At 36.7% G+C, this 72089-nt stretch overlaps 2 protein-coding genes and 1 pseudogene across 2 annotated transcripts; 1 reads left to right on the top strand and 2 right to left on the bottom strand.

Moving 5' to 3' along the window:
• Positions 1-20216: 20216 nt before the first annotated feature.
• LOC113287615 (probable bifunctional methylthioribulose-1-phosphate dehydratase/enolase-phosphatase E1 1) lies at positions 20217-25078 on the top strand. Its single transcript, XM_026536403.1, has 12 exons — positions 20217-20624; positions 20718-20854; positions 21202-21297; positions 21420-21539; positions 21635-21724; positions 22393-22563; positions 22813-22968; positions 23217-23366; positions 23458-23559; positions 23669-23778; positions 23862-23980; positions 24904-25078. The coding sequence occupies exons 1-12, from the start codon at positions 20420-20422 to the stop codon at positions 24993-24995; spliced, it is 1548 nt and encodes a 515-aa protein (XP_026392188.1). The 5' UTR covers positions 20217-20419; the 3' UTR covers positions 24996-25078.
• Positions 25079-27199: 2121 nt separating this feature from the next.
• LOC113287614 (VQ motif-containing protein 4-like) lies at positions 27200-30206 on the bottom strand. The gene is made up of 2 exons (XM_026536402.1): positions 29207-30206; positions 27200-27605 (listed from the first exon to the last, which is right to left on the bottom strand). Exons 1-2 carry the CDS (start codon positions 29892-29894, stop codon positions 27418-27420), a joined length of 876 nt encoding a protein of 291 aa, XP_026392187.1. The 5' UTR covers positions 29895-30206; the 3' UTR covers positions 27200-27417.
• A 16506-nt stretch (positions 30207-46712) lies between these two features.
• On the bottom strand, positions 46713-46812 carry LOC113291999 (annotated as a pseudogene).
• Between the last annotated feature and the right edge of the window lie 25277 nt (positions 46813-72089).

Genomic DNA, 72089 nt, shown 5'->3' with positions numbered 1-72089 from the left:
GTCGAACCCCTTTATGATGATTTGAAGATGTGTCAGGCCTCCTTTGTTATTATAGATGTATGAACCCTCAAAATTACGTTATGTTTTGGATCTACAAGTTTTGCTGATAAAGTGACAGCGGATACTCCTTACCATAAATTGGTAGAAGTGGTGGAACAGAGATAGACCTTTTCTTGTGTGATCTCTGCAGGTGTCTTTCTAGGACTCCATTGGTGTTGAGATTTGTTGTCGTCTATCTCCATACTGGAACAACGGCTATGCGAATACTCCCTTTATCTTCTGGGTGTGGATCCTAGTGATGATAATATTAATGATAACTTTGAGGAATTTTTGGTTTGCTCCATATAACACTCGTGGTGTTACATAGAAGGCGGTTTCTCCATCCGGACCTTCGAGAGACGCCATTGTGCTCTTTTAGGTAGTAGCCGCGTCTTCTTGTGTCTTCACGCGGCTTTCTGGTCCTTTCATCTGGGAGATTTACTGGTGCTCAGCTATCCAAGACATTTCCAGTAGCATTGCTTAAAAAAGCATTTTTGTGAAACTTCTTAGCGAATGGAACACCGGAATTGAAATTGGTTGTTGAACCTAAATTGAGTTTAATGATTTAATTGGATCTAAGATCCACCCTTTTTAAATTGAGAAAACTGGAATGAATATCGAGAAACTGATTTCGTAACCGAGAGATCAATCTCCCACTGTGGTCGCCAGTTGTTTGAGGGTAAAAACTGATTCTGCTGTTTTTGGTAAATTTGGGTGTGTTGATGAGAAACGAATTTAAACCCTAAACAAATGTACTGCACGGGAGTACTTTTAGATTCGAGAGATCAATCTGTAAGACTCTGGCCTAAACCAAGAAATGGCTATTCCAGATTCAATTCGGTCACAAGGTGAAGGAGAAGGGTTGATCTTAGGGAGGGAAGCGAAGAAGGTGTTTGAGATCAGAATGTTGAATTATGAAGGTGTGGTTGTTTTATGACTTGTATCATAAAATGGTTTCTGGCTACTTGCGTTGATAACACTTGTGTTGTTATTGTCGAAATAGGTTCAAAACCTATTGATACAAGTCATTTGAGCGCAACCCTGATCTCGTAGGAAGTGGAGAAGATTAAGTAATGGAGTAGTGGGGTTATGTAAGAGGTGGTAATCATCACGCGATCACATCTTCACCCACTACTCTCATCGTTGTTAATTGTTCGTCCTTTCTGACATATTCTCGTAATGGGCGTGTTGCACGTCGCACGCTGTAAACCGCCAAACCAATACCCCAGTAAGTATCCCCCAGTTTGTGACATGTTTGATGTCTCGAGTAAGTGGGTCGAGTCGTGAGACTCGTCGCTGTAAGCAGCACACGGTGATTTTAGGTTAAATAATAAATTATTTGTGAAACATTTATAAAGCATCGCTTATAATCGATGTGTATGAAGCATCGCTATTTTTGAGCTCGGTCGAATCAGTCACGGATTGAGCGTCTAAAAGTAGCACGTCCGGCCATCTTTGGGTGATCGTTCGAGTGCCCTATGGGCGAACTACCACTTGGTCGATCACTCCCTATGAAGGAGTGATGGCCTATAATCACAATGCTACTTTGTTAGTTTTCTGAAAATAAATCTACACCGTCCAACTAGGCTGGTGAAGTTGAATGGTCATGATCGATTTGCGGCAGTTGTCGATTGTTGTTGACGCAATTTTTAGGGTTTAGAGGCCGAGCGGCCAATCCCCTTTTGGGCGAGCGATTCGAGGCTTTGCGTACTAGTTTGAGCAAGTCGATGGACCTCGTGCAAATATGGGTTGTCGCTGAGCACGTTGACATCTCCTTGGCCATCTAGAATTAGATCTAAGCCTCTCGATTAGGCTGGCGAAGATGGATGGTTGTGATGAATTTGCGACAGAGTGTGTTGCCGCAAATGCCGATTAGGGTTTTGAGGCGGCCACATTCACCTTAGTTCGATCGAGCAATTTGATACGCCATTGACTTCCCACGGGTAAGTCGATCGAGTGGGAATAAAATTGGGCCGGCAATGAACTTATGTGCACCTCCTTGATCGCCCGAAACACGATCTAAGTCGTCCAACTAGCCTAGTTAGACGGACACGATCTATTTGCGACAATTGTATACTGCCGCGACCCCAATTAGGGTTTTGAAAATAGAGTGCTTGCCCTAGTTTGGGCAAACGATTTGTTTCTCTACAGACTTGTCGCGGGCAGGTCGATCTGGCAAGGAGGAAGTTGGGCCGCTAATGTGCATGCTGGCGCCTCTTTGATCATTCCAGGGAAGATCTCAAACGTCCAACAAGGCTGGCAAAGTTGGACGGTCATGATGTATTTACAACTTTTTTTGAAGGTCTTAGATCGTTTGAGATTTCTTTCAAATAGCGTGAACACCCATTTTAGGGTTGACGTTCGGAGCGTTTGGAAGTTAATTAAATAGGACTCGATCAACTAGGGAATTAGTGGGCCCGCCGGTGGTCACTACGGTGATTGCCTAGTCCTGTTAGGAGCAGGCTATGCTTGTTGGATCGTGCGGCCAAATTGTGTGGCCGTGATCGTTTATGAAACTGATATTAACAGTCTAGATTTTCCTTAAGGAATTTAAGTGTGTTCGATCGAGATAACTTAAAAGTCCGTCGATACAATATCCTCTTTGTTAGAGAGTGATGCAGCCCATGTGGGTACTTCCATGCAGATCTCAATACTAACACTTCGGGAGACTCATGCTACTCTGCTGAGAGTGAACATTTAATCGTCATGTCATGTCAATATTGAGAGTTCGACTGGGAACATAGCATGGGAAAATACTAGGAAAGTCATGCATTAGTGAATAATGCTGGTGGAAGATAAAATTCACATAATATTTTGGGATTGATGTTGCACGCACCATTCTGAATAAATTTCATATATACAAATATATTTAATTGCTCAATACATATGTGAGCGAAGAGGATTAAACACTCATTGCTTTTAAATGGTTTTTGTTCCTTTGCAGGATGACAACGCATTAAATACAGGGTTTACGATTTTAGCCCTTTAACTAAAAACCACCATCAACAACCTCTAAGTCGAAGTTGCTTGCACATACGAAGTAAAGCCATATATTCTTACACTTTTTTGCGTATATCTGCAAATCGGAGATACAATTCAACCCCATCGCGGTTGTTAGTGTTACCTATTTCACTACAAAAATTGTCAAAAATCTTACTCCAATACGATTGGCTGGGTAAAACCACCATTCCTTTGTTCTTCTCCCTTCTTTGGATAACATAGTACAAAATTTTTGCAAAGAGATATGTCTTCTTCCAAAGTAAAGTTGGGTTTATCTTTTAAGTATATTGCACTGAGTTTGTATGGGTTTTGGTAGAGATTATTGAGGTAGAAGGTGTGATTTTGATTTGGAATGGGTGGTTATATGGAGGTGGAATTATTTCAAGCTTAAATAAGTGGTGAACAACCAGAACCTTCTACAGATCAGTCTTCAAACGGATATATTTTTCAAAATTCAAAAAACTAGCCGATAAGATATGATACAAAAGGAAATTATAGGTATTTACGGCTAGGAAATCGAAGGTCGACCCAGCCGTAATGTTGTATAAACCTGTAGGGTTTGTGGTGTGTCAGATGTACGGCTAGTTTTTCTGGACGTAAATAAGAGTTATTACTTTCTGTCAGAATTACGTCCTGGATATTTATCCTTAACAAGGAGACATTTTCTTTTTGGATTATCAAAGTAATATATGGCTAGGTATTTGCCAAACGTAACATGTTCACGGATGGATTTCCTAACCGTTCTAGCATTACAGTCAGGAACTAGAAAGTTCGACCCAGCCGTAAACAAAAGTTGTAAATTTATGTCAGAATTACGGGTGGGAGACTTAAACGTAGGCATGATACACAACCTGGATATGTAGTCGTAACCAGGACTCATTTTTTTTTGTGACCAAAGTAATATACGACTAGGTATTTCCTAACCGTAACCTTTTTTCGGATTCCTTTCCTAACCGTTTTCGTTTTAACGGCCTGGAGTTTCTAACCGAAAAACTGTGTAAGTTTATTTGACACCAATTATATGCACTTTCAGCTAGGTTTTGTGAAGCATCGACCTAGTCGCAAGTGCACAAAAAAATTAATAATGTTTTTTTATAAATATTAGATTAGACAAATGGAAAGACTAACATTCATTAATACATGCAAAGTTATAAATATTCATCCATTCAAATCCATAACCAAACAACGAAAATAGTAGATAGACAAAGTCTTAGATAATAAAAAATACATGAATTAAAATCCTAAAATGCGAGTAAATAGTCATTCATTTGATTCCTCCTACGAAGACGAGCGCATAAACGAATCCAAATCGTCCTCTTTCTCCTGTTCCACAACTTGTTCTACAAATATAGCCTTTTTACTTCTTCCATTGCCACCTTGAATTGGAGTCTTTTTACCTCCATCACGTCCACCTAGAGCACTTGTTCCAGAACGGCCACTTTTTTCACCTCGACCACGGACACCTTTTTCACCTCCACCTCGACCACCTTTTCCTTATTTTGATTGAACTTGCTCACCGGAGGGAGTATCCGAGTCGTCGTTAGAATAAGGAGAGCTAGACCTCTTACCTCTCCTTGATCGGTCCTCTTTATAAGCATATAGACCTGCTTTCTCAGGGATTATTATGGATTTAACTCGATTCCGGAGTAATATTTGTTCAGGGACCGTTAACTTCTCACCCGAATTAATCTTACGGGTAATGTCCTTGGCCACCCAATTAACTCGTTCAACCTATTTTTTCATATCAAATACACTTACTGTAATTATTCATAGATAATTTAAAAAAAAAACAACATATACAAACATAATTAGTAGTATACGTACGTACCACCATCTTCTCCCAATCATCTTCTTCATTCATTGATGTCTTTGATTTTGAACTCTCTTTCTCTGCCTTCTTGAAATGTCTCTTTGCCTCCAGATCCAAATTTTCCACATAAGGATGTGCCCACTCTTGATACCATCCTATGTAATTCGCATCTGCTTCGGAAGTCCCATGAGAATCTTCAAGCGCTCTTCTACTCATTTGGTTTACTTGTTCGGAATGAGCATTCCAATGCTCGATCAACGGAGCTCGTTCATAGTTCAATATGACATCTTTGTCTTAAATTGGGAGTTGGCTACGCTCAGTGTAAAACGAAAGTCTTCAGGTACAATTTTTTGGACAATACCAATTTGGAGTAGCGTTCTACGAGGATCCAAAATGACGAACCCAGTTGAATGAAACAAAGGTCCCACATAGGTCGCCACATTAGAAAATACTCTATCACCAACTTCATCTTCTTCATCCTCATAAAGTTTCAAATATGGATCAAAAACCATATCATCAGTTGTCAAAGCATCCAAATTTTTCCTCATATCAACCATTTCCGTCTCTTTATCCTTGTGTTGGGTCTCTCCAAAGGTATATATTTCTCCTGTAGGTTTCTCTAGAGGCCATTTTGTATCCCGAGAAGGCCTCAAGCATTTAAAATGGTCGTAAGCCCATGACTACAGAAAAAAAAAAAGAAATATAAATAAGATATTATACACAAACCAATATATAAAAGTAGAATAAATAAATGTTTGTTATATTAAAACAAAAAGATACCTAGATAAGATAAAAACATCCCGTAATTTGTGTTTCATTCCACCTAGAAGCTTTGCAAAGACTGTCCATCACACTAGTAAGGAGGGCAGTGCCCCACGAGTACCTAAATTCCTCATTTGTTTCCGTATCGTGACTAAGAGTCTTCAAACACTGCAAATAACAAGCATTTACCTTATTTCCTGAAAAATCGGGAAAGAATACGATCCCAAGGGGGTGCAACAAGTAAGCTATAGATGTATGTCTAGATCTTTCGGCGTCCATCACTACCTCTCCCTCATACGAACCAGGTTAATCTTCCTTGACATATTCACTGTTTCACGACGTTCACCCGGTAGACTAAATTCCCTTTTAGCTCTAGGTTGGGCTCCATATCCTATCTCAAACTCTTCTTCTGCTTCATCTTTGCCCCACCCAAGACAGTTTTCGCCCAAGACACAAAGCTGATCAAAAGGAATAGAATTGTTGAAACCCTCAAACACAGCATTTCCTTCCAAAGCAAGACCGGTAATTTTATTTGCATCATCCGGAGTGATAGTCATCTCGTCGAACGGGAGTAGAGAAGTCATGATTTTGGGCCAGAATATTTCTCTAAAACCAAAAACTGTCACAACATCATATGTCTTCTGCAAAGCCTCGATTCCAGACCATAAACCTAAAGCTTTTACCAAAGCTACCACATCTGTATGCTCTTTTTCCAACGACCAAAACTTTCCTAGTTGGTGCTTTAGTTTAAGGACCGCTTTATCCGATAACTACAAAAAAAAAATGGTTGTTATAATTAATAATCCATAATAAAATGAAAATAACATATGTATAATTTGATTTATTACCTTTGTGCCACAAACCCTACCAGCCCATGAAGACGGGTAACCAATCAAGACAAAATGATCTCTTGGCACACCCCAAGGTCTCCCATTCTTCTTGGGAGGTAAAGGCACCATAGCCTCAATGATTTGTCTTGTCGTTTCTTTTTGTGGATACTTCTTATTATCCTTATTTTCCTCCACCAATACGGCTTTACCTTTATCAGTACCACTTGTTTCAGACAAGTTTGCTTCTTCAATCTCTAAATTTGGTGCAATTCCAACAGCTTCAGTGGCAACTCCACTTTCATTTCCTCCACCTTCTTTTTCACCATCAGTGGATGTTAGATCATAGCTCGATTGAACCCACCAAGCGTTGGTATGTCAAGTTTGGTTACCATATTTTAGTGAACCAAAACTCATTTAAAGAGTCGCTTGATTATTTACTAGATTCAACTTCGTATAGGTTAGCTTGAAAGTATTAGGATATGAGACATTACAATTATTACGTGAAGAATTGAAGAATGTGAAGAAGTAAGGAGCTACAACGACGACATCATCCTTTCACTTGAGGTTAGTAATATTTGACTTGAACTGTTTCATTCCCTAACATATCTTTCAAGTCGTGCATATTGAAAATATAACTGCGAAGCTGTGAATGATTATACTCTAGTTAGACGTAGTATTAAGGAATACAATACGAAGTATAACGCTTATCATTTGAAGTTCGTATATAAGAAATCGACATAATCGTATGAATGATATTGTGATTATGTATTGGTACGGGTGAAGATTTCGTCCTATGAAACAATGTTATACATTGGTTTAAAGGAAGTACACTTCATAAACTTGTTTTACGAATCGAAAGGGAAATCGCTAGGTTTATTGGTATTGTTATTCATTGCAAATGTTTGGATTACCAATATATGTGTTTAGTATAACCGCTCATGACTTTCTTATGTTATTGGTAAAGATACTCACAAGGCCTGACTTTTGTATTGGTATGATTTTTATTAGTGAAACCGATCTTAAGTAATCACCTGAGATGGTATGATCGATTTGTTGTAATTGGTATGACCAACTCTAGACATTGGGGGACCGATCCTAGTAAGATGTGCAACAGATCACAAAAGGGGAATCGATCCTTGTAAGAGGTGCAACAAGTTTTTAGTAATAAGGGAACTGATCCTATGAACATGTGCAACAAATACAAGTTAGATACCATATATATGTGGGAACCGATCCTAGTAGCTAGTCAACCAAGTTTTGGTAACTAGCGTGACCAATTCTAGTACCCACATGGAGGTAGAACCGAAACTTCTTTTGGTAGATACGTGAAACCCATGATTTGTGATTTGATAGAATAATAATAGTTCTTGGAAGTCAGATGAACCAATTCTAAACTTGTTTGGAAGTGTGGAAAATCGGTTCCAAGATTGTAAATATGAAAAAGGATTTACAAAGTAAAGATTTCGATATACTTTGAACATGTGCAGTAGTTCTTATCCTTTATTGTTCAAAGATATTCCTTAATAACTAAAGGAGAATCCCGGATCGAAATAAATTGAGAATCTTTTAATTAAGGTTTGTAGTTTTATATGCTTTTAATTTCCAACAATTAAAATGCATATCTTTAGAAAATAAAAATTAGTAATGTGCATTTACTAGTTGGAAATTTTCTACTGAGATTTCGGTCATTAATTGGACAGAGCATTTCCAGGAATTATGAAAACCGCTTTGGTGGTTATTGCATATCTTTGATACTATTAGGTTTTGGAAATTCTTTGGTGTCCAAACTTCCTTGGTCTATAGATATTGAAGTTTGCATTTCAAGCAAACTAATCCTCAGATCCAGCAAAACTACCTAGTTGTGTTGTTACTGGTGGAGCTGCCTATTCGGAGAGGAAAGTACCCTAATTAGGCGAAATCTCTTACGGCCGCTCGGTTTGAAGACTTCATCGGGATTGAGAAGCTCTATTAGTACCATTGGTGGGAAACTAGATAATTGCAGTTTATTATTAGTTTTCGATTAATTTAATTGACTAACGGTTGTTGAACTTTGATTGCACCTAGTTTGTTTATGCTTGAGAATCTTCTCTTCTGATATAAGATTCACTCAAACTAGATCGAAGTTTCGACGGGGATATTTAGACTGTTTGTAGTTCTAAAGATGTCTTGTGATAATCCATTGCTAACAGACTCACAAGAGATTCAAGTTGATTGTGTGCATGTGTGTATTGAAGATCAAAGAGGATTTGAAGACAAAGAAGTTATTTGGGTTCATAATCTTTGGTGTGCACAAAACTTGTTTCGGCTGGAAAATGATCCAACTATAATCGGTTTATCTTTGTGATAGATTTGATTGATTAGTTGAGTAGATCGGCATCAATACAATTCTTTGTGATTAAAAGCATTGATTGCAAAATCTTGACAATTACTTTCGTAATTGTTATTGGATAGATCTAAGGACCTGACAAATGAGTTTATTGGAATAAACGAAAGAGCCTTTTGTCAAACTCATATTACGTTGATTGAAAATAGTTGTTACCAAACATATTTGTTGTTCCTTTACTATTTGGAATACGAACCAAAGAAATTGTTCCAAGTGCGTGACTTATTGCAAGTTGGAGGCGTAGGGATACAGACGGAACTAGGTGAACTATAGGTTTAGTTGCTTAGTCTCAACTACACGAAGTTGGTTTAGATTTTGTATATCGGCTTAATCCTGAGAGTATTCAATTCTGGACAAGGTCTCAGGGTTTTCCTGCATTTGCGGTTTCCTCGTTAACAAAATCTTGTTGTGTCTTTTACTTTTCTATTTCGGAAATTATAATTGTTCTATTATACTTAGAAGTAAAATACACAAACGTTAATTCATATTTACTTGATATCAATCCAATTGTTTTTGGTTAAGTCCGAACCTTTTATCAAGTAAACATACTTCGTTGTTGTATTGTCTCGATCTTGTATCCATAGTCAATCATACAAGTTATCTTGTATCGTATTGTCTCGATCTCGTATCCATAGACGATCACACGAAGTGTGAACCGATTAGTTGTATTTGTCTCGACCCAGTCCATAGCTAGACAATCACTTTCGGAGAAAGGACTTATAGCTGAAAAAGTTTTAGATTAAGGTATATTTGGGTACCCTCGTCTTTTCAGTGGCAACTCCACTTTCATTTCCTCCACCTTCTTTTCCACTGTCAGTGGCAACTCCATTTTCATTTCATCCACCTTCATTTCCTCCACCTTCCGTTTCTCCACCTCCACTTCCTCCACAAGTGGTATTCCTTGCGCTTTCACCCAATGATTTAGCGTGACGAAGTTGCAGAGTCGGGACATCAGAAGGTGTTACTTCTTCTTCTTCTTCTCATCTGCTCTGTTCAAAGTTGATTAAAAATAAAATTATAAACAACGATGTTCAAAATTGATCACAAACTAAAGCTGATTACAACAAACTACGGTTGGGAATTGAACACATTTCCAGCCGTTGAGACACAAATGGCCAGGAAAGACCCAGCCGAAGTTGGATTACGGACGAAAATGTGACAATCGACTTAACCGTGACACAGAAAACGTCTACCAAAAAATAAATAACGTCTTGGTTTTTCCCATTACGGATAGGAAAAACCTATCCGGAAATAGTACCGCTGAGTTTACTTTAAACACAGTGTTACTACGGCTAGTTTATTCCTAGCCGTAAACAATAGACTGCGGTTAGGTTTTTCTAAGTTCCTATCCGTGACAATCAATAACGGCCATGAAAAGTTGACATACCAAGCCGTTTCATATTTACGGATGGGACGATGACCAATAGATCTATTGACACATAAAACGTCTAGGAAGTAAAACTTACGTCTTGGTTTTTCCTATTACGGATAGGAATAACCCAGCCGTAAGTTGTACCGCTAAGTTAAATTTGAAACACATTGTAATATACGGCTATGAATAACCTATCCGTAAACTATAGGTTGTGGTTGGGTATTATAATTTCTCGTCTGTGTCCCTCACGTTACGGCTAGGAGTTCTTAGTGTTCCCAACCGTGTACAGTGGTTACGGCTGGGAAATATAAAACTCCCAGCCGTAAACAGTTTCTGAAACTGTTTTTCAGCCATAAATTTTTCGAAACTAACTGAGTGAGCATCCAAACACTTAAATAAATAGTGGGTTTTTCGTTTCATATCTTATTGCAGTCATATCGGGAGTTTCGGCGGCTGGTTCATCTCCTTTGTTCATTTCTTGTTGATTTTCATTTTTAGTTTCATCTTCACTTTCAGAACTTGACTTATCAGATTCAGGAACAGGTGGATTCGACGATTTCCCTGTTGGTTTCTTTTTGTTCCCCATGGTTTTATACAATCAATTTAATCCACGATGAATTTTTTTTTGAATCGACGATTAATCGTCTCAAACGAAGAAGAGAAGAAGAAGAAGAAAATAAAGAGAGGAGAAGCAGAGAAGAGAAGAAGAGAAAGAGAAGGTAAGTTTTTTTTTCGTTCTTTTTTTTCTTTTAATTATTTTCTTTTTTAATTGGATTAGATTAATCAGTTTTTAATTAGTTAATGGAAGGATAAAAAGATAATAAGTTAACTTTATTAACGGTATTTTTGAACTCTTACATAGTTTAGATCTCCCCTATCCATACTTTGGTTACAAGGGGTATTTTAAGCCCCAAAAACCAAGCCCCTCTAAAGCTCCAATAATAGGATTCTTTACTAAATCGACTCTTTTGTTAGTTTAGTTTGGTTTAGAAATAGTTCTCCAGACACATAGTAACCACTTTTTGTTATAATACAAATAGTTCTCTATACCCATAGTAACCACTTTTTGTTATAAAATCCCCCAGGTTAGTGTACTATACTTCAAAACAAGTAATAATAATTTTGACGTATATGTGGTCCGACTCTAACTACGAAGTTATTCGTGTAGTTGTATATACTAAAATATTAAACTTAAGCTTCAAAAAAATGATTTCTTTAAGAAAAAAAGATATTAACTTCCACTAAATTTAGCTTATGTGTATGAATTAATATTAAATGGTATTACTATATACAAATTAATTAGAAAATGTTGAAGATTATATTAGATTCTGCTTGGCGACGAGAACCATCAACACAATGTCGCCACCCATAACATAACGTTAGAGACGAAATTTATTAACAGAGTGTCGTAACATGGCAATTAGCATGCACCATCAAACATTCTTCTTATTAAATTTTTCTGTTTTCATTATAGCATAAGTTGTCTATCAATCTAAATCTTAGTAGTAATGATTGGGATTACCAACACCAACTGTGTGCATTTTATTTAAGTAATTTTCTTATTATTTCGATAAATTAAGAGCATCTCCAAAGGAATATGGGTTTTAAAAAATATTGACGCCACCTAGGATTTTAGAAACTCTGAACAACAAAAAACCTTTCCAATGGTAGTTGGATAATCAAAATTTAATATGACGTGAAAGTTTGAGTTTGGAGGAGAGTATGGGTTTTTGGAGACTCTCATCCATACCCACGTCATCAATTTGTTATTATTTTAATTAATTATTTAGATTTTGTAAATTATTTTTCTATAAATAAGCGACAAGTATATCAAAATAGATACGGATGCAACTACCACTGGAGATGCTTATCAAAACAAAATTTAGATTTAGATTTTATGTTATTAAATACCTTTTTTTAGATCTCTCCACAACTGGGACTCCTTAATGTGGGCGCCAACATTATAGCTTTTAGAAACAAAATTACTTGCACTTTCTATCCTATAAAAATAGGAATTTTAATGTGAAAATTTAAAAGTGAAAGATCAATTTGTTATGGGATCGTATTCAAATAACTTTTTTCTTTTATACACATAACTTCTAGGGCAGTAAAACCATAAACCTCCTCGTCCATTTGTAGCCGGGATAAAATATTTATTTTATTTTGAGAATGATCATTAGGAAGAATTAAACCCTCGACCTCGACTCCCAATTCATAAGGTGAGTGTCAAACCACTTGGCCATTTTCTGGATGGCTAATATAATTATGGGCATAATGCAATAAAAACGTGAGGATCCTTGATGCAATATTTGAAAAAGTCTTTTGAGACTGTTAATGGACACTACTCAAAACCGATGGTCTCATCTTTAACCACTTCATTTACATCGAAGCCTTTTACTGATTCAAGATGATTTTTTCATATCTACGGTAATATTGGTTATGACCGCTTTCAAAAAAAAAACACACACATGGGAAAGTAGTTTTTAGGTGGAACTGGACAATCATACCTGACACCTTAGTTGTTGTTTTTTCGGATGAATTATTGACGACCTGTGCACTCTATACATGGGTTACTATTAGACGAAAATGTAAGGAAAATTCTTCAAAATACCCTCATTTAAATATTAATTTATCAAGTATCCCTATTTTTGTGTAAGCTTATAAAAGTATTCCCATAGTTAGCTGTCCAGTCAGGGCCCACAGTATTGCACATATTCTCGTTGACAAATTCAATATACCACGAGATATTGATATACCAGTATACCATCAACATGAGTTTACATAAATGCCCATCTCCAAACAAGAGTTTCAATATCTTTTAAGGTTGCTGAAAATGGTATTGAGGTGACTCATTTGCAGTTTGAAGATGATACCCAGATGTTGAATTGAGAAGGTTGATGCTTATTCTGTCTACTTTTGAGATGCTGGCAGGAATGAAGTTGAATCTGTACAAAAGCTCAATTATAAGTGTAGGTGTAGATGAATCTATTAGTGATTTGGCGATGGAGCTTGGCTGCAAGGTGGAGTCTATGCCTATAAAATATTTGGGGTTGTCGTTGGGGGTTACAACAAGGAATACTTTAATTTGGGAGTTTGTTATTCAGAGAATAATGGAAAGTAGATTAGCTTTGTGGAAGGTAAAATTTTGAACAAGACTGGTAGGTTAATCCTTATTAAAATTTTCTTCACTAGCTTGCCTATTTATTTTTTCCTCTATTCCATTTACCTGCAGTTGTAGAGATGAAAATGACTAGGATCATGAGAAACTTTATTTGAGATTCAACAGAAGACGAGAAAAATATGTGTTGGGTGTCTTGAAAGACAATTTGTACTCCAAAATGCATGGGTGGTCTAGGTGTGAAGAATCTGAAGCCAACCAACAAGGTTTTGCTATTTATATGGATTTGGAGATTTACCAAAGAGAAAGACGCACTTTGGAGGAAGGTTGTTCAAGAAAAATTATAAGGAAACATGGATCCATTTTTCCAGTTGATGATGCATTACCTCGGGGTAGAGGTTTACGGAAGAACATTTTGAAATCTAGCTCTTTGATACAGGATGGTTGTGAGTTGCAGGTTAAGAATCGTATGTCGGTCAGATCCTGATTAGATAATTGGTGTACAAATGGTATATTAAAGGATAAATTCCCATTTGTTCTTAGGGTGTGCAGGGACAAAAATGTATCTATATCTGAAATGATAAATCATGGAAGCTTAAAGTGTAATACTAGAAGGACTATGAATAGGTAGAACAATTAGAATGAGATATTCTATGTAATGAACTATGACTTGTACCAGACTTTGTGGATGGGGAGGATATCATTTCTTTTCAAGGTGAATTCAGTGTAAATAAGAGCTATGCACTCCAGATAGAGGATATGAATCATTGTGTTTTTCAGAAGCATGTTAGGAAAAAAAAATAGATTCCACATAAGGTGAGATTTTTACCGTGGACTACTTTTCATAAATCTCTTTCTTACTCTTTCTCTTCTCAGACACAAGGAGTCAATACCTCGTCCGAATCTTGTCACCTTTGTCTGCAAAAGGTGAAAACTGCTGATCATTTGTTTCAACATTATAAGGTCTCTTATGATGTCTGGATGAATTTTATGGGATATTTTGGAGTTAATTGGGTCATGCCTTCTACTTTCCTTAGCTTGTTGATATTTGGTCGCAACATAAACTAAGAGGAAAATGTGAGGATGTGTGAGAGAAGATTCATTATGCAATTGTTTGGCACATCTGGACGGAAAGAAATGATAGAGCCTTTGAGGCCCGACATAAAAAGATATCAGAATTTTTTTTACTTACTAAACAAATTATTGCTTTTTGGCTTCAGGATAGGGAAACATTCAAAGATGTTGATGTAAACTCAATATTGTTTAACTGGGATACGATAATGCACTTGTAAAGTAAGTGTTGGTACCCTCCTTGGGTTGTAAATTCTTTTCTTTTTTAATATAACCTTCTATTTTAGAAAAAAATAGCCTTTAAATTCGTTAAGTCCAGTTCAGGATCGTTACATCGGTTTTAGGCTCGTTACATCATTTTATAAAAATGATTCATTATTTCCAAGTATCTGGAGGGATTTTGCTTGACGGTGAATTAACCTTTTTGCAATATTTTTCAGGTTCGTCGAGTCAAATTCAAAATCGTTGCACCATTCAGGATATGGGCAAACTCAGTTCAACTCAACTAATTCAGGAATTTTTAAGAATTTCTACGGGTAGGATAACTACCGCCTCACATTTAACCAGTATTTTCTCCGTAAAAAACATTAGTAGTAAATAGTTAGGACAGAGATACTTTAGGCTAAGTCATATGGTCTTCTAATCTAGCAGCTAGATTAGCAGTCCACGTCAGCTAGGGCAACCTCTTAAGTTCGTTGGGGATGCTAATCTAACAGCTAGATTAACAGTCCACGTCAGCTGGGACCACTGCCCAGCACTGTTTGGTTCAACGCTTTAAATTTCAGCCGTCAGATCAAATTTTGTGATTTTTGTGATCCGCGTGATATTTGTGATTTTTATGAGCGCTGAACGGTTAAGCGCTAAGGTCACTTGTTGAACGTTGAACCATCCAGCACTTCAATCTCGCTGCTAGTTGAACTGCGGGCACATACTAGAAGAGAGAACTAGTGTTAACTTTTAGGCCACACTTTTTTTTTTGAATTGCAACACTTAACTAACAATCTAGCAGCCCACATGACTTAGCCTTGAACGAAATGTGAACTTTATAAATTTCTTGTTAGTACGTGACTAAGATAACACACCAAGTCTTCCCAAAGACTCTCAACAACTCTAGTCCATAGGCTACAAACTAGGACTTTAAACAGATTTGAATTCTTCTTATGTTTGTTAGGATATATTCTAAATCTGTAACAAATCTATTATCTTTCCTAATATAAATAAGAAGCATATCTCCACAGGTTATGTGTGGAAGATATTCACCAAATTCCTTTTCTAAGTTGGTATCACGAGTCGATCCAACACACACTTCCGCAAAGAAACATAAAAAAAAGAAGAAAACAACTATGGCAACCACAACAAACAGCATGAGAAATATCCAGATTCATCACCTAGTCACCCTAAAACTCACAGAAACAAATCACTCTCTCTGGAAAACCCAATTCAAACCAATATTAAAAGGATATGGTTTAACTGGTTTTATAGATGGAAGCAAAGCAATCCCACCTAAAACTCTCCCTGATTCAGATGAAATTAATCCCCTCTATACAGACTATGAAGCACAGGGCTCTCTCATTGTTGGTTGGCTCAATTCAACACTCACACCGGAAGTTCTATGTCATGTACGTGGTCTGGATACTGCCAAATCCGTATGGGATAAACTAGAAAGCTACTTTGCTCCAAAAACACGAGCTCACATGATGAGTCTCAAGAAACAACTCCATTCTATGAACAAAGGTAACAAGTCCCTCAAAACATATTTAACCGATGCTAAAAATCTATTTGAACAGCTTGCAGCAACTGGATATGATGTATCCAATGATGAAAAAATGCAGTCAATAAGTAATGGTTTGAATCAATCCTATGATCCCATTGTCACGGCTCTGAGTACAAAAGATGACATGGACATGGAAACTTTCTACTCCCATCTTCTCACTTTTGATATGAGAATCGAACAACAGTTGTCCTCCATCCAACAACCGGCTGTCAATGTAGATGTCTCCAGACTCACACCACAGTTCAAATCCAGTTCCAAGATGCACCAGCAAAACCGTGGTTCACAGAATCACTTCAGTAATCAAAATCCACAATACCAATTCAACAATCAGCAGAAACGTTTCAACATGCAACAACGTGGACAGCAGTCAACCAATACATCTGAGGAACCCTGTCAGATATGCAAAAAAGATGGTCATCAGGCTTCTAGATGCTGGTTTCGGTATGAGAAATCTTCTACTCCTAAATCAAAAAATCCGGCTGCTTATATTGATCTTCCAGGATCGGATACAACCAACAACTGGGTGACTGACTCTGGCGCAACACATCATATGACATCGGATTTCAGAAATCTGTCTATACCTCCTGAGTATGACGGGACTGAACAAGTACAAGTTGGGAATGGTAATAGTGTTCCTATTTCTCATGTTGGCAATGCATCATTTACTATTAATTCCAGGGTGTTTTCGTTAAATCACATATTCCATGTTCCAAATATCAACAGAAACCTACTGTCTGTTTTGTAAAGACAATAATGTGTTCTTTGAGTTTCACTCTTCTCAATTTTTTGTGAAGGACAATATGACGGGGGAGTTGTTGCTGCGCGGCCTGAATAGGAATGGTCTTTACATCTTTGACGACTTGAACAAGCTGGATCATATTATAAAACCCCAAGTTCATGTTGCTTCAACTCTGCCAGTTTGGCATCAACGTCTAGGTCACCCAATGATAAGAACTGTCTCAAGCATTTGTCGTAGATTATCTTTACCTATTTCGAATAAGTCTTTTGATTACTGCCATTCGTGTCATGTAAGCAAGAGTAAGAGATTACCTTTCTCTCACAGTAGTACTTCTTATGATATTCCTTTGAGTTTAGTTGTGTCTGACATTTGGACTTCACCAAAATTGTCTAGAACTGGTTTTCGGTATTACATGTTAATTATGGATGTTTATTCCCATTATACTTGGATTTTTCCAATGGTTCAACGTTCTGAAGCCTTAAATATATTTATTCTCTTTCGAAAGCAAGTTGAAAATCTGACAAATCACAGGATCAAAATTTTTCAGTCTGACAATGCTTTAGAGTACAAAAAGTTCACATCTTATTTGAATGATTCTGGCATTCAGCACAGATTCACTTGTCCGCATACATCTGCACAAAACGGAATTGCTGAAAGGCGAATTAGACATGTCACTGAGTCTGGTTTGGCACTTCTTTTCCAAGCGTCGATTCCCTATTCTTATTGGTCAGACGCTTTTCTAACGGCTTGCTTCCTGATAAATCGTCTACCAAAATCTAAAAGTGTCTCTGCTACTCCATTAGAGTTATTGTTCAATAAAAAACCTGACTACTCTTTTCTTAGGGTCTTTGGCTGTTTAGCATATCCATGTTTACGTCCTTACAACTCCAATAAACTAGAGCCTCGGTCTTTGCCGTGTGTGTTTATAGGATATAACAATGCACACAAAGGATACCTTTGTCTACATCGTGAAAGTGGACGCATATATGTTTCTCGTCATGTTCGTTTTGTTGAAGAAACATTCCCTTTCATGGCCAAGCAGCAGCAAGGAACCCAGTCATCGCAAGGTATGATTCCATCTGACACAAGTGTTTTTCTTCATTCACCTTTTCAAAATACGTCTTTTGGCTGTGCTTCCCATAATTTACCTGAGCCTGTTGTTGTTACTCCTGCTGAGAATACTACGAGTGCTACTCCACCGGTTGCTGAAAACTCACGTCATAGTTCTCCTGTTACCACTGCTGCATCTCCTGGTGGAACTGCTGCCACGTCACACCAAGCCTCAGTTCCTGTTGGCTCTCCAGCGTCTCCCTCTGCAACTTTGTCTGCTGAAGCGTCTGCAGCGTCATCAGATCCTGTTGGATCTCCTAATGAAGCGTCTACAACGTCATCAGCTCCATTGCTCTCTTCGTCTCAACCTCCAGCAGACATCGATGCCAGTGCAGCAATACCTACTCACTCCATGCATACACGATCAAAGTCCGGAATAGTGAAGCCTGCCCAAAAATTCAGTCTCTTGGCCACCAAACATCCCCTGTTGGACTCCGACTTTATGGAACCTTCTTGTTACACGGAGGCTTGTAAATTACCACAATGGAGAGCAGCGATGGGTAACCAAATCAATGCTCTTATCCGAAATGGTACGTACTCACTTGTAAAACAACTGCCTGGTATGAATATCGTGGGTTCCAAATGGGTTTTTCGTGTAAAACAAAACTCGGATGGCAGCATTGATCGCTACAAAGCTCGGCTTGTTGTGAAGGGTTTTAATCAACGAGAAGGTGTTGATTACAGTGAGACCTTCAGCCCGGTTATCAAACCCTGCACTATCAGACTAGTTCTCTCTATTGCGGTAATGCATAATTGGTCTTTAAAGCAACTAGATGTTGAGAATGCATTTCTGCATGGCCGATTAGATGAAGATGTCTATATGAAGCAGCCCCCTGGCTTTGTGGATCCGAATCGTCCTACTCATGTGTGTAAATTACATAAGTCTTTGTACGGTCTTAAACAAGCTCCGAGGGCCTGGTTCTCGAGGTTGAGTATTTATTTATTAGCTCTTGGGTTCAAGGGTTCTGTGGCGGATACATCTCTTTTTGTTTTAAAAACATCATCTTCGATTACATATCTACTTGTTTATGTAGATGACATTATCGTCACAGGCTCGGATCCACAATCCATTAATAATCTCATTCGGGATCTGGGATCGGAATTTGCTATTAAAGATATGGGGGATTTGCATTACTTTCTTGGCATAGAGGTGTTGCGCAACAATGGTGGACTAGCACTCACACAACGGAAATATGTATCGGATCTGCTGAAGCGAACGAAGCTGGATGGAGTTAAACCAGTTTCTACCCCGTTGTCGTCAAGTGAAAAAATGCGGCAACAAGGTACTGAGAAAATGTCTGATCCTACTTTATATCGCAGCGTTGTTGGTGCTTTGCAATATCTTCATCTTACTAGGCCAGATATCTCTGTTGCTGTTAATAAAGTTTGTCAATATATGCATAATCCTTATGTCGAACACTGGGAGAGTGTCAAACGCATCCTTCGCTATCTGAAGAGCACAATTGATTATGGTTTACATCTTAGCCCATCCACAGACTTTTCTCTTCAGGCATATTCAGATGCTGACTGGGCTGGTAGTTTAGATGACCGAAGATCTACTAGCGGCTACTGTGTATTTTTTGGCGGTAATCTAATTTCTTGGAGTGCTAAAAAACAGAAAACGGTTTCGAGATCCAGCACAGAAGCGGAATATCGAGGTGTTGCCATTGCGACGTCAGAATTGGTTTGGATACAGTCGTTATTAGTGGAACTGGGATTTTCGGTTTCGGCGCCAATTCTATGGTGTGATAATTTGGGGGCTACTTATTTGACTGCGAATCCGGTCTTTCATGCACGTACTAAACATATTGAAATCGATTACCATTTTGTTAGAGAACGGGTTGCAAGCAAGAAGCTATGTGTACGTTTCATTAGTTCTCGAGATCAACTGGCGGATATTTTTACGAAAGGTCTTTCATCACCAAGATTTCAAATTCTTCGATCCAAGTTGCACATCCGTCAACTCCAGTACAACTTGAGGGGCGGTGTTAGTACGTGACTAAGATAACACACCAAATCTTCCCAAAGACTCTCAACAACTCTAGTCCATAGGCTACAAACTAGGACTTTAAACAGATTTGAATTCTTCTTATGTTTGTTAGGATATATTCTAAATCTGTAACAAATCTATTATCTTTCCTAATATAAATAAGAAGCATATCTCCACAGGTCATGTGTGGAAGATATTCACCAAATTCCTTTTCTAAGTTTTCTCAAATATGCAGTAAAATAGGATCACACTTCACAGCGTTATACGAACGGGAATACAGTCCTTGTACACTGTACAGTTTCTTTAAGAAATAAATACACCCCTCTTCTTCACTGTCTAAAGATTCTGAACTCAAAAGTCTCAACCAACTATCCTCCACAAAACAGAAGAGCGAGAAAAAGAAACAAAGATTCTGGCAGCAATGAATGGTGTTGTATCAATGGCAACAACATCACAAGCATACTTACAGGGCAAACAAGTAACTGAATCTAGGGCGTTAGTTGCTGAACTGTGTCGTCACTTTTATTCACTTGGTTGGGTTTCTGGTACTGGTGGTAGTATTACTCTTAAAGTTCATGATGAGTCAATCCCTAAACCTCAACAAATCATTGTCATGTCTCCTTCTGGTAATAATTATCTCTTTCGATTTCTCTTACTCCCCGATTATTTTATTTAATCTGAAAGAGTTGTTTAATTTTGATTGTGTTTTTGGGATTTAGGTGTTCAAAAAGAAAGAATGGTACCTGAAGATATGTATGTACTTTCATCAACTGGTTCTGTTCTATCTACACCTACTCTTAAACCGTACCCCCAAAAACCTCCCAAGTGTACTGATTGTGCTCCTCTTTTTATGAAGGTTTGTTTCTTCGCCCTTGTTTTTCTAAATCCTTTTGGAATTTGGATTCCGTTTGATTAATTTTACTTTTGGTGGACTATAAATGATGATTGTTAATGGGATTGACCTAAAATTATTTTGTGATTGCCGATTTTTATTGAATTTCCTAGAGGTAAATTATGGCTCTATTGAAATCTAGCAGTGCCCAAATGGTTATTGTTTTGCAGTTTGAACTCTGGAACTAGAATAATGGATAAATGATCACTATGGGGCGTCCAATTTTTAAGAAGAGTGTTTAGTTTTTTATGTGAGCTAGTTAATTTGATTAATACCTTGTAACACGACTCATTTTGTTGGTGGTTTTCCAGGCATATCAGATGCGAAATGCTGGTGCTGTAATTCACAGTCACGGGATGGAGTCTTGCATTGTGACGATGATTAACCCAAATGCTAAAGAGTTTCGGGTAAAGTTTTTACTTTATTAGTAAATTGGATAATTATATTTCAATCAGATAGAAAGAACGAAAAGATCTCATATTATTCACTTTTGCCTTTGGGCATGTTGTTAATCCTTGTTATTTTGCAGATTACTCACATGGAGATGATAAAGGGAATTCAAGGCCATGGATATCATGATGATCTTGTTGTCCCAATTGTGGAGAATACTGCCCATGAGGGAGAGCTCACAGATTCTCTTGCTGAAGCGGTATAGTTTATTTATTTTCGCCTTTTGTATTTGTTGTCCTTTAGGGTTGGTCTATTATCTGCCAGAGACATTATCCATACTGGTATTGCTTGCAGATTAAAGCCTATCCCAAAACCACAGCAGTGCTTGTCCGTAATCACGGGATCTACATATGGGGTGACTCCTGGATTAATGCAAAGACTCAGGTTTGTGTGCTGAATTTTCTGAGTGATCTTATCCAAATGAATGACCTTCAGTTTGTAATTTGAGTTACTGAAGTTAAGAACAGACTGTGAGGATTTGATATTTTTGGTCTAACATTTTACTAAAAATTGCCAATCCTATTATTTTAGCTTAGTTTAACTGGATTCTGTTTAGTCACACACACATTTGGTGAACCAATTAGTTTCCCTTGATTTTGCTTGATTTTCTCTGGTCAAATGTCAAAGTTAACCAGCTGCAATTCTATGTCTATTTCCTGTTAACAAATGTATCCACCCATAAGTCAGGCCTTTTTTAACTCCCCCTCACCTTGCTCTGCACTTCTTTTGAAGCTTCACTTCACTTAAACTGCTCATGTGAAATCTAAGGGGACATCATCTGATTTCTTCCTCTCCTAGTGTGTAATTGAACTCATAGAAGAGTTTGATTTTTATGTATAAGTCAAATATATGTTCGCCAGTTAAGTGCAGTAATGTATGTACATATATATATATTATAGTCATATTGGTCCAATCAGTATATGCAATTGTGTTTATGTTCTCCTCTAGTAAGTTTTTTACTTTTGAGATGGTGAATCTCTTATTTCTGTTAAGAATTTAACGAGTAATATATCTATTATCTTTAATCTAACTGGTCTGCAAAACTTTATCAGGCGGAATGCTATCACTATCTCTTCGAGGCTGCTATCAAACTCTATCAATTGGGCTTAGATTGGTCGACCCCAACCCATGGTCCAATTCAAAGCGTCAAAAAACTTCACTATGGTGATAGTAATGTTAAGACGAGGGCTACGATAGGTGGTAATGGAGCTGATCCACCCCACGTATGTGTCTATTTTTTTAATGCCTTCTGTTGCTTACAAGAAACATTTGTTTCTGCTTCTCACAAAATAATAATAGGAATTTCTGCATTTACAAGATCAAACCAGTCTTATGTTAATCTTAGGTTTTCTGTACCAAGGAATCTTTTTTACTTCAGAATGCTAGATCCTAGTTTGGCAGTTTCGTTCTTCATGATGTTACACCTATGGTTCCATTAATTTTTTTTTTTTTTTTTTTCTTTGCATATGCAGCGCTGTGTTGTTCTTGACATTGAAGGGACAACAACTCCTATAACATTTGTAACTGAAGTTCTTTTCCCATATGCTCGTGATAATGTTAGGAAGCATTTAACTGCCACATATGATACTCAACAAACCAAAGATGATATTAAGTTGTTGCGTGCTCAAGTAAGTCTTAATTGCTTCATATGTTTCCATTCACTTTTAATCTGTGTAAGCAATTTATTTAAGATGCTTGTGATGAGGAGATAATCCTACTGCATAATTGTGATATGAAGCACATCTAATTTAATGTGAGATAATGGAAGTTTTTTCCTTCTCTCCCTTTCTTCCTGTGAAAAACATCTTTAAGTGATTTTCAGTTTAGGCTTACTTGTTCGAATCCCCGTTGTAAAGTAGTCTAACATTTTGCACAGGTTGAGAGTGATTTGAAAGAAGGTGTTGTTGGTGCCCTGCCCATTGCCCCTGATGAAGCTGGCAAGGAAGAAGTGATTGATTCTTTGGTAGCCAACGTCGAAGCTATGATTAAAGCTGACAGAAAAATTACCTCTCTTAAAGAATTGCAGGTAACCAGAGTTCTATGATAAAAAAAGGTACGCCTGCAGAAGTGGATTCCTGTAATCTAGCTTTTATACTCGTTACTGTGCACTTATGCAGGGTCATATATGGAGAACTGGGTTTGAAAATAATGAATTAAAGGCAATAGTTTTTGAGGATGTACCACAAGCTCTTGAAAGGTGGACGGATTCAGGCATCAAAGTTAGTACCGTGCTTTTGGGTTTTCCCCTTTCTTTGTTATGATTGCATTGAACTATCTAACTCGTAGTAAAGCTGTTGTTAATAATCATTATCATTTCTCAAAATGTAGGTATACATATATTCCAGTGGTAGCAGGGAAGCTCAACGGCTTCTCTTTGGCAATTCAATCTATGGAGACTTGAGAAAGTATTTATGTGGATTTTTTGATACCACAGTAGGGTAAGATATCACGCTTTATTTCATCTTTGTTGTATCTCTATATGAAATGAACCGTTCTAAAGCTGTGATACTTGATTGGACAGAAACAAAAGAGAAACTCGTAGTTACATGGAGATTGCCCAGTCGTTGGGTGTGGATAATCCATCAGAGATCTTATTTGTAACAGATGTATTTCAAGAAGCCGTGGCTGCAAAGGAAGCAGGTAAATATCTGTGCACATATTTTGTCCCTCAAATCTTTCATGAAAGTTAATAGCAGCAAACCTAGTATCTATATAACGTGCTCATCTTTGGAATCATACACTTATGTTTATGTGCATGAACCTTGCGACTTAGATAGGATTTAGATATCCATGATGGTATCAGATGGTTTCGATCTACATTTAAAGGTCAATCTTTAAAATAATCAGCAGTAGGTCATCTTCATGTGGCCAGAGGTGGAACCTAGAAGTATAAGAAAGTGTGTAGTATTTAAGTGCATAGCATAGCAGGACATAATGGGAAGTTTTAATTGCCGTGTCATGAAAACGGCTTAATTGAAACAAACCAGCAAATGCGGTATTTCACTTTAGCGTCTCATCGGTCTTGGTATGTAGTTCAGCTCACAGCAACCATAGTAATTGAACCTTATAGCATTAGCCGCACTTAACAAAGGCATTCTGTACTGGTGCCGCAGCTACATAAGCAAAGCTTTGTTAAATGGAGTAGATAAGAGTATAGGACTTGATCACTTTTCATTACAAAATTTTATGTCACTTTTCAGTAGATTAAAGATGATATGATTTTATCAAGCTATGCGGATTCTAAATCATGACACAACATTGGAAAACTAAAGTACCGCTCGTTTTGGAGTTTGTTGCTAACAGTTGGTTTAACTAGCCATGTTCTACATATCATCAGTTATATATTACTCCCTCCCTTTTAGGAAAAGTGATACTTTCACTTTTTCAATTTGACCTATTTTATATTATCACATTCTCCACCATCAAAATTTACAATACTGGATTTGACTTTCAGATCTTTTTGTTGCATGATGTATTGTTTTAACCTTGTTGGTAACTTGTATGTTACAACCAGTTAAAATGATACCTTTCTAACAATACTCTTTATCTTACCAACGTTTCAGGTTTTGAGGTCATCATTTCTGTCCGGCCGGGAAATGCACCTCTTCCAGAAACCCATGAGTTCAAAACAGTGACATCCTTTTCGGAAATCTGAGGTCCAAATTAATTTTCTGTAATCTTATCAATGTGGCACAATGTTGTGATTAATAAATGAATCAATAAATGTCTTGACGTAAATGGGGTTTGTTAGAGTTTTCAAAGTCCAAGTCATACAAACTTCACAAGTTCACACATCCTTTACCCTCTTGAAAGAAACCTTTATCAATAAGAGCAACCACAGTCACGACCAAATTTGGGTACTAAACCCAAATGTGGTCCTAGAGAGTGCCGCAGTGGTGAGGAGTAAACCCAAATTTGGTCGCCAAATTTAGGGTTTGAGACCAAATGTGGTCGTCTGTCCAGACTAAAGAAGATATAGTGGGACGGAAGTATTAGGAGCGTATGAAACCAGGCGTAAGTTTAATCACCGTATGCAATCAGGCGAGCATATAAACACCGTATGAGTCAGGCGCATGTATAAACTCCGCCCCTTCAAACGCATCTAATACATCCGCCCAATATCAGGCGTAGTTTTATTGTGCATCTGGATGAAACGTAACTTTAAGTTACGTATGATATGGGCGTTGATTATACGTGCGTCTGGATGAAACGCAACTTTAAGTTACGTATGAGATGGGCAGAAGAATAGTGTGCGCCTGATACCAGTTTTAATTTTCGTTGATTATATGCACCCAGTTAACTTCCTCTTTCACCATGGCTGTGGTTGCTCTAAGCAGTTACGCCCCCCATCCATATCAACATCATAAACTACCCGCTTTGAGGAGGAAGCAAGAAACGAATGTGCAGTGCTCAAATCATTTACTTCTCACGGACATTTTTGATTTTTTTCTTTGGCTACCCAGACGCACCTTCTATGTCCACCCGAGTCATACGCACTTTCTATCTCCGTATGTATCAGACGCACATAACATCTCCGTCCCAGTAGACGCACTTTCCATCGCCGTCCCATGTTAGGCGTGAACTATACCTGCGCCTCAATCAGGCGCACGTAATACCTCCGTTTCGTTCAGACGCATATTATAAAGACGCTCGGTCAAGAAACGTGAGTATAAGTTCCGTCTCGCACCAAGCGTTCGTATAAGTTACGCTTCACCAAATTTTGGTCGTCCCCCATTGCGCTTGAACACCCAGAATACCAAATTTTTTTGGCTTTTAGTCTGGCTTTTGGTATTTGGTGCGTCTCATGACTGTGGTTGCTCTAAGGTAGGTTATCGTCTTACCATTGTGCATTCCTTTTGACTTTGCTCAAAGTGGGTTTCTTTTCTCTGGCAGCATATTTCTTTAAATATGGACTTCATTACTGCTGTATTTTCAGCATCTTTAAATACCAATTCAGACTACATTTGTTCAGTTTTACCAGACAACCACCTTATTTAGTGTGGATCTAGGGTTTTAGCCCCTCTATTAAATAGGCCTGGTCTAAGCAACATTTTGCATTCCCAGTTGCAGGTCAAAGTTTCCATTAATGAATCTACCCACCTGTTATTGCTCCAAAGTGGCTAATATCCACACAAAATTAAGGCAGTGAAGAAGAAGAGGTAGAAACCTTTTCTTTTTTCAAGTCTCTTTACTCGGTTCATCCTCATCATAACAAGCCCCACTCTCTAACTTATTTTCTCGTGTGTCTCTCCACCATTATTAGATTTTTTGTCTGTTTTCAAGTCAAAAAAAGAAGATTTTCCTCTTTCACATTCAAAAAAAGAAAACCAATCTTGCTTTTTCCTAGTCTTCATATGATCAATTCAAAGTTGAATTTCTTAGCTCTTCACTTGTTATAATAGTGAGAAGAATTAAAAGATAGGGTCAGGGGCTTCCTTTTACTCTTTTTATAGGTTCTCTCTTTCTCCCCACTACAACATTTATTTGTAAAGGAAAATCTAAAGCTGCGCACACTATTGAGTTAGGTCTAACATCACTCCCTTGCTCCACATCTGACTCATGATAGGTGTTTCCCAACCATCTGATCTCTTATGCATTCCTCGATCAAATACACAAAAGGATAAAAACGGCAACAGTCGTGATAACATGATGGGTGTTTCTGATCTTCTCCCATGCTTTGATCAAACGGAAAAAGAAACGATCAAACATAGCTCGAGGGATCTAATTTGGACTGGTAGGACCGTTTTCTATCCTGTTTTCTCAATATACCCCACTACTCCACTGATTGGCGACCCCATAGGAAAGGAAGAAATGTGGGTCCAAAAGAATTGATTGGACCTACTTAACTTTTTTTTTTTGGTAAGAAAAAATATTGCATTGAAGAGCTTCCAGTATTACAAGAGTTTTGCTAAGAAATCAGGGATGATTTCCCACCACTCATTACAAATGTTGAAACGCCTGCAATGCTTAGCAGCTTTGTCTGCTATAGAGTTGGGATTTCTTCTAAGGTGACTAGTTCTAATAAAAGAAAAATAGTTTAATAACAGATTACAGTCATCCATGATTGTGCAACTAAATCAACAGAGACTACCGTTTTTATTCTTCAAGTAATCAATCACTTTTTTTGCATCACTGTAAATACTGATAGAAGACAGGTTCTTGCTATGTGCCCATTTGATAGTTTCCAGCACCGCTAGACATTCTGCTTCCTCTGGATTCCTTGCTAAACCTTTGATTGTTTTGCATCCCTTAAAGGTACCTGCAGCTGTAGTCATATAGATACCAATTCCAGTGGTATTAGTATTTTTGTCGAAAGACGCATCACAGTATACTAAAATGCAATCCTCAAGGAGATTCCCATAAGATACAGTATTAGAATCAGAAACAGAATGATTATGCAAGTCGCTACTGGTGTTATTAACTCTTTGATCAAGCTCAGAGTTTAACAGATCAATGGTGTCATTAAAAAGTCTTATGGCCAGTCTGGCAGTGGAAGATAGCTGTGTAATTTTCTGTTGAAAGACACGGCAGCATCTATCTCTCCGGATGCTCCAAGCAGTAGTAAGGATTTCTATCCGAGTCTTGTCAGATCTACCTTTCTCCAGCCATTGCCTTATCCAACCCTTAATCGAAGGATTAGTACTTGCATCATGTAAAGTAATATGTCCATTTGGAGTTGCACCAGACGGATTTTGCAAAAGTACAATGTAACGCAAAAGTACAGTGTAACAGTAGATGTTCAGTGGTTTCAATATCACCATTATTACACATCATGCAAAGAGTATCACTATTTGACCTGTACTTAACTTAAGATAGCCTATCCGAATGACCTGAACAAATCAAGTGACCATTCTGTGTACTTGTTGTGCAGACAGGGAGCGTCAGTCAGGCTTACTACAACTTCAACAACAAATCTATCTATAAAATAGTTCTGAGAGGGTATGTATATAATTGTGCTGAAATCAGATGGCTATGACCATTCATTCAATCATCCTGAGAAACTTTTTCGGACCCATGCTGTAAACCCCACATGTAATGGCAAGTTTTGAAATTTGAAATCTGTAGACAATACAGTACAAAACTTAAGAGTATGCCGTTGTCTTGAGATCTCTCCTAAAATGGGCATCTTTCACAATAACTTTCGGTCTTGTATAGTTTAGTTTGGTCCATTCAAGTTATGGTCTTCCTTACAAACCTCAGTAGTATAAGCCAATCACATTCACAAATCAAACACATACAGTGAATGGACTTGAACTAAAAGAAATCAATTCAATGTAAGGTTTCTATCTAATACTCTTTGCGAGAGTTGGTAGAAGAAGGACATTGCCATTGCTATAATCTCAAAACGCAAAAAAAAATGTGAAATTTTCTCACACTCTATACACACACATTCTACAGTTTTTGATACAAATCAAGGTCTAATCTTGTTATTTTGTTTTTTATAAGTTGAATTCTGAAAACTCAAACTGTAATAGCAATCTTTCAGTTACAATTAATAGCATAAGCAAGATTTCATTTTACTTCCTTCGCAAATGAGAAAGCTCAGATACTTTCATAGTACAAACAGAGAGGAAGAAAGGAAAAAGAAAAAAAGTGGTAAATTTTCTTATAAAATCCATGAAAAATGAAGAGAAAAAAGAAAAAACAATCCAAGCCCATTTCTAAGAGATCTTTAATCTCATATTCATAGATCTCTATCTATGATAATAAAACAAGCAAAATGAAGAGATCAAATTGTACAATTGAGATAAGATCTCCATCTCTTTTTTTTTTCCCTCTCTTCAAACTAATTCAAGTAGTACTCATTCATTATATGGAAAATAAAGAGAGCTTACGCATTTCAAAACTTAAAAATTTAAGAAGAACCTGAAACTCTCGGTGATGTAACAGGAAATAAAGGAAGTAGCCTTGGTTCTGTAGCTCCAGGTGTCGAAGCTCTTGGGGATGGATGCAAATAAAAACCTTTTTCTGCAATTGCTCTTTCTTCAGCCACGCCAACAGAATTAGTAGTACCCATAGAAGTTAATGAAGGAGGAGACCTGTTAAATGGGTCTTGAATTAAAGGAGTGACAGGACTAAGAACAAGTGAAGGAAAATCAAGTATACTTGGTGATAAGATCTCTTGATTCCTTGGTGAGAACCCAGAGTTAGTCTGTTGCATAAATCCAGGCATTAATGGACTAATCTTGAGATTTTTCATACTATTTCTTCTCTCATATAGTTTAAAACCTTGCTTCTTAGGCCCTGTTTTGATAGGTGGTATTGCGTTTTTTGTTGATGGATCAAAATTTGATTTTGATGCTTGTTTTGCTGTTTCTGTTGATCCTGTTAACATCTGAACTACTTGTTTAAAAGATGATGTATCTGCTTGTATGAAAGTTGTTGGGTATGCATTAGTTTCAGATCTGGATATTGTTTTTGGTGTTAAAGGTGGTTGAACTCCATTACTGTTACTACCGCTGCTACTGCTACTGTTACTCCCATTGCTTTTTGGTGATGGGTTTTCTCTCATCTCTTGTGGTCTTGGTGATGATGATGATGACAAGTTCTCCATTACTTGTTCTGGTTCTATCTACTCCTCCTCCAGAGAACAAAAGAAAAATGAAAATAAATTAAACAATGAGCTTAATTTACAGACCCCCTGTATATAGAGATAGAGAGGAGTGAAGAACAAGGTTGATTAGATTAGATGAGAAGAGAAGAAAGAAAAGAAAAGAGATGAGATAGTTTGTTTTTCTTTTCTTCTCTTCTCTTCTTTTCTTTGCTTTGCTTATTAGTTTTGGTTTTTCCTCTCTTACTTACTTTCTCTCCCTCCCTAGTATTTTCCTTTACTATTGTTGTTTGTTTATTTGTTTTCTAGTGGTTGGTTTTGATTGGGTTACATTACTATGTACCCAAAATTAAAAGATTTTTAAGACAAAGGGAAAATATCTTATTGGCTCAACTTGGAATTTCTTTCTTTTGCTGATGATTATGATGAGCAGAAACAAGTGAACAAGTCGTCAAAAGTTTTCAATATTTTTGCATTGACTTCAGAGCTTTGATGTTGACTCTTGTGGGAAGAAAGAGGATGATGAAGAAGAAGATATAGTAATTCAGAACCACCACAACCAAAACAGACATGATAATCACTTGACACCAAGATTCAGTGTCCATATTCAATACTCAAATGGGTTACTTGTAAGTTTCTAGATCATATCGGATATTTTAGATTGGATGTTTTCCTAATTGCATCTAATCTAACCTTCTTCCTTTAAAGATTTCAAAAGCGCTTTATTGTGGGAGCTTTTAAGCGACAACATCTTATTCTTATGTGTCCTTTACATATTGTTTTTTGATGCATTATTCTCTTGTGTCCGCAGACTATACACGTACATCATCGGCTACATTTGGCATCTGGGATCTTAGTTCTTATGCAGGTCTGGCTGAGTAGTTACATAGTTTCTAAAGAATTTTACCTCTAATATTAAGAACAGGGTTGCTAGTATTTGTATTTCGTAGCATCTCACGCACGAGTCATCTTGAATTCTTGATCAATCTCGCATCATGATCTCTAAAGTCGTAGATCATAATTTTTGTGAGCGTTAGTTTGTTTTATGCAATTCAGTCTGGCGTTGTCCATGGAATAAAAGTGGCACTTGTACCACCAATATCCATCTTCTTTTTCCTGATGATTTTTTGATATTTTTTTCCGCCTCTAAATCAGTAGGTGAGAACATCCAGAAAAAATTCATTGTCTTTAGCGCTGCTTCAGGTCGGTTGATTGACTTCGAGAAGTATGGTATCTTTTTTAGCACAAACTCGCACCAAAATACTGTAAGTAGTTAGTCACATACTAGGAGTTAGTAGAATAGCATTGAATGATCAGTACTTAGGTTCCCCGCTTTTCACACATACTTCAAAAGTCATTTCTTTTCAAAGTGTTTTTGATACAGTGGACAATAAACTTCAAAATCGGAATTCCGAGAATATGTCTTGTGTTGCTAAGTCAATTCTTATTCATACTTCTACTACCGCTATGTACCAGGTGAACTGTTTTCAGATTCCGGTGGAGGTGACATATAGTATCAACAAGATACAAAGAGATTTTTTTTGGAAAAAAAGATATCTCAATTTCTAAAGGAGTCTACCTTAGAGGATGGAGTAAAGTTTACACTTCAAAGGATATATGAGGGATGAGATTCCTTAATCTGCAGAAGTTTAACAGTGCCATGTTAGCAAGATCACTTGGAGGCTTGTGAAGGAACGAGATGCTCTTTGGGCTAAAGTTATGGAGTCCAAGTACTATCCTCACCACAGCATTCTCAACAGCGAAAAGATGTGTCCGACAACTGCTTCATGAGATTGGAAGAACATTAATAGAGAAATTCCCAAAATCAGAAACAACTGCAGTTGGAAGGTGGGAAGCGGAAAGAAAATCAGAATATGGGAGGATGTGTGGTGCACTGAGATAGTGGGTAATCTGCAACCACTTAGCCAACAAAGTCAATGTTTCACCTTTGTTGCTGAGCTAATGGAGTATACTGATGGAAAGTGGAAATGGAATTCTACCGTGTTTTTGAGCACTTGTTCCAAAAGGAAGTGACGAAAATAGTTAGTATAGTAAGAATCAATGAGTGGGAGGAGGATACGCTGGTCTAGAAGCTATATGCCAATGACAAGTTTACAACTAAGTCCCTTTACAGTCAGATTTTCACAAGTGGTAATCAGGTGCAGCAGCATGATAGAGAGTTATGGAGAAAGGTGTCGAATCTCAACACCATCCCAAGATTTAAAACATTCTTGTGGAAGTGTTTAACTCTATCATGCCTCTCAATGAAAGGATTGCAAGGATCTTATAAACAAGTTATGTCTAATGTGTAGACAACAAGAAGAAACCCTTAACCATATTTTCATGACATGTGATTTCACTTTAAGTATTTTTATGAGTATTGGGTTTCGTTAGAGCATAGCTCGATTGAACCCACCAAGCGTTGGTGTGTCAAGTTTGGTTGTCATATTTTAGTATCAAAACTCATCTAGAGTCGCTTGATTATATACCAGAGTCAACTTCGTTTAGGTACGACTAGAAATTCTAGGAATGATGAGACATACAAGTATTACTCCGAAGACCCGAAGAATGAGAAGAAGTAACGACTACAACAAAGACATCATCCTTCCACTTGAGGTTAGTAATATGATTTGACAGGTTTCTATTCCTAACGTATCTTTCAAGTTGTATTATATTGAAAACATAACATGCGAAGCTGTATATATATATAATCCTCTAGTGATTAGATTTGGTCACATCATTATGATCAAAGTGTCAAGGAATTATATTGAGTTACGAAGTATAACGCTTATCTTTTGAACTTACGACATCAACATAATCGATGTATTTAGTTACTTGATTATGTTTAAGATATAAGTGCGATTTCATCCTAGAAAACTATGTATTATTACATTGGTTTAAGGAAGTAGATGTATCAACTTGATTCATAATCGAAAGGGAAATCGTGGTTGGTCTGGTTTCTTATTGAATATCTTTTGGATGACTAATACAAGATGACAAGGTAGAACCTATCTTGACTTATGTTGAGAATTGAGGTATAACCGGTCATAGCCTATAATGTGTAGCATGTTGTAATCGGTCACAAGCTACTTTGTGAAGCAAGGTGTAACTGGTCACAAGCTACATTGGGAAGTTAGTTTTAATGAATCACAAGCTACTTTGGGAAGCAAGGTGTAACCGATCACAAGCTAATTTGGAAAGTAAGGTGTAACTGATCACAAGCTACTCTGGGAAGCATAGTGTAACTGATCACAACCTAATTTGGGAAGCATGGTATAATCGGTCACAACTTAAATTGTGAGTCATGGTATAACCAATCCCAAGGAGAAAAACCGGGTTTCCAATATTCACATATCTCTTTATGTTTTGTGTGATTTTGGAATTGGGGTTTGCTGAGAGAAACCTCTAGATGTTAATATTATTTGAACATGTGCATAAATCTTATTATTAATTGTTCAAAGATATTACTTGATACTCTAGGTGATCCCAAACCGAAATATTGAAAGCATTTAATTATGATTTTCAAATATATATGTTTTGATTACTAGAAATTAAAGCATATCCTTTGGAAAAGGTTATTAGTGAACGTGTAAAGCTAATAATAGAAGTTTTCTAAGAGAGATCTCGGAAATATGGTTTGGCATTTAATTGGAAATAGGAAAACCGAAATTAGGTACTTTAATGAATATCTTGAGAATATTTTCGGTTTTGGAATTTCCTTGTTGTCCAAACAACCTTGGTCTATAAATTTTTGAGTTTCATTTCTTGCAAACTATCCCAAGAGCCAGGAAAACTTCATTCATGTTGTTTCTGGTGGAGCCATCTATCCGGAGAGAAAAGTACCCTAATTAGGCGAAATTTCTTACGACCGCTCATTTAAAGACTTTTGTGGGATCAAGAATCTCTACGAGTATTGTCGGTGGGAAACTAGATAATTGCATTGTTATTTAATTTTCGATTATTGATTTGATTGACTAACGGTTGTTGAAACTTTGATTGCACCTAGTTTGATTATTCTTGAGAACCTTCTCTTCTGATATAAGGGTCAATCAAACGAAATTTGTTAAAGACATCTTGTGATAATCCATTGTTAACAAATTTGATTCCGTGTGTGATTGATCACAAGAGGATTCAAGTTTGTCTTGTGCAGGTTATTGAGAAGGAAATTGAAGATTTGAAGACGAAGAAGATTTTCTTATTAGTTTTCGTATCTTGTGAATTTTATGCACAAACCTTGATCGTCTGGGATCCAACTAGAATCGTGTTTATCTTTGATAGACTTGATTGTCTAGTTGTGTAAGATCGACATCACTTTATAGTTACTCTTTGAGTTATATATTGATTGATTGCGAATCCGGATGTTGGTTATTTCGGTAGTCAAGTTTTGGATTGATCTAATCATACAAATGAGTTTATTAGTTTAAACGTAAGAGCCTTTGTCAACAACTCAACATATCTTTTACCAAAGACTGTTTGAGTTGTTACCAAACAGATTCATTCCTTTTCTATTTGGAATACGATCCAAAGGTGTAGCTATTCACGTGCATGACTCTAAAAGTCGAAGGCGCGGGGATATTGAGGAAACTAAGTAGCTAGGGGTAGTCTAGTTGGTCTTAACTATATGAAGCTGGCATTAGATTTTGTATAACGGCTTAATTATGAGAGTATTCAAAACTTGACTAGGTCCCGTTTTTTTTTTTTTTTTTTTTTTTTTTTGCATTTGCGATTTCCTTGTTAACAAAATCTTGTTGTGTCATTTACTTTATTATTCCGCAATTATAATTTGTTTATTATAATTTAAAAGTAAATATACTTGTACGCTAAACCAAATTACTCAACATTGATCCTAATAGTCAATCGGTTTTTACCGTAACTATTGTCAAGTAAATATCTTGTTGTTGTATTGTCTCGACCTCGTCCATAGACAATCATACAAGGTATATGACGTAAGTTGTATTGTCTCGACTTTGTCCATAGACTCATTTAAGATGTCGGACTTATAGGTTGATATTTAAAAGATTGTGGTGTATTTGGGTACCCTCGTCATTTCAGGTTTAATACTGAATTTGTTTTGAATAACCAGGTACACTTTCTTGGAAGGGTTAGCAATTGGTTTACAAGGACTAATATTATAGAAAAATGAATCTTTAACTGGACAAAAAAAATAACAACCATTATGTGGGGTATCTGGAAAACTAGATATGATCTAGTGTTTAGAAAATTCAGACCTAATGTAGCTCACACTAAGTTTAATATTAATTCCTTTGTAAAAGATAATGTTAGAAGTAGGAGGCTATTATACAAGGAGGAAGAGATAGCTATCTCAAACTCTAAATGTATGACAAACCCACCTATTCTAACCATGAAAATAATTGTAGTTATTGTATGGGATATGAGTACTGGTAATTTAGGAACTTTACTAACTTTATATGATCATACAGGTGCTTACTCAGGAGAAAAGTGCATCCATGCCGCAGAAAAATGGGAATCTACCTAAATCAACTCAGTTGAAAATGTTCTGTCCAAAGAAACAAAAACTTGAAGAATTATAAAGTGGGGAGTACGCCTACATCAATTCACAATGGAATATAGAAACAGGAAGGCCAGAAAAGCACAAGATTATTCCTAGCTGACTTCCCAACTGCTCACCCAGACTTCGATCTAGTTTTTAGTGAAAATCAACCAGAACTGCAGCCAGAACCTGAGGAAATGCCATATTATGTAGACTCCTCAATAGACATACCTTGAGTGTGGAAAATTTTCATCAATGGTGCATCAAACAAAAAAAGGGTCGGGGTGGAGCTGGAGTAGTCATAGTGACATCTGAGAATAGCCCAATCGAATTCTCATATGCATTGGCTTTCAACCCAACTAATAATCAAGCCGAATATGAAGCGTTGTTACAAGGACTACTAGCTGCAAATAGTTTATAGGTAAAAGACTTCATACTATTTGGTGACTCTCATCTGACAACAAAGCAGGTAAAAGGTCAATTTGAAACAAGAGGCGTATCGATGGAAAAATACAAAGGAAAGTCAACACCCTCATATCAAGCTTTGAAAAAGTAAGTATCAGAAAGATACCAATGAACAAGATGAGACATTCAAACGCGTTAGTCTTCCTGGGATCATTAATACCGGGAGAAATCCAAAGAACAATAAAGATTGGAATCTTGGAAAGGTCGGCTACACACGAGCTATATTCAAATGGTGCAATAACTTAGAACTCAACTGCGACCTTAACAGAACTAGCAGGTACCTGGATGCAAGGTATCTTAAACTACCTCGAGTTAAAACTATAATCGAATGACCCACAAGAGGCAAGGAATATCAAAACCAAAGCAACCAGATACCAACTCCCAGATGGTGACATGTATAGAAAGTCATACCTTGGAATAAAATCACAATGCGATTCTAGTTTCCCACCAACGGTACTATCTAGACGCTTCTTGATCCCACATAATTCCTTAAGATAGCGGACGTAAGATATTTCGCCTTACTTTCCTCTCCAAGATAGTATTATAAGTAATATTATTAGTCGGCTACAACAGTGGCTACGAAACAAAGTGCCTGCCTCAGGATAAGTTTGTAAGAAGAACCAACTTCATTATTTATAGACCAAGGTAGTTTGGAGTCTTTATACACCAAAGAATTTCCATAACCAAAAATATTCTCAAGATATGCAATAAACCACCTAAATACGGTTTTGTCTAATTCCATCCAATATCCAGTAGTATAACCGAGATCTCTCTTGGAAAACTCAATATTAGATAGCATTTAAATAATATATCTTTTCGTAGATATGTTTTGTTTGCTGGTAAAACAAAAACATATTCATGCGAAAATCTTAAGAGATTCTGAACCATTTTGGTTTGGGATCTCACCTTGAGTATCAAGGAGTATCTTTGAACAATTAATAAATAATATTTCATCTCATCTTAAAATTACTCACTATGTCGACATTGAACTTTCCTATTTTGCAAATCCAATTTCCAAAATCACACAAATCCGTGACTGTGAAAATCGGTTTTTCCTATTGGGACCGGTTCTACCTTGATTCCCAATACAGGTAGGGATCTGTTATACCTTGACTCCCAACATAAATTAGGATCAACTCTACCTTGATTTTCCAATATAAGTTAGGATCAGTCCAACCTTAAGATCTTCAATGAAAACCGGAACATAAATCTCATTGATTTTCTTCAACTATGATACAAGTTCGTACGTTAACTTCCTTAGAATCATGTAATTAAACATAGTTTTCTAGGCATGAAATAAAACCTATGTTCAATTGACAATCTAGTAACAAGTTACAAAGATTATGTCGATGTCACAATTACGAAGTTCTAAAGATAAGCGATATATCGTAATTCAATATACCAATATAAATCATTCATAACTATTGATATATTTTTCCTTGACACTTTGATCATAATATGATGATCAAGTCTCGAATACTAGAGTTTCATGTATATAATTTCGCATGTTATGTCACAAACAACTTGAAAGCAACGATATAGAAATGGAAACAAGTCAAGTCATGTCGTACTAACCTCAAGTGGAAGCATGATTTCATCTTTGATGTCGATACATCTTTGGAATGTTCAGGTCTTCAGAGTACTTGTATGTCTCAAGTCTCAACATTTCTAGACTTCCAAGTCTAACCTAACAAAGTTGACTCTAGTAATCTAATCAAGCGACTTATGAGTTTTGATACTAAAATATGACAACCAACCTTGACATACCAATGCTTGACGGGGTCAACCAAACATTGCTCTAACACAAGAAGTGATCGAACCTATATCATATGTTAAGGCTAATCCCATTGACACTATGGGTTGTAAAACATCAAACCATTAGGAAAAAGAGTCAGGGTTGTAATAAACCTATATTTTCCAATAAACGTCGTACGAAGATTTTTCACAATTGTCATGATTATCAAAAGGATAACTTTGTAAAGACGAAGACAAGATCCAATGCTCCCAGTTAGAAAAAGACTAACTTGCAAAAGAATAGTCAATCCAATTCTCCTTCGAGAAATCATGAAGAGAATAATGGGAAGAAGGTTCCGATTGTTCCCAACCTCAATCAAATGTGGGTACCAAAGAACACCAAAGGTGCATTGAGTCAAGAGGAATTGTCTCTCTGAAAATTCCTTGACAATGGAAAAGACAGAATTCATGATTCTAGAAGCTAAAAATCCCCTGGGAAAGATGGATATATATCTTAAGGTATCTAAAAGTGATCCCTTTTATGAAAATCCAAAGGCGAGACACAAGAATATATGGAATAAGAAAAAAAAAATCCATAGATGCGAAAAAATTTGTTTCTGATTGAGCAAGACATTGTTCACCACATCAAAACTTGATTGTGTTGGAAGTGCGCATCCTCACTAAGAAATTCCCTTGTATGAACATGGTGATGGAAGCATAAGAATTAGGGCGCACATACAATGTTGGATAAGATGTTGAATATTGGTGAAGCCGTCGAATTAATGATTGAATTCTTCTAAAAGGTTTGTCTATAAACTTGATCAAGCTTGATAATTTTATTACTATATACTGGATGCCATGATCCGTTAATACCAAAAACATCTGTGTTTTTGTTACTAGTGCTCTTATTTTTCGCTAAATAATTTGATGGAAATCCGTCTATCATCATGATTAATTGTTTAAACTGTTAGAGCATTGCTCGGTCGAACTCGCATGCGTTGCTATCTCAAGAATATTTGTCAATGTTAGTGGTCAAAACTATAAGTCTTGATTTCTAGTCTATTATAGCTAAGTCTCGGACTAGGATAGAAGGTGTAGTTGAGCTCAAGGACTTCAGGGCGATTCATCATACAAGTATAAGAACTACTCAAGGAACCGGTGGAACTTTTCGACAAAAAGGTTTGTGAAGACTTGAACTTATCTGTCACTCAAAAGTCTATCTACTCTATCTCCTACTCTTTGAGACAAGAAGTCGTATGTTATATATATAGACTTGGATTATACACATTTGGTATTTCGAGCCGAGTATACCTCGCCTATCTATATCTCGAAATATGTATTGGTAAGCTTTTCGCTTTAACCAAGTTTATCTTTACCATGTGACGAAAGTCATAATATGTTTCAATCATCTTGAAAATTGCTTTGACGAGAAATGGTGTAACAACTATATAATGTCCTCTAAGAATGTATCAATGATTGAAATGAGAGTTTATATTGCATAACCAATGATGGACATAAGCATTGTTGTGGAAACACATTTATGTATAAGTCCTATTCCTTGAACCAAAGTTTGCGAACTTTGTTGATCAAGAGAACCGGAAGAATGACATGAGCCAAGTCCGCGAATTTCCGAAGTTCTCAAACCCGAGAATTTCTGATGGAGTTGACAAAATACTTGCGTGAAGCTAAGTCCGCGAACCCAGTCCGCGAACCGGCGAAGTTCTCAAACCCGAGAATTTCTACTGGAGTTTGTAAACTCTGCCCGGTAACTTAAGTCCGCGAACCTAGTCTGCGAACTTGAGAAGGTTATATATCTGAAGATGATTTATGAACTTAAACTTAAAAACACTAAGGAATGCAGTTTGCAAACCGTGGCTATAAAATTTCATGAACCAATTCAAGTGAATCAAATCATCTTTGCTTCAATTGTGTCTTGTGTAGTACATGAGATTTCCTTGCAATTGAACAACTCTCTAACTAGTTCATTTGATGTCATTTGAATTATTTATGGTGAAGAAGAACATAGTTGATATGAAATGCTCATATGTCTAACCATTTGGTTAATTGTTGTTAAACCAACAAGTGGTTACGTTTGGATACGGTTAACAAACCTAGAAGCGTGCATTGTCAAGTGTGTATAAAAAGCTAAGTTTTAGATCTAATGGTTGAGAAATATTAGCTTGAATCTAAATCAGGTTTTCATCTAACGGTGGATATTGATTGCTTTGTTACCAAGGTAACCTAATTGCAAACCCTGATTTGAAAGACTATATAAAGGAGAAATCTAGTATTGTGCAAAACTAATCCCCACACCTCACGTGTGATACTAGTTTGCATACTAGAGTCAGTTCTACTTAACCTTTGGTTTTCTTCTTCTAAAACCAGGTTAACGACTTAAAGACTTCATTGGGATTGTGAAGCCAGACCGATACTACTTTTATCGTATCTGTATGATCTGATCTTGCATCTTCTACCGTACTAGTACAATTAGATTTATTTGCTTGAGATTGATATCTCTGATAGGAAAGATATACAAAGTAATCACAAACATCTTCATCTCGTTATTTGTGATTCCGCAACATCTTGTTTCGCTACCACATAATTAAGATTGTATGTGAGGTGATTGATAACTCTAGGCTGTTCTTCGGGAATATAAGACCTGATTATCAATTGGTTCCTATTCACCTTGATTATTATCAAAAGACATAACAAAACCTTTAGGGTTTATCTGTGGGAGACAGATTGATCCTTTGATAGACTTGTCTGTGGGAGACAGATTTGTTTATTGTCAAAGCCTGCGATTTTGGGTCGTAGCAACTCTTAGTTGTGGGTGAGATCATCTAAGGGAATCAAGTGCGCAGTATCCTGCTGGGATCAGAGGCGTAGGGAGTACAACTGTATCTTGGATCAGTGAGAGACTTATTGGGGTTCAACTACAGTCCAGTCCGAAGTTATCTTGGAGTAGGCTAGTGTCTGTAGCGGCTTAATACAGTGTGTGTTCAATCTGGACTAGGTCTCGGGGTTTTTCTGCATTTGCGGTTTCCTTGTTAACATAATTTCTGGTGTCTGTGTTATTTATATTTCCGTATTATATTTGTTTATATAATTGAAATAATACAGGTTGTGCGTTTGAATCAATCAATTGGAAATTCGACCTTTGGTTGTTGATTGATATTGATTGATCCTTGTATATTGGTCTTTGGTACCATCCAAGTTATTCCTTGTAATTGATTAGAACTCGCAGTTCTTGCTTGAGTAAATCAAATCAAGAAGAGAGATATAAACTCGTTGATATGCTTTTAATTGATTGAGTCTTGTTGATTATCTTAAAAGTATATTCGAGTTTGTCCATACAGGTTGCTAAGCGAAATATTGGGTGGTGTTCTTAGACCTCCGCTTTCTCAATTGGTATCAGAGCAGGCAAACACGTTTAAGACCTTACAAGTCTGTGTTTGTAGCGATCTGACTCTATGGACGATAAGTACAACGCTGATAATGCAACACCAGTTCAGAGCTACTCATGTGAGTCTCAAAGGGTTGAAACTTCTGAGAAAAACTCAAGAACTTGTCCATTGACTGAATCTACTTTCGACTGGAAAAAATCTCTTGAGGAACAGTTGGATGATCTTTCAGATGATAGTGATTCAGAAGAAGGACAAAGTATTGATGAGGAAGTCTCTCAATATATCAATCTTTTTGATCGTGCCTTGAAAGAAAATAAGTCAACAACCTGCTTGACTAAATACATGGGTCCTCTTTGTCAAGAAAACAGAAAGTTGAGAAAACTCTTTAAAGGATACGATGGTGGATATAAACTCTTACAATCTATCGTTAAAGATCGTGAAGAATATGTACGCACAAAAAAATCCGAATGTGATAATATTTTTCGAAATCTCTTCTTGTTGAAGAAAGACTTGCAGAAACTGAAGCAAGATATGACTCTCAACAAAAACGTTTTTGCCACAAAGAGCGCGGTCCTCTCGCCAAAGAAAAATCCTTGGAGACTGAGCTTGCATCTGATATTAATAAAGTAAAATCACTGGAAGAGAGTCTGATTAAATTCAATTCTAGCTTTACAAAATTATCTTTTATGCTTGGAGCATGTAAAGAACACTGTGATACACGTGGTCTAGGCTATAAAGGAATAGACGCTCCAAAAACTAGTAGGATCAACTTTGTTAAAGCTAGTGATAATTCTCCATGTGAAAAACCTTTAACAGCTTGCAATGGTCCCCAAAACAAGGATTCTGCTCCTTCTAAATCTGCTGACAAAAGAACAATTAAAAATAATTCCTTTAACTGTAATTACTGCGGGAATAAAGGAAATTCTGAGCAAAGATGTCGTTATCGGTTGAGGAATGAAAAGATTCGTAACATTCTTACTTGGATGTCTAAAGAAGTCATTAAACTGGTTTCACACATTGTTGGAAAAGGCACTTTAAACACTCAAGGAATGTACTGTGATAAGTCCTTTCTTAGCTGTCTGTTCAAAACAAAAAATGCCTATAATAAAAGAAGGAAGAATGGCGAAAGGGTGACTGACCCTGCAAAGAGAAAAAGGCATAGGAGAAAGAAAGAAAAGTTGAGTTCCTCATCTCTCCCTGAAGAAAGCTGCAAATCCGAGACTTCCGCTCCAGATTTCTTACACATCAACAATCGAGTCTCAGATCTAAAAATCAGTGTAAACAGGCTCAAATTGAGCATCAAGAAAACATGGAAAACAGTTGACTCAAGTACTCCTAACCCTTTTCTTAATAAAACTTCTTCAGCTATGACGAGTAATGTATGTCTATCTAAATACCCTTGATAAAGGAAAAGAATAAGTGAATATTGATGAGCAAGATGCTCATCTTAATACACCATGACTGCTTGAAGCTGCATCACTCTTTTATGTAAAAGGTGGATGCTCTTTGTTCTCAAGATGACTCATCTTGGGAAAGTTGTCGGGTTTGTATTAAATTTGTTGTTAAGTTTTTTTTTGGTCCTCATGTTCCTTCATCCCTTCTCTGAGTGTCTGTCTCTCGGCAATTCTTTGAATAATTGTGTTTCTCCTTTCCCCGGGTCTCACATGTGTGATTGACCAAGTACACATACCAGACCCACACGAACATCATAGCTCCTAGGGTTTCTTGGAACACCTTATAAATACAATGTTCCATAAGGTCAAAAGATTCTACTAGACTCCTTTTGTACACAATCGATGAAAGCAACAAGGTTGATGAAGTTGAGAAGGACAATATTGTTGAGTTGAATCCGTTTCTATAACATGCTTTCATGTTGTTGATCATGAAAACAAACTACCAGTTCAGGTGTCATTACAACTGGTAGGAAATCTTCTTCGAGAATTTGAAGTAGTACGTGAACAACTCGGTATTGCAACAAGGAATCTTGATTTTATGAAAAACAAACTGAAGAAGGAAACTGATGAGCTCGTCCATGTTCAATCTTTAGTTGCTGACAGAGTTTAGAGTGTTTTAATCATGTTTCTTGTTTTATCTGCCTAGTATGTCTTCTTTTTGGTTTAGTTGGAAGAATAACTAGTGCTTTGAATAGCAATGATTGTGACTACACACAACTATTATTCATCTTCTTGTTTTTTTTAGGTTTATTGGTATTAAATTCTAAAAATATTTGGAGGATGATGTTTTTGCAGTATTAATCTTTGTGATTTGTTATATTGCAATCTGTTATGGGATTGGTGTTTACGTCCGTGAACTATATTTGTCCCATACTTTGTCAAAAGTAAAGTCGTTCTTGGTCGGTATTCACGTACTGGTAAAAGAATGAATGGACTTTTGACAAATACAAAAGTTAAGCCTATAGTGTCAATTATTTGATGGAAGATAGGTTAAAATCTTTTGTTTTCAAGGATTATGTTTATTATTGTCGTTATACAAATAATGATCGAGGATAAAATGAATCCTTGTGTATTTCGCAGTATTGATCATTGATAGACACATTTTTGTGTCCGATTTGTCTCGATTCTATATATTGTAAGGGCTCATTTTTGTACTTATTATGGTGTTTTATTTATTTGTAGGTATTTTTGGCTAATAAACATTTTTGGAAAAAATTGGCTCGAAAAGTTGTCCGAAAGCACCCGGAGGACATTTGCTATTCGGACTCTCACTTTGGATAAGGGGTAACCTAATTACTAAGGGGCATCCCATTTCCAGACAGTTGCTAATCGCACCCCTACTCTGGATAAGGGGCAACCATCTTCAACATTCAAAAACCAGGATTTTGGCGGGAAAAAAGTGCAGTTAAAGAACAGTTTTGGCAATCGTGATTTGGAGGAGTTTGAGGTCGATTAAACCTCTGATTTTCATAGGATAGACTCCTTATGGGTCTAGGAATCTGATATGGGTGTTTAAATGGATTAGACTGGGCTCAGTCGACGGATTTTTCTCACAACAGAAAATATGGAAAGTCACGTGTGTGACCTGTTTTAGGGAATTTTAGAGAGATTAAAACGCTGTAAACCTTCCAAAGATTTGTATCTATCTAAGGAAGAGTTTAGAATAAAAAGGAAAGCTCAGAAAGGCGTAGAAATCCTAAAACAAGAAATTGCCGCAACTTGGCCGTGAAGAGAAGGAAAGAGATTTTGGAAGATTTGGGAGAGATTTAATAGGTATTTTTGATATAAATAGATGTCTTGGGTCATATAGAAGAGGTGTCAAGAGTTTGGGAACCTAAGGAGAGCCAGAGAAGAAGAAATCAGAGCTTTACCAAACTCTGTTTCTGCTGCTGCTGAAGAAGAAGAACGCGAAGAACATTGACGCTCGGTAAACAGTCGCAGAACAATGTCGTTGTTTAACAGCTGAAGAACATTAAGCTGTTCAGGGCAGTCTTATTTTAGGGTCTTAAAATCAGCGACAAAGCAACAGTTTTTCTGTAACAGTTCCATTGTAACACCAATACACTGTTGCAAACAGTCTGTGTTATTAATTTTCACTCTTTTAATCATCTTTTGAGCAACAAACACACATTTTGAGATCATGATTAATATGAGGAGCTAAACTCCATTGCTGAGGCGATAGAGGAAGATATTTTTCCAACAAAAAGTGGTATATTCTATTTTATCTTTTTATTTGCAATAATTATATGATTATTTGCCTTGAACTATTATTGAATATGATTTTTATTTGAGTGATTGTGATCTATTTTGATGGAGTATGCTTAGTTTTAAGACTTTTGATGCTTCATACTTGGTATTTACAATTATTACTTTTGAAAATCTACTTGTTGCAATATTTTAGAATCAAATTAAACAAGAAAATTGCATAAATATAAGTATTGGTTTAATCACTTTGAACTTGGAAAATAGTGGAATCTTAGCCTCAGTGTTTCTTTTAGTATTGATATCATCTTTGATTGAGTTTGCTATAATTTTTAGTGAGTTTTGTATTTTAATATTAAAATTTAAGTCTAATTAATATCCTTCACAAGTCTGAGAATCGAACCACTTTTACCACTATCTACAAATCACATCAATTTTTGGCGAGGCCGACGCGGACTTGTTTTTAAGGTTTTCGATTTATTTTATTTTATTTTATTTTATTTTTATTATTTTTGTCCTTTTTTATGTTTTTGGGTATTTATCTTGTGTCTACAGGTTCTGGATCATAAAGAAAATTGAGCCAAGGAGTTTGGTGATTTCATAAAGACTTGGAGCTAAAGATTAAAGCAAAAAGAACAGAAAAGAAGACAATTTTATTTTAGACAATTTTAGTTTAGGGTTTGTTTATTTTATTTTTAAAAAAAAAACTGTATTAGGGTTTCTTATTTTTGTAATTTTTCTTTATTTGTTTGGACTTTGGGACATTATTTTTTTATTACCCTACGGAAGGATACTTTAAATATAAACTGTTTTCAGAGAAGGAGGACAATTACGATATTGTCTCTGCACCTTGGGTTCGTACACTAGACTTCTGAGTCAGTGGCCCGAGTCGACTACAATCGATTCATCCCCCGTCTGGAACGGGAGGTAAGATTCTAAACACTCGCGAATCCCCTATCAGCGAGTTACTGGACTCCTTCGTATGCATATATGTTGAGGACTGAATACAGACATTTATTTTTCTAGTAAAGGGCAAGGCCTGGCCATACAAGATAAGGGTTCAGATTTCATCACCGTTCTCTTCTTGCCCGCTTTAGGAACACGTAACCTACGCGAACCTAAGCCTAAAATTTTGACTAGAACGATACCGATAGGGTAACGAGCTTAACAGGAAAGTCATTCAAAAAATATTGGTTACTCTTTTAAGCATACTTCGAAGTTCTTGACAGTTTCTGTTAGTTGAATGCGTGACTGCGCCGCCTTGTAATACCGGTGAGGCCTTGGGTATCAAAGCTCCACCGAGCTTCCCTCGCCTCTATTCAACTTACGTTAACTCGGATTGATTCCAGAGGGGTTTACTTAAATTGTAACGAATTCCCGTTTGAAGGATTAGAAGCTGGTCTATAAACAATCTAAGTGGAGCCATCATGCTTTTTGTTTGCTAGAAATCAATAGGTTTGATTTGGTTGAGTCGGCCTTGATCTGTGTTTGCTTACCCTTCTAATTTAGAAAATTCTATTGTATGCCTGAACGTAAAAGAGACGCACTAGGTAGATTTGTTAAAGAGAAACCTAGTAGTTCAAAGCGTCTCGATTACCTTAATCTAGAAAGTCCAGCTTTTTAAGAGTCTGTTTTTGAACGTTCTTTGACCGAGGAGAGAATCCATGTTGCTCCGATAGCGTCAGAAATGGCAACTTTGAAAGCTTTGTTGAAGCCAACTAGGACTACCCGTCCTTCGTGTATTAAGTTAGCTGAAACGGAGGCACCCTATGAACTGAAACCTGGGACCTTACAGATGCTCCCAATCTTATAGAGAAATAAAATGAAAACCCTTATTACCATGTTAGGGATTTTGAGGAAATTTGTAATACTCTAAGAATTAGAGGCTTAGATGATGATTCTTTGAAACTTAGGTTATTCCCATTTTCCCTGAAAGATAAGGCCAAGTCGTGGATGTATAGTTTGGACTCCGAGTCAATTGAGACATATGAACAACTTACATCTGCCTTTTTCAATAAGTTATTCCCTAGGCACAAAACATCGTCTATTAGGACGCATATATGCATATTTTCACAACAAGAGGGAGAATCTTTATATAAGTATTTGGAAAGGTTCAATGATTTATTATCCCAGTGTCCTCATCATGGTTTAGAAAAGGTTAGGCTAGTTCAGATCCTTTATGAGGGTTTGAATTATTCCACAACGGCCATGGTTGAGTATCTATGCACTGGTGGATTTGAAAACCAAACTGTTGATGCGGCGATGGAATTTTTTAATGAAATCGCCGAAAAAACCCAGCAATGGGAAAATAGTAGGGCACCCTAGAAAACAATTCTTTTAAGTAGAGGAAACGTTAATAGGGTAGAAGGAGGCTATGAATCAGATGCCAAAATTGCTGCTATAGCAAAAAGGTTAGAAGCCTTAGAAGTGGGCCAGACTAGTGGTAGAGTGGAGCCCTTTTGGGAAGGCCAAAATATTGAAGAGCAGGCCAATGCTCTTTATAATAACACTAGATTTGATAACCGTCAAAAGATTGACCCATATTCAGAAACCTATAATCCTGGTTGGAGAAACCATCCGAACCTTTCGTGGTCTAAGGGCCAAAGTCAAGGTCAGTTTAGTAATTCTAATGCTTTCCCAGGTTTTGGCTGTACTAAGAATCCTTCAGGACTAGCTCAGTTTCAGAATCAGTCAGATAAGAAAATCCTAAGTTTAGAGGAATCTCTCGCCTTGTTAACTCAGCAAACTGCAAAATTCCAGTTATCCGTAGAAAAAAGTCTACAAGCTAGTAACAGGATAGGACAAGAAAATAGTCAGGCTATTTCCGAGTTAAAAACCCAGGTTGGTCTGATAAGTGATTCTTTGAGAGAAAAAGGTAAGTTTCCTAGTCAAACACAACCCAATCCTAGAGGAGTTCATGAATTAGGTGCAAAACCATCGAATCAATTGAATGTTGTTAGAACCCTTAGAAGTGGTAGAGTTGTAGACAATATGGTAACCATGCCCGATAGTGAACATACTGTAGTTCACCCCTCAGGATCTCACCTCTCAGGACCAGTAGCTGAAGAGACTGATAAAGTTTCTGATGATGTGAATTCGGTTCCTGAAAGGTCTGATTTTAGGCCTAGAGCCTCATTTCCTCAGCTATTAGTACCAACAAAGAAGGAATCGAACTTTAATGACATAGTGGAGGTTTTTAAGCAAGTTACCATAAACCTTCCCTTATTAGATGCAATTAGGCAAATTCCTGCTTATGCCAAGTTCCTTAAGGATATGTGTACGCGAAAGTGAAAACTTAGCGTCCATAAGAAAGCCTTTTTATCTAGTCACGTAAGTTCAATCATTCAGAACACCACAACTCCAAAGTACAAATACCCAGGTTCTCCTACCATTGCTTGCACAATAGGTAACTTCCGGGTAGAAAAAGCTTTACTTGACTTAGGAGCCAGTGTGAACTTACTGCCATTCCATGTATCCTTACAGCTAGGACTTGGTGAAATGAAACCTACTCAGATGACACTGCAGTTAGCTGATAGGTCTGTTAAAATCCCTCGAGGTGTTATCGAGGATGTTCTTATTGAGGTCTAGAAGTTTATTTATCCAGTGGATTTCGTGGTCCTAGATACCCAACCTGTCCCTGACCTAGAGAACCAGATACCTGTGATTTTAGGTCGTCATTTTTAGCTACGTCTAATGCGATCATTAACTGTTGAAATGGTGTGATGAGTTTATCTTTTGGCAATATGACTATGGAGATAAACATTTTTAATGTCAGTAAGCAACCTCATGAGCTAGATGACACATGTTTTGAGGAGGTGAACATGATAGAAGCCTTAGTTCAAGAGTCATTACCAAACATCTTGTCTGAAGACCCATTAGAAAGTTGTTTATCCCATTTTGGTTTAGATTTTGACGACGATAACACTATTGAACAGGTGAATGCTCTATTAGATTCTACCCATGTATTAGACACTGATAGATGGAAAGCTAGGTACGAACCGTTACCAGTTTCTGAGACTACCCTAATTCCTTCTTTAGAAGAGCCCCCAAAGTTGGACCTTAAACCGCTACCCGATACTCTAAAGTATGTGTTTTTAGGCCCATCTGAGACTTTACATGTGATTGTATCTTCCAATTTGGATAGTGATCAGGAAAGTAGGCTAGTAAATGTACTTCAAGACAATAAGGAAGTTTTAGGGTGGACTATAGCAGACATTAAGGGTATAAGTCCTACTGTGTGTATGCATCAGATTCATTTAGAGGAAGACTCCAAACCTTCTAGGGAGATGCAATGTCGACTGAAGCCTAACATGAAAGAGGTAGTTCGAAAAGAGGTGCTTAAGTTGTTAGATGCGGGTATTATTTATCCAATTTCAGACAGTAAGTGGGTCAGCCCTGTTCAGGTTGTCCCCAAGAAATCAGGTATCACTGTAGTCCATAATGATAATAATGAATTAATCCCAACCCGAGCGATCACCGGCTGGCGTGTGTGTATTGACTATAGGAAATTGAACAAGGTCAGAAAGAAGGATCACTTTCCCCCTCCTTTTATCGACCAAATGCTAGAGCGATTAGCTGGACATAGTCACTATTGCTTCTTAGATGGCTACTCTGGTTATAATCAGATCGTTATTGCCCCAGAAGACTAAGAGAAAACCACTTTTACTTGTCCCTTTGGTACCTTTGCGTATAGACGCATGCCTTTCGGGCTATGTAATGCCCCTGCAACTTTTCAGCGTTGTATGATGAACATATTTTCTGATATGGTAGAACGGTTCTTAGAGGTCTTTATGGATGATTTTTCAGTGTTTGGTTCATCTTTCGATGAGTGCTTGCATCATTTGACATTAGTGTTGACTAGGTGTAAGGAAAAAAATTTAGTGCTTAATTGGGAAAAATGCCATTTCATGGTTAAATCAGGAATTGTATTAGGGCACATCGTCTCTTCAAAGGGTATAGAGGTAGACAAAGCCAAAGTTGACCTTATTAAGACTTTACAGGTCCCAAAAACCGTAAAATATTAGGTCATTCCTAGGGCATGCAGGTTTTTACCGTCGATTCATTAAGGATTTTAGCTTGATTTCTAGACCTCTTTGCAATTTGCTTGCAAAAGATGTTAAGTTTGTCTTTGATGATGCTTGTTTAGAGGCTTTTGAGAAGCTTAAAACTTTACTCACTACTGCCCCCCGATAGTCCAGGCACCTAACTGGAACCTACCCTTTGAGATTATGTGTGATTCTTCAGATTATGCTATAGGCGTCGTTTTAGGACAACGAGAAAACAAATTACTTCATGTGATTTATTATGCTAGCAAAACTCTGAATGATGCCCAAATGAACTACACAACTACCGAGAAGGAACTTTTAGCCATCGTGTTTGCCTTGGATAAGTTTAGGTCCTACCTATTAGGTTTTAAGATCATAATCTATACAGATCATGCTGCTTTGAAATACCTTTTATCTAAGAAGGATACCAAACCTAGATTGATTAGATGGATCCTATTGTTACAGGAATTTTCCCCAGACATTAGAGACAAAAAGGGTGCAGAAAATGTAGTAGCAGATCACTTGTCTAGGCTAGTTGTTAGTTCCCCTAGTGATTCCCTTCCTATAAGGGATAGCTTTCCTGATGAACAATTGTTCTCTGTTTCCCAATCACCTTGGTATGCAAATATAGTGAATTATCTTGTTACTGGTCGAACCCCTCAACATTGGGGTAAGCAAGATCGTTCTAGGTTTTTAGCCGAGGTTAAGCATTTCTTTTGGGACGATCCTTATCTGTTTAAGTATTGTCCGGACCAGATTATTAGGAGATGTGTATCTGAGAGTGACCAGTCTAGTATTATCTCCTTTTGTCATGAACATGCATGTGGGGGTCATTTTAGTGCTAAGAAAAATGCTGCTAAGATTTTGCAGTGTGGATTTTACTGGCCTTCGTTGTTTAAAGATTCCCATAGTCATTGTGTTTCTTGTGAGAGTTGCCAGAAGTTAGGAACAATTTCCCGTAGAAATATGATTCCTTTGAACCCTATTTTAGTGATTGAGTTCTTTGATGTGTGGGGTATTGATTTTATGGGTCCATTTCCTATTTCGTTTGGTTATCTTTGCATACTTGTCGCTGTAGACTATGTGTCTAAGTGGGTTGAGGCGGTTCCGTGTAGAACGAATGACCACAGGGTCGTAGTCGAGTTTTTGAAAGAGAATATACTTACACGTTTTGGTACGCCGCGAGCTATAATTAGTGATGGAGGTTCACCCTTTTGTAATAGACCGTTTTCTCTTTTAATGAAACAATACGGTATTACCCATAAAGTAGCAACCCCATATCACCCTCAGACTAGTGGTCAGGTAGAGGTCTCCAATAGAGAAATTAAACGTATTCTAGAGAAAAAAGTTAATCCAAATAGGAAAGACTGGTCGTCGAGGCTTACTGATGCCTTATGGGCTTACCGTACTGCGTTTAAGACACCCATTGGAATGTCACCTTATCGTTTAGTGTTTGGCAAGGCATGTCACCTGCCTGTTGAGTTAGAGCATCGAGCCTATTGGGCTATTAATAACTTAAAATTTTCACTTGACAAGGCAAGAGCTCAAAGAAAGCTCCAGCTCAATGAGTTGGACGAGATTCGTAGAGATGCATACGATAGTGCTAAGGAGTATAAGAACAAAATGAAACTTGTGCATGATAGGAATATTTTAGAAAGTCATTTTCTCCAGGTCAAAAAGTTCTTCTGTATGACACTCGTTTGCATCTATTCCCCGGGAAGTTGCGCTCTCGGTGGACCGGTCCTTTTGTGGTCCATACTGTTTTTCCTCATGACGCTGTTGAGATTGAGACACCAGATGGTAGTAGTTCTTCGAAGGTTAATGGTCAGCGATTGAAGCCCTTTTTAGAGCCTTTTCCTACAGGTGATGTTGAGGAGGTCCCTCTGGAGGACCCTGTTTACCTTGATTGACCATCGAGGCGATTTTGTATGTTGTATAATATTTTTGTAGGTTTTTGGTTACACTTCACCCAGGTACTATCTTTCCGACTTTTATCTTTACTAGTTTCTCATGTTACTTATATTTGTGGTACTGTTCTTTGATTAGAAACATTGAGGACAATGTTTGATTTAAGTTTGGGGGTGGGGTAGAACTTTTTGTTACCTTTTCGTTGCAATAAATAAATTCCAGAGCCTAGAAATTTATCCCTATTAAGGATGGCACTAACCAATCTAAGTGGATGGAAGCATTTTGGTTGTAGGAGTTGAGGAACCAATCTGACTAGATGGCAACATCTAAAGAGTCTATTCATAAAATCACAGAGCTCAGGTGTTAGAAATAACATGATAGTTTCACCATATCTCGTTGAGTCCTTTTCACTTCTGTTTTTATTTTTTTTTGTTTTTAAATATGTTTCTCTAAGTGATTAGGTGGGGCTCACGATTCAAGTTGTTACCAATGCTAGGGTGAATTAGAGTGATTGAGATGGGAAAAAAAAGAGACCAGACCATCAGACCAACTGGAATAAATTCAATAAAGTCGACCAGTGAAACCCTTGTATATGCCAGTTGTGTTGACCTAGAGTTAGGATTATCAATCACTGGTTCCCTTGTATATGCCAGTGTGTTGATATTAGTCAGACTAGTATCTCAGTCCATTAGGATAGGTTCATTTTTGCGGAGGCCTTCAGACAGATATGAGAAACACCGTTCACCTAGTAAACATCAAAACCATCTATGTTTTTCTATATCCATCTTCTTGATCTATCCATGTGATTAGTTTTGGCTCCGGATATTGATGTCCATAGTGCGACTATCTGAGTAGAGCTCTGTCACTTCATATGAATTTTAGTATGCTTGAGTGCAACCTCGTGTACAACAATTGGAATTTCGCATCAGGGTACTTCCTCCTATAGTCAATAAGTATGCCAACCAAGGAGATTCTTTAGTGCCTTCCAAGGTTCTGTGTAGATAGCTAGGGTCTGGAGTATAAAGGTTTTGTGGGTATACCTATGGTAAGCCCTCCGGAGACAACACTCCGACACTAGGGACACCTAGGGGTTTAAAGGCTTATTGCATACGCTAAATGCAATCGACGATGCCTGCGACAGTGAGTAAGGATTTTATTTCTATTTTATTTTTGCTCGAGGACTAGCAAATAATAAGTTTGGGGGTATTTGATAGACACATTTTTGTGTCCGATTTGTCTCGATTCTATATATTGTTAGGGCTCATTTTTGTACTTATTATGGTGTTTTATTTATTTGTAGGTATTTTTGGATAATAAACATTTTTGGAAAAAATTGGCTCGAAAAGTTGTCCGAAAGCACCCGGAGGACATTTGCTATTCGGACTCTCACTTTGGATAAGGGGTAACCTAATTACTAAGGGGCATCCATTTTCTAGGCAGTTGCTAATCGCACCCCTACTCTGGATAAGGGGAAACCATCTTCAACATTCAAAAACCAGGATTTTGGCGGGAAAAAAGTGCAGTTAAAGAACAATTTTGGCAATCGTGATTTGGAGGAGTTTGAGGTCGATTAAACATCTGATTTTCATAGGATAAACTCCTTATGGGTCTAGGAATCTGATATGGGTGTTTAAATCGATTAGACTGGGCTCAATCGACGAATTTTTCTCACAACAGAAATATGGAAAGTCACGTGTGTGACCTGTTTTAGGGAATTTTAGAGAGATTAAAACGCTGTAAACCTTCCCAAAGATTTGTATCTATCTAAGGAAGAGTTTAGAATAAAAAGGAAAGCTCAGAAACGCATAGAAATCCTAAAACAAGAAATTGCCGCAACTTGGCCATGAAGAGAAGGAAAGAGATTTTGGAAGATTTGGGAGAGATTTAATCGGTATTTTTGATATAAATAGATGTCTTGGGTCATATAGAAGAGGTGTCGAGAGTTTGGGAACCTAAGGAGAGCCAGAGAAGAAGAAATCAGAGCTTTACCAAACTCTGTTTCTGCTGCTGCTGAAGAAGAAGAACGCGAAGAACATTGACGCTCGGTAAACAGTCGCATAACAATGTCGTTGTTTAACAGCTGAAGAACATTAAGCTGTTCAGGGCAGTCTTATTTTAGGGTCTTAAAATCAACGACAAAGCAACAGTTTTTCTGTAACAGTTCCATTGTAACTGCTGTTTTGCAACACCAATACACTGTTGCAAACAGTCTGTGTTATTACTTTTCACTCTTTTTAATCATCTTTTGAGCAACAAACACACATTTTGAGATCATGATTAATATGAGGAGCTAAACCCCATTGCTGAGGCGATAGAGGAATCTATTTTTCCAACAAAAAGTGGTATATTCTATTCTATCTTTTTATTTGCAATAATTATATGATTATTTGCCTTGAACTATTATTGAATATGATTTTTATTTGAGTGATTGTGATCTATTTTGATAGAGTATGCTTAGTTTTAAGACTTTTGATGCTTCATACTTGGTATTTATAATTATTACTTTTGAAAATCTACTTGTTGTAATATTTTAGAATCAAATTAAACAAGAAAATTGCATAAATATAAGTATTGGTTTAATCACTTTGAACTTGGAAAATAGTGAAATCTTAGCCTCAGTGTTTCTTTTAGTATTGATATCATCTTTGATTGAGTTTGCTATAATTTTTAGTGACTTTTATATTTTAATATTAGAATTTAAGTCTAATTAATATCCTTCACAAGTCTGAGAATCGAACTACTTTTGCCACTATCTACAAATCACATCAATCATCCCTGATCCATATTTTATGTACTACTGTGAGGCTTCGTAATGTATCTTATGTTGAGCATTATACAACCAAGTTGATTTTCTTAGCTTAGTTGTTGTTCCGTGAGATATGTTATGTCGAGCATGTTGTACTAAATTAATCATCTTGTTTGGTTATTTACTTATTGCTCCGTAAGTATTCTTATGTAGATCAAAACAAATGACAATTAAATTAATTATTTTTGTAATTAGTTTGGTTGTGTATTCCAATTAGATTAATTATGGGTTCTCTTGTAATTAATCTAGTTGAGTATTTTCGTTTCTCCATAAGTTCTCTTATGTTGAGCACAATCAATTGAAATGATCACTTTTTGTGTTTAATTTGATTGCATATTCCGATTAAATTAGTCATATGTTTATTTGTGATTAATTTGATTGAGTTTTTGGATATAGAAAATCATTCTCATGGTTTTTAGTGTCCAATATTCTTTTCTTTTGAAATTAAAGTCACTCTTGTTGTTCTATCGGGAATGACATCAAATGGGGGAGAGTTCTTTTGAAATTGTGCTTAATGGTCATATCTTGAGGGGTGCGCGGCTGTGGAATTTTAAAGGGGTTATCTTGTATCTTTGAACTCCTTGATGGATGCATTTAGCCTCGGCTTTATGATTGCATCTAAATTAGTTGACATGTATTTTTTCTTTTAGTCATAAAATGTCTCTCTCGGAAATCTCATTATGATCCCGTTCTTGTATCTTTGCCAATTTTATTGATAAAAAGGGGGAGAATTAATATGTAGTCACACAACAAATACATATGGTTTGCGAATCATTGTGTAAGGGGGGAGTGGTTTCCATGTGATATGGATTATTGACTAAGGGGGAGTGATACATATCACCATAGTATTATTGTTGAAGTTGTGATACAATTGGACTTTGACACTGTGTAATAATACTATGACACTGTATAACAATGATCGAGACTGATGCTTTCTCATTGTTATAGCTACGGATCTTCAACAGCGGTGATGCTAAACTTACAACCTTTGGGATCATTGGAGTACTTGGAAGTGACGAAGATTTCGAGGAATGTTGAAGATTAGACATGTGGAATAGGAGCTACTAAAGTTTCTTTATCTTTTTTGTATTCCATATGTATTGATAGTTTTGTCACTAAAATTGACAAAGGGGGAGATTGTTAGAGCATTGCTCGGTCGAACTCGCATGCGTTGCTATCTCAAGCATGTTTTTTAATGTCAGTGGTCAAAACTATAAGTCTTGATTTCTAGTCTATTATAGCTAAGTCTAGGACTAGGATAAAAGGTGTAGTTGAGCTCAAGGACTTCATGGCGATTCATCATACAAGTAGAAGAACTACTCAAGGAAACGGTGGAACTTCTCGACAAAAAGGTATGTGAAGACTTGAACTTATCTGTCACTCAAAAGTCTATCTACTCTATCTCCTACTCTTTGAGACAAGAAGTTGTATGCTATATATATAGAGTTGGATTATACACATTTGGTATTTCGCCTATCTATATCTCGAAATATATGTTGGCAAGCTTTTCGCTTTAACCAAGTTTATCTTTACCATGTGACGAAAGTCATAATATGTTTCAATCATCTTGAAAATTGCTTTGACGAGAAATGGTGTAACAACTATATAACGTCCTCTAAGAATGTTTCAATGATTGAAATGAGAGTTTAGATTACATAACTAATGGTGGACATAAGCATTTTTATGGAAACACATTTATGTATAAGTCATATTCCTTGAACCAAAGTTTGCAAACGTTGTTGATCAAGAGAACCGGAAGAATGGCATGAGCCAAGTCCGCGAACTGCTGGAGTTAACAAACTACTTGCGTGAATATAAGTCCACGAACCCAGTCCGCGAACCGACGAAGTTCTCAAACCCGAGAATTTCTGCTAGAGTTTGTAAACTCTGCCCGGTAACTTAAGTCCGCGAACCTAGTCTGCGAACTTGAGAAGGTTATATATTTGAAGATGATTTCTGAACTTAAACTTAAAAATACCAAAGAATGCAGTTTGTAAACCGTGGCTATAAAAGTTCATGAACCGATTCAAGTGAATCAAATCATCTTTGCTTCAATTGTGTCTTGTGTAGTACATAAGATTTCCTTGCAATTGAAAAACTCTCTAACTAGTTCATTTGAAGTCATTTGAACTAGTTATGGTGAAGAAGAACATGGTTGATATGAAATGCTCATATGGCTAACCATTTGGTTAACTGTTGTTGAACCAACAAGTGCATATGTTTGGGTACAGTTAAAAAACCTAGAAGCGTGCATTGTCAAGTGTGTATAACAAGCTGAGTTTTTGATCTTACGGTTGAGAAATATTAGATTGAATCTAAATCATATTTTCATCTAACGGTGGATACTGATTGCTTTGTTACCAAGGTAACCTAATTGCAAACCCTGATTTGAAAGACTATATAAAGGAGACATATAGTATTGTGCAAAACTAATCCCCACACCTCAAGTATGATACTAGTTTGCATACTAGAGTCGATTCTCCTTTAACCTTTGATTTTCTTCTCCTAAAACCAGGTTAACGACTTAAAGACTTCATTGGGATTGTGAAGCCGGACCGATACTACTTTTATCGTAGTTGTATGATCTGATCTTGCATATTCTATCGTACGAGTATAATCAGATTGATTGGCTTGAGATTGATATCTCCGATAGGAAAGATATAAAAAGTAATCACAAACATCTTCGTCTCATTGTTTGTGATTCCGCAACTTCTTGTTTCGCTACCATACGATTAAGATTGTTGTGAGCTGATTGATAACTCTAGGTTGTTCTTCTGGAATATAAGACCGGATTATCAATTGGTTCCTGTTCACCTTGATTATTATCAAAAGACGGAACAAAACCTTTAGGGTTTATTTTTGGGAGACATATTGATCATTTGATAGACTTGTCTGTCGGAGACAGATTTGTTTATTGTCAAAGCATGCGATTTTGGGTCGTAGCAACTCTTAGTTGTGGGTGAGATCATTTAAGGTAATCAAGTACACAGTATCCTGCTAGGATAAGAGGCGTAGGGAGTACAACTGTACCTTGGCTCAGTGGGAGACTGATTGGGGTCTAACTCCAGTCCAGTACGAAGTTAGCTTGGAGTAGGCTAGTGTTTGTAGCGGCCCAATACAGTGTGTGTTCAATCTGGACTAGGTCCCGGGGATTTTCTGCATTTGCGGTTTCCTCGTTAAAAAAATTTCTGGTGTCTGTGTTATTTCTATTTCCGCATTATATTTGTTTGTATAATTGAAATAATACAATTTGTGCGTTTGAATCAATCAATTGGAAATCCGACCTTTGGTTGTTGATTGATATTGATTGATCCTTGGATATTGGTCTTTGGTACCATCCAAGTTATTCCTTGTATTTGATTAGAACTCGCAGTTCTGGCTTGAGTAAATCAAATCAAGAAGAGAGATATAAACTCGTTGATATGCTTTTAATTGATTGAGTCTTGTTGATTCTCTTAAAAGTATATTCGAGTTTGTCCATACAGGTTGCTAAGCGAAATATTGGGTGGTGTTGTTAGACCCCCGCTTTCTCATAAACACTTACTTGAAGTTAAGTACCCAATATTTTTGAAGACAATAATTTTAATAATTTTTTTTCACGTTGAGCCATTGCTCCATAGAGATGTATCCATGCCAAGAGGTTATGTGACCTTCTTGTGAGAATGGTTATGAGCGTAAATTTCCCAAGTGGTTGTTACAATTATCTTTTATGCACCTATAAAGTTTTGTACGACTCGAGGTGTACCACATCGCTTGGGAGTCCAAATTATAATGACTCGATATGGGGATCGACACTTCTTTTGCTCTTTGTAGAGTTCTCCCTGATATTTGACTCCTAAGCAAGAGACGGGAACATAATTCATGGGAATTCATACGTATCAATCTAAGAAGGATATGTGCTAGATAATCTATCTAATCATAATGTTGATATCTAAACTTAAGTTACGATTTTTCTGGGTAGAACTCTCAAGACATGATAATCATGCAGATTACAGGTACATCATTCACCATTAGTGAAGAGATAATTGATCAAAGGTAAAGTACTCATGATAGACAAACCAATGTGAAAATGTGGGGGTACCAAAATACACCACCAATTTTTTCTTAGGCAATCTGTACGGACAAACTCAATACAACTCCGAGAGTTCAACTCAATCAAGGAATAATATCTAGAGTTATCTATGTCCCCCTCTCTCTCTTGCAATTAGAACGTTTACAAAATCGAATCCGTGAACCTAATTACTAGAGATAACTTGGACGGTACCAAAGACCAATGTCCAAGAATCAATCAAGTCATATCCAACAAACTAGGTCAGATATATCTACTATGATTGATTAACGTACAACCTGTGATATTTTAATTATAAAGATAAACAATATAATGCGGAAAAAAAAATAACACATACACCAGAAGTTTTGTTAACGAGGAAACCGTAAATGCAGAAAAACCCTGGGACCTAGTCCAAATTGAATACCAAACTGTATTAACCTCTACAGACACTATCCTACTACCAATTAACTTCGGACTGGAATGTAGTCGATCCCTAATAGAGGCTCCCGGTGATTAAGGTACAGTCGCGATCCTTATGCCTCTTGAATCCCAGCGGGACGCAATTGATTCTCTTAGCTGATGTCACACCAACTAAGAGTTGGTTCAACTCAATTAAAGACTTTGAACCAATCTGCCTCATACAGACTAATCCTATATATTATTTCTTTACAATCAAAAAGATTTCAATCAAGGTGATTTGGAAATCGATAGCAATAGGTAAAGTCTTGCTAACCTCAAAATCCGGACTTATGCAACCCGAAGTGCAACCTAGATTATTATTCACCTCACAAGTATAAAATTTGTGGCATCAACAAAATTTAAAAGGATGAGAAGTTTGATGATTTCTATCTATCTTGATCGAGTGAGCAGCTCAACAATCGACCAAGATTAGGATACTCGAGTTATCAAGAAAAGATAACTGAAGCTGGCTTCATGAATCCCTATGAAGTCTTTGTAGTTGCTAAACCCTAAAAGGGTTAGGAAGAGGACGACTCTATATACAACTAGGACACACTAAAAAATAGCGTCAGGATCCAAAGATCCCAGTTTCTTGAAGTTCCCCTTTTATAGACATTCAAAGCATAAGTTGCTTTAGGTTTAGGCTAAGATAGCTTTGGAACCAAGCAATCAATATACACCATTAGATGAATCTTTGAATCTGATTTATATAAGCAAGATATACACTGGTTAGGTGAAACCGTAGCTGAACCATGTATAAAGACTATGTTCAAGGTGGTTAGCCGAAACTAGCCGATTTGAACTTAAAAGCTTAATATTCATTTTGATGAACACTTAAGACATTAACCTTGAGTCACAATCATGTGATCAAATAAGTCTATTGTTTTTAGAGAATTGATCAAATGCAAATTATCTCTTAGAAATAATTTAATCACATTTGAAAATAATCAACATGGTTAGTAGGTGTACAAGGTATAAATACCATAGCCGTTCGTGATTCAGGTCAAACAAAGTACATGTACCAGTTTGTAAGATAATAATCCAAACCAAATTCCGGAGTTAACAAAACTATTAAGGTATGCGTACCGGTATGGATACCTTAAGACTATGACCGGTTCTAGAGTCCACGGAACTATTCTGGTATGTGTACCGGTTTGGATACACAACCGAGTTCTGGAACTCAGAACTTTTATGGTACGTGTACCCGTATGGATGCTAACCCGGTTCCGTGACTACAATTGCTTTACGGTTTGCATGCGGGTATGCGTACCGATCCAGTTCACGAGTTAAACAAATTTTTACATGATCTGCATAAGGATATGCGTACCACAAATCTGTAAGTCGATATATAGCTACTCAACTATGTGTAGGAGTACATGTAATATGGCTTCAGACTTATAATAGTTTTCTCAATTTGCAAGACTGATAATACTGTCTTGTATCCGAATCTATAATAGTTCTATATTTCTCTCTAAATATGTTAGAGCACTGCTCGGTCGAACTCGCATGCGTTGCTATCTCAAGCATGTTTGTCAATGTTAATGATCAAAATTATAAGTCTTGATTTCTAGTCTACTTATAGCTAAGCCTCGGGCTAGGATATAAAGTGTAGTTGAGATCAAGACTCCATGGCGATCATCATATAAAGATGAAGAAATACTCAAGGAACTGGTGGAACCTCATCGACTAAATGTTATATGGAGACTTGAACTTATCTATCACTCAAAAGTCTATCTACTCTATCTCCTGTCTTGAGATAAAAGTCGTTTTGCTATATTGCCTTTGATTATACACATTTGCTATTTCGAGCCGAGTTTATCTCGCTTATCTATTTCTCGAAATATGTGTTGGTAAGCTTTCGTTTTGGCCAAGTTTATCTTTACTAGTGACGAAAGTCATATTATGTTCCAATTACTTGAAAATTGCTTTGACGAAAAATAGTGTGTGAACAACAATTATATAACGTCCTCTAAGAATGTTTCAATGATTGAAATGAGAGTTTAGATTATATAACCATGGTTGGATATAAGCATTGTGTGGAAACTCATACATGTATAAGTCCTTATTCCTTGAACCAAAGTATGTGTACTTTGCTGCTCAGGAAAAACGGAACTAGAGTCTGCGTACTGTCGGAAGTTCACATCCCGTGAATTTCTGCTGGAGTTTGTGAACTGAAAACAAACTTATTCCGGGTACTTAAGTCCGCGTACATAAGTTGGTTATTTTCTAAAAACGATTATTCGTGAACTTAAACTTATATAAATTAAGGAATGCAAGTTTACAAACCGTGGCTATAAAGTTCATGAATCGATTCGAGTGAATCAAACCGTTTTTGCTTCGATTGTGTCTTGTACACGTCTATAAGATCTAAGCAATTGAACAACTCTCTAACTAGTTCATTTGAGTAATCTGAACTAGTTATGGTAAAGAAGAATATGGTTGATATGAAAGTGCTCATATGGATAACCATTTGGTCAATTACTGTTGAACCAACTAAGTGTACCTATTTGGGTACGGTTACACAAACCTAAATAAACGTGCATTTTATTTGTGCGTAACAATCTAAGTTTCGATCTAATGGTTGAAAGATATTAGCTTGAATCTAATCAGGTTTTCATCTAACAGTGAATATTGAATGCTTTGTTACTAAGCTAACATTGATTGCAAACCTTGATTTGAAAGACTATATAAAGGAGAACTCTAACAACTGGGAAACCTAATCGCCACACCTCCTATGTGATACTAGTTGTATTATCTGAGTCGATTCTCCTTTAACCTTAGGTTTCTATTGAGACCCTGTAGGTTAACGACTTGAAGACTTCATTGGGATTGTGAAGCCAGACTGATACTACTTTTCTTCTAGTTGTGTGATCTGATCTTGGTGTTTCTATCGTACTAAGTACAACCGTAAGATTGGCTTGAGATTGATTTCTCCGATAGGAAAGAGATAAAAAAGTCACAAACATCTTCGTCTCATCGTTTGTGATTCCGCAATATCTTATTTCGCTAGTCGATTAAGATTATTTTGAGTTGATTTATAATACTGAGTTGTTCTTCGGGAATATAAGTATGGTTTATCAATTAGTTCTTGTTCACCTTTATTTATCAAAAGACGAGACAAAAACTCGGAGGTATATCCATGGGAGACAGATTTATCTATTACCGTAGACTTTTGTGTGTGATACAGATTTGTTTATTAAAGTCTTCGACTTTGGGTCGTAGCAAATCTTAGTTGTGGGTGAGATCAGCTAAGGGAATCAAGTGCGTAGTATACTGCTGGGATCAGAAACGTAAGGAGCGCAACTGTACCTTGGATCAGTGTGAGATTGTTTTGGGTTCAACTACAGTCCAGACCGAAGTTAGTTTGTAGTAGGCTAGTGTCTGTAGCGGCTTAATGCAGTGTGTTTTCAATCTGGACTCGGTCCCGGGGTTTTTCTGCAATTGCAGTTTCCTCGTTAACAAAACTTCTGGTGTCTGTGTTATTTCTTTTCCGCATTATATTTGTTTATAGAATTGAAATATCACAGGTTGTGCGTTGAATCGGTCAATTGTGAAATCCAACCTGTGGTTGTTGATTGAAATTGATTGATCCTCGAACATTGGTCTTTGGTACCGTTCTCTTGTATTCAATTAGACTCGTAGATTTCTATTTTCTTTAGTAAGTATTGAATCGCGAAAGTAAGATATAACTCTTTGATATAATTTTATTCAGATTGAGTCTGACTGTCTAGTTGATTCTCTTAAAAGTATATTGGAGTTAGTCCATACATATTGCTAATCGGAATATTGGGTGTGGTTGTTAGACCCCCGCTTTTTCAATTGGTATCAGAGCAGGCAAACATGTTTAAAGACCTTACAAGTCTGTGTTTGTAGCGGTTTGACTCTATGGACATGAATTTTATCTCCATAAACGTACCACCAGTCTTCGATGGCTCAAAATACCTATGGTGGAAAATTGCTATGCATGCTTTGCTTCAAGCTCGTGATTTTCAAACATGGGTATCTGTTGTTAATGGTTATGATCCTCCAGTTAATACAAAAGGTGATGTATCTATACCTAAGGATATTGGTAGAAATAGTCCAGAAGAAATCCTTGCTGCTAAGCAAAATTCTGACGGCTTAAATGCTATCATACATGCCATTACCCTAGATCTTCAACACCATATGACTACGTGCACTAAGTCTAAAGAAGCCTGGGATATCTTAGAAACCGTATTTGAAGGAAATACCAGTGAGAAAGAAGCTAGGCTTCAAAACCTAAATTTTGATTGGGAAAACCTTCATATGGAAGATGAAGAAACATTTGATGAGTTTAATCACAAAGTGTCTAAATTTGTTAATGCATCTTTTGCATTGGGTAATACCATTTCTGAAAAGGACAATGTGATGAAAATTCTCAGATCGTTGCCATCTAGATACGATTCTAAAAAGCATGCCATCGTTGAGGAAAATAACCTTGATACTCTTTCCAGAAATACTCTTGTTGGAAAGTTAAAAATTCTTAATCAATATTCTGTTCGAACATCTGCATTCAATTTTGTTTCCAGCACAAATGAAGCCTCTAACTTGTCTTGGGCTGATGAATGTTTTTCCAATGATGTTGGTTTCAATAATTCACTGATAACATAAAGAATGAAAGAATTTATAAAAAGAAGCAATAGATGTGATAAACATCTTTTGTCATCTTTTGCTTCAGATGATTCAATAGAAGAAAAATCTTTCCAAAGTGTCAACGTCTTGGATACGTCTGATGGATGTAATGAACTCTCATCTCTTGCAGCAGAAACATCCACCTATTCAATTTCTGATTCAGAACTTGAGTCTGACACAGAGATATTTGAATTCTTGAATAGAGAGGTTCTTCAAGAAAATCTTCAATTAAAAGCTTCATTGAAGAAACTTGAATCATCAATCCAGGTGAAAACTCTTGAGATAGATTGTCTTAATGATAAGCTCACCAGAACCATAGCTCTAAAGGAAAAAGAGATTAATACTCTTAAGGATGATCTACAAAGATTATCTGGAAGTTCTGACAAAATTTCAGCAATGCTATTCGGTCAGAAATCCTTTGGAAACACAAATGGTTTAGGATTTAAAGGCAAAACTACAGGCATAATCAACCCCATTGTTCCTATTAATCATGGAAGAATGAAGGTTGATGGTTGTGATAAACAGAAGGAAATTAAACAAGATAAAGAATCTTTATTGATTTGTTCGTTTTGTGGAAATTCAAATGATGTTCAAAGCACGTGTTGGAGATTCAAAAGGAACAACAAAAGAATTTCCAAACTTCAAAAGAACATGCAAGAGATAAATCTGGATAATCAACGTGGTTTTCCTAAAACCAGTGCTTCCAGAGTCAGAAGAGGTAGGAAATCTGTTTATATAACAAACCTTGGTAAAAGAGGGGAGCTGTTTGGCTCACGTCGTCACTGTCTAATATCAGTGACGTTCGCATCCTCATATTTAACTTGAGAAAATGAGGATTGTGTCTATGTGTCTCAAGTGGTGTATTTATTTTTGTTAAGAAAATATTCTCCTAGTTTTTGGATCATTAAATCACGGAAGACTTGTTTTACACTCTTCTAGGGTTTGGGCATTCATAAGTCTATTTATAATTGTTTGTAGTTTCTTTTTCTCCCTAGAAGATACAGTTTCATGGCTCCTGTAACTAGAGGCACCACAAGTGAGGATGCAGTTGAAGCAGTTAATGTGTATCTGTGCAAATGAATCTCTTCCTCAAGGGTGAAGAAAGTGAAATCTACAAATAATGGAGAAGGTTCTTCCTCTAACTGCCTCTTACTTGTTTATCATCTTGATAATAACTTTAGAGGTTTGATGAATGATTTCATCAACAAAATAAATGATTTAAAATCTCAAATTGTTTCGTCTTTAGAGAAGATAACTCACTATGAACAAATGCCGTCTTTAACAAATAACACCTTGCGTGAGCTAAAAAAAGAACTTAGTGAGTTGACTGATATTTCTGAGGATTTAGAGGAATTGAACGATCCCATTATCAATGGTTTTTTCAATAATGAGAAGGAATTCGCGGTAGATGTTCTGAGAAATCTCTACAACATCTAGTAAATCTTCTTATGAGAATTTTATTCTTGTGTTTTTAGGAAGAATAACTAGTGTTTGGAATAGTCGTTATTGTGATTACACATAGCTATGTCCAACGTTTTCATCTTCATGTTTTTAGGTTTATTTGTTTAAATCCTAAAAGTTGTTTGGAAGATGATTTTTACAGTATTAATCTTTATGGTTTTATATATTGCAAATTTATTATGGGATATGTGTATTTGCGTCTGTGAACTATGATTGTGCCATACCTTGTCAAAAGTTAAGTCTTTCGTATGTCGATATGCATGTATTGATAAAAGAATGAATGAACTTTTGACATTACAAAAGTTTTAAGCCTATTATATGTCATTAAGCAAATATTGATGGAAGACTATATGAACTTTTGTTTATGAGGATTATGTCTATTATACGTCATTGTGCAAATAGTGATGGAAAATATAATGAATCCTTGTCTATTCTGCAGTATTGATCTTTCCTGATCCATTTTTTTGTATATACTGTGCGGCTCCGCAAGTTCTCTTATGATGAGCATTTCCGATTGAATTAATCATGGGTTTCTTGTGGTTAATTTAATCAAGTATTTTTGGATTAAAATTCATATTCGTATTTGATTTATTATGTCCAAAGAAATACTTCTTTTCTTGTGAAAGTAAAGTCGCTCTTGTTGTTTTTTTGGGAATGACATTTTATGGGGGAGAGTTCTTAATTGAACTTGCGCTTAATTGCCAAATATTTGTGGGCGGCTGTAGAATACTATAGGGGTTATCTTGTATCTTTATAAACTCCTTGATGAATGCATTTAGCTTCGGCTATATGATTGCATCTAAAAATTTTGTATGTGCTTTCTTTTGATCATGAAATGTCTCTATGGAAATTTCATTAGGATCCTACTAGTTTTCGTACCTTTGCCAATTTTATGGACAAAAAGGGGGAGAATTAATGTGTAGTTCACACTAAAAATACATATGGTTTTCAGATCATTATGTAAGGGGGAGTGGTTTCCATGTGAGATGGATTATTTACTAAGGGGGAGTGATACATATCACCATAGCATTGTTGTCGAAGTTGTGATACAATTGAACTTTGATGTTGTGTAATAATACTATGACACTGTGTAACAATGATTGAGAATTCTTGTTTTGTCATTGTTATAGCTACGGATTTTCAACAACGGTGATACTAAACTTACAACCTGTGGGATCATTGGAATACTTGGAAGTGACGAAGATTTCGAGTAATGTTGAAGAACCAAGAAGATCAGGCATGTGGAAGAGAATATACAAAAGTTTATTTATCTATTTTTGTATTCCATATGTAATGGTAGTTTTGTCACTAAAATTGACAAAAGGGGAGGTTGTTAGAGCACTGCTCGGTCGAACTTGCATGCGTTTCTATCTCAAGCATGTTTTTCAATGTTAGTGATCAAAACTATAAGTCTTGATTTCTAGTCTACTTATTGCTAAGTCTCAGACTAGGATAGAAAGTGTAGTTGAGCTCAAGACTGCATGGCGATCATCATACAAAGACGAAGAACTACTCAAGGAACTGGTGGAACTTCATCGACTAAAAGGTATGTAGAAACTTGAACTTATCTATCACTCAAAAGTATATCTACTCTATCTCCTATCTTGAGACAAAATTCGTTTTGCTATATAGACTTTGATTATACACATCTGCTATTTCGAGCCGAGTTTATCTCGCTTATCTATTTCTCGAAATATGTGTTGGTAAGCTTTCGCTTTGGACAATTTCATCTTTACTAGTGACTAAAGTCATATTATGTTTCAATTACTTGAAAATTTCTTTGACGAAAAATAGTGTGTGAACAACAATTATATAACGTCCATTAAGAATGTTTCAATGATTGAAATGAGAGTTTAGATTATATAACCATGGTTGGATATAAGCATTGTGTGGTAACTCATACATGTATAATTCCTTATTCCTTGAACCAAAGCATGCGTACTTTCATCCTCAGGAAAACCGGAACTAGAGTCCGCGTACCCAGTCCGCCTAGTGTCGGAAGTTCACATCCCGTGAATTTCTGCTGGAGTTTGTGACCTGAAAACAAACTTATTCCGGGTACTCCGCATACCAGTCCGCGTACTTAAGTTGGTTATTTTCCAAAAACGATTATTCGTGAACTTAAACTTATATAAACTAAGGAATGCAAGTTTGCAAACCGTGGCTATAAAATTCATGAATTGATTCCAGTGAATCAAATCGTCTTTGCTTCGATTATGTCTTGTATACTTCTATAAGATCTAAGCAATTGAACAACTCTTTAACTAGTTCATTTGAGTCATTTGAACTAGTTATGGTAAAGAAGAATATGGTTGATATGAAAGTGCTCATATGGCTAACCATTTGGTTAACTACTGTTGAACCAACTAAGTGTACCTGTTTGGGTACGGTTACACAAACCTAAATAAACGTGCATTTCATTTGTGTGTAACAAGCTAAGTTTCGATCTAATGGTTGAAAGATATTAGCTTGAATCTAATCAGGTTTTCATCGAACGGTGAATGTTGAATGCTTTGTTACTAAGCTAACATTGATTGGAAACCTTGATTTGAAAGACTATATAAAGGAGAACTCTAGCAACTGGGAAACCTAATTCCCACACCTCCTGTGTGATACTAGTTGTATTAGCTAGAGTCGATTCTCCTTTAATCTTAGGTTTCTATCGAGACCCTGTAGGTTAACAACTTGAAGACTTCATTGGGATTTTGAAGCCAGACCAATACTTCTTTTCTTGTAGTTATGTGATCTGATCTTGATGTTTCTATCGTACAAAGTACAATCGTAAGATTGGCTTGAGATTGATTTCTCCGATAGGAAAGATATAAAAGAAGTCACAAACATCGTCATCTCATCGTTTGTGATTCCGCAATATCTTCTTTCACTAGTCGATTAAGATTACTGTGAGGTGATTGATAATACTGAGTTGTTCTTCGGGAATATAAATCTGGTTTTTCAATTAGTTCTTGTTCACCTTGATTTATCAAAAGACGGAACAAAACTTCTAGGTATATTCATGGGAGACGGATTTATCTATTACTGTAGACTTTTATGTGTGATACAAATTTGGTTATTAAAGTCTTCGACTTTGGGTCGTAGCAATTCTTAGTTGTGGGTGAGATCAGCTAAGGTAATCAAGTGCGTAGTATCCTGCTGGGATCAGAAACGTAAGGAGCGCAACTTTACCTTGGATCAGTGTGAGATTGATTTGGGTTTAACTACAATCCATACCGAAGTTAGTTTGTAGTAGGCTAGTGTCTATAGCGGCTTAATGCAGTGTGTGTTCAATCTGGACTAGGTCCCGGGGTTTTTCTGCATTTGCAGATTCCTCGTTAACAAAATTTCTCGCGTCTGTGTTATTTCTTTTCGTATTATATTTGTTTATATAATTGAAAGATCACAGGTTGTGCATTGAATCGATCAATTGGGAAATCCAACCTTTGGTTGTTGATTGAAATTGATTGATACTTGAACATTGGTCTTTGGTACCGTTCAAGTGATTTCTCTTGTATTCAATTAGACTCGCATATTTCTATTTGCTTGCGTAAGTATTGAATCGAGAAAGTGAGATATAACTCTATGATATACTTTTATTAAGATTGAGTCTGACTTTCTAGTTGATTCTCTTAAAAGTATATTGGAGTTAGTCCATACAGATTTCTAATCGAAATATTCGGTGTGGTTGTTAGACCCCCGCTTTTTCAATTGGTATCAGAGCAGGCAAACACGTTTAAAGACCTTACAAGTCTGTGTTTGTAGCAATATGACTCTATGGACAGGAATTCTATCTCCATAAACGTACCACCAGTTTTCGATGGCTCAGACTACCTCTGGTGGAAAATTTCTATGCGTGCTTTGCTTCAAGCTCGTGATTTTCAAACATGGGTGCGTGTTGTTAATGGCTATGATCCTCCGGTTAATACAGAAGGCGATGTATCTATACCTAAGGATATTGGTAGATATAGTCCAGAAGAAATCCTTGCTGCTAAGCAAAATTCTGACGGCTTAAATGCTATCATACATGCAATTACCCCAGATCTTCAGCATCATTTGACTACGTGAACTAAGTCTAAAGAATCCCGGGATATCTTAGATACCGTATTTGAAGGAAATACCAGTGACAAAGAAGCTAGGCTTCAAAACCTAAATTCTGACTGGGAAAACCTTCGTATGGCAGATGAAGAAACATTGGATGAGTTTAATCACAAAGTGTCTGAAATTGTTAACGCATCTTTTGCATTGGGTAAGACCATTCCTGAAAAGGACATTGTGATGAAAATTCTCAGATCGCTGCCATCTAGATACGATTCTAAAAAGCATGTCATCGTTGAGGGAAATAACCTTGATACTCTTTCCAGAAATACTCTTGTTGGAGAGTTAAAAATTCTTGATCAAGATTCTGTTCTAACATCTGCATTTAATGTTGTTTCCAGCACAAGTGAAGCCTCTAACTTGTCTTGGGCTGATGAATGTTGTTCCAATGATGTTGGTTTCAATAAATCACTGATAACAAAAAGAATCAAAGAATTTTTAAAAAGAAGCAATAGATGTGATAAACATATGTGACTACTAATTTTCCCATAGTCTACATAATGTAAACAACTCATATGATCGAATACTATGTAGTAATGATACCTCTGTTGTACTGATGATACTAAGTAATAAATGATATCAAAGATCACGATAATAACAAAAAATAATAACGTAATGTAAATACTTCTAAGTTATCATGAGATACAAGATATAACGTGTTTCGACTTTTGTCTACGTCCACGGGGTAATGAGTGATTTTTTTGTATTAAATTGTGGTGGTTACAAAGATCTTAAATGCTTCCCAAAGTAATAGAGAGAACTCAAGTTGAAGAATACTTAAGTTCTAAACATTAAAGATGTATAAGCTTTAGACTAGATCTTTTTCTCCTAGATATTGAATGTCCTTGGTTTGTTGGTGAAGCTTGATATTTATATCCCCTTCTGCTCCAGGTATATCTTTTATACCTTTGGATCCATCGTTCCCTGATATACCTTCCGTACAAATGGTACCTTCGTTCACCGCGTGCTTTCTCCAGTCGGACTCTGCCACCTCAGCTGACCCACGTTCCTTCGGTGACTTCCCAGCCTCAGTACAGATTGTACCTTCGTTCACCGCTAACCTTTTCTAGTCAGATTCCTCCACGTCATTTCTCTTCACGTTCTTTGGTTGTGCGTGTAGATAAGAGATTTATGCATTTAATGCTGATTAGATGCGTCATCTAACTCTGTCCCTTCGCCAGCTGCCCCTCCCTAGACTAGGCTTTACTTTTTCCATCTTGACCGTCGAGGTAATCCTTCTTGGGATGATATCAAGTAGATCTGCGAAGGTATCCTATGCTACTCAGGTTTCTCTGTATAGCGAGGGCTACACAGTTATTCTGCATACGACCACTAAGATCGTGACACGTGCTCCGCAGAATATTGGTATTCACAGTTTGCCCATTTTCTTTCATATTCTACCATCTGGTAGGATAGGAATAAAAACTCCCGTAACGCCGCCATTTTCGCACGTACTGATTGGGTGGTCCCCACATGTATTTTCATGCAATAACTTCCCCTTGAATTTCGGGACGTCTAAATTTTTGGATTCTCCAGCCGCCTATAAGAAGAGAATAAAGATGAGGAATTTTCATTAACTCCTTTTCTTCCCTCGAACTGTCGCTCTCTGTCTCTTTCACAGAGATTTTTCTTCTGTTGTCAACTATTGATCTTCCTTTTGAGTCGCCAAGGAACCTTCACCACTTGATCATCACATACAGGTAAGTGATACTTTGCTCTGCCTGTTTGGATTTTCTTCTTGGATTCTCCTTGCTTCGGATTTGATTAATTATCAGTGACCGCCATTGATGTTCTTGGATGTCTGCATGCGTTATTTGAAGTTTTTGCTGTGTTCTCCATGTTGCGTGAGAGTTTGGGTTTGTTTCCATTTCGTATTTTGATGTTGATTTTGCCATGATTGTTCTTCGTCTGTAATTTTATTCATGGTGATGAATATCCTTCGATTTCGCCTTATGGTGTGTTTAAACCGCTTCCTTTGGTTGGTTTAGTTAAACCCATTCCCAAAGTATGCCTGTTTTTGCCCCAAATTTGCTTTTGAGTTGACTGTGATTTCTCCGCCATTGTTGATGGGATGTTCTTTCTGCAGGTGTTAGGGATAATGAGACTTCCGAAGAAGCCTACGCGGAAGGAACGGATAACCTCTTCGTCTACAGATCCACCTCCGCGAATGATACATCCTGATGCTACGCCATCTCCACCTCCTGAAGACACTGAGGTACCTGCTGGTACTGAGATGGATGTGGTCCCTGAGGTTGCGTGGGTATACTTTAATCATTCTTATGTGTAGAAAAGTTATACAAAAGGATGTATTCTCAAACCAGATCTCAAGTAAAACTTCTGAAAGCCTTGAATGGAATGACTTCCAAGGAAAGTGTTCATCTTGATAATACCTTCAAGAAATCTGGTTTTGAAAATATCGATAATGAAAAGGAAGATATGACTCATCTCCTTGTCCAAAACAGTTTGGATGCTAAGGTTGAAACTATCAATCTTCGACAAGTCCTCCTCAGTACCATCGAAACTCATCATAGACATGCAGCATTACTAAGAATTGTTATCTGTAACCAAAGAAACTGATTAAACTTGAAATTGGTAATAGGGAGTATGCTCGGAATATTAATCGAAAGGTTAATGCTTTAGCCTGTGAACATAACCAAGGTACTGTGTGCAGAATCCGAGATATCAGTCGAGATGCTGTTGATGAAGATCCCGAAAAATTTGAGGAAATTGAAGATGATCTTTGAAAACACCTATCTGAAGGTTACTAGAGATTAAGTTATTTTCTATATTACTTAATCTAGAAAAATAGACATCTATTTTTGATTTCTTTCAATGATTGTATTGGTCTATTATGAATAAAACTATTATGAATAAAATTATTTGATTGGTAATTTTTCTTGTGATAGTTTTCGGTTTACATAGCCTGTGCTTGAATACTTTTATCTTATTGCTATGTAT

This window comes from Papaver somniferum, chromosome 6 (genome assembly GCF_003573695.1).
Source record: "Papaver somniferum cultivar HN1 chromosome 6, ASM357369v1, whole genome shotgun sequence".
Taxonomy (NCBI): domain Eukaryota; kingdom Viridiplantae; phylum Streptophyta; class Magnoliopsida; order Ranunculales; family Papaveraceae; genus Papaver; species Papaver somniferum.
This window is presented reverse-complemented; position numbering and strand designations above follow the sequence as displayed.

Coding starts and splice junctions, on each gene's coding strand:
- LOC113287615 (XM_026536403.1), top strand. CDS start 20,420: ATGAATGGTGTTGTATCAATGGCAACAACATCACAAGCATACTTACAG. Junction 20,855..21,201: donor GTGCTCCTCTTTTTATGAAG/GTTTGTTTCTTC, acceptor GTGGTTTTCCAG/GCATATCAGATGCGAAATGC. Junction 23,779..23,861: donor TTTTTTGATACCACAGTAGG/GTAAGATATCAC, acceptor TTGATTGGACAG/AAACAAAAGAGAAACTCGTA.
- LOC113287614 (XM_026536402.1), bottom strand. CDS start 29,894: ATGGAGAACTTGTCATCATCATCATCACCAAGACCACAAGAGATGAGA. Junction 27,606..29,206: donor TACATCACCGAGAGTTTCAG/GTTCTTCTTAAA, acceptor ATATGACTACAG/CTGCAGGTACCTTTAAGGGA.